Source organism: Arachis hypogaea, chromosome 16 (assembly GCF_003086295.3).
Source record: "Arachis hypogaea cultivar Tifrunner chromosome 16, arahy.Tifrunner.gnm2.J5K5, whole genome shotgun sequence".
Classification (NCBI taxonomy): domain Eukaryota; kingdom Viridiplantae; phylum Streptophyta; class Magnoliopsida; order Fabales; family Fabaceae; genus Arachis; species Arachis hypogaea.
The window spans coordinates 112,285,160-112,355,835 of record NC_092051.1 but is presented as its reverse complement, the minus strand read 5'-3'; the positions used below and the strand labels follow the sequence as shown (position 1 = coordinate 112,355,835).

General features: G+C 34.8%; 8 protein-coding genes across 11 annotated transcripts in view; 5 read left to right on the top strand and 3 right to left on the bottom strand.

Moving 5' to 3' along the window:
* Positions 1–10,065, top strand: part of LOC112757368 (alpha-L-arabinofuranosidase 1-like) — a 20,314-nt gene extending 10,249 nt beyond the window's left edge. Inside the window, exons 10-17 of the mRNA XM_029293856.2 lie at positions 374–518; positions 6,322–6,440; positions 6,533–6,607; positions 7,396–7,502; positions 8,381–8,437; positions 8,590–8,791; positions 9,390–9,530; positions 9,973–10,065. Coding sequence (XP_029149689.2) covers positions 374–518; positions 6,322–6,440; positions 6,533–6,607; positions 7,396–7,502; positions 8,381–8,437; positions 8,590–8,791; positions 9,390–9,530; positions 9,973–10,065 — 939 coding nt within the window. The remainder of the gene's footprint in view (positions 1–373; positions 519–6,321; positions 6,441–6,532; positions 6,608–7,395; positions 7,503–8,380; positions 8,438–8,589; positions 8,792–9,389; positions 9,531–9,972) is intronic.
* A 10,547-nt stretch (positions 10,066–20,612) lies between these two features.
* LOC140180181 (uncharacterized) lies at positions 20,613–25,319 on the bottom strand. Its single transcript, XM_072220607.1, has 4 exons — positions 23,714–25,319; positions 23,139–23,587; positions 21,894–22,733; positions 20,613–21,731 (listed from the first exon to the last, which is right to left on the bottom strand). The coding sequence occupies exons 1-4, from the start codon at positions 25,317–25,319 to the stop codon at positions 20,613–20,615; spliced, it is 4,014 nt and encodes a 1,337-aa protein (XP_072076708.1).
* A 2,102-nt stretch (positions 25,320–27,421) lies between these two features.
* LOC112754659 (E3 ubiquitin-protein ligase At1g12760) lies at positions 27,422–31,316 on the top strand. Its single transcript, XM_025802360.3, has 4 exons — positions 27,422–28,208; positions 29,416–29,535; positions 29,765–30,059; positions 30,647–31,316. The coding sequence occupies exons 1-4, from the start codon at positions 27,772–27,774 to the stop codon at positions 30,806–30,808; spliced, it is 1,014 nt and encodes a 337-aa protein (XP_025658145.1). The 5' UTR covers positions 27,422–27,771; the 3' UTR covers positions 30,809–31,316.
* Positions 31,317–32,746: 1,430 nt separating this feature from the next.
* LOC112754660 (large ribosomal subunit protein cL37) lies at positions 32,747–33,682 on the bottom strand. The gene is made up of 2 exons (XM_025802361.3): positions 33,379–33,682; positions 32,747–33,257 (listed from the first exon to the last, which is right to left on the bottom strand). Exons 1-2 carry the CDS (start codon positions 33,455–33,457, stop codon positions 32,902–32,904), a joined length of 435 nt encoding a protein of 144 aa, XP_025658146.1. The 5' UTR covers positions 33,458–33,682; the 3' UTR covers positions 32,747–32,901.
* Positions 33,683–34,709: 1,027 nt separating this feature from the next.
* On the top strand, positions 34,710–38,364 carry LOC112754658 (probable LRR receptor-like serine/threonine-protein kinase At3g47570). The gene is made up of 3 exons (XM_029293596.2): positions 34,710–35,372; positions 35,646–36,004; positions 38,008–38,364. The coding sequence occupies exons 1-3, from the start codon at positions 34,826–34,828 to the stop codon at positions 38,362–38,364; spliced, it is 1,263 nt and encodes a 420-aa protein (XP_029149429.2). The 5' UTR covers positions 34,710–34,825.
* Positions 38,365–44,831: 6,467 nt separating this feature from the next.
* LOC112754655 (protein ROOT PRIMORDIUM DEFECTIVE 1) lies at positions 44,832–48,115 on the top strand. 4 transcript variants are annotated; one of them, XM_025802356.2, is made up of 4 exons: positions 44,832–45,073; positions 45,739–47,229; positions 47,400–47,524; positions 47,651–48,115. In XM_025802356.2, exon 2 carries the CDS (start codon positions 45,848–45,850, stop codon positions 47,099–47,101), a length of 1,254 nt encoding a protein of 417 aa, XP_025658141.1. In that variant the 5' UTR covers positions 44,832–45,073; positions 45,739–45,847; the 3' UTR covers positions 47,102–47,229; positions 47,400–47,524; positions 47,651–48,115. The 4 variants fall into 4 exon arrangements, with proteins under 4 accessions (XP_025658141.1, XP_072077043.1, XP_025658143.1 ...); XM_072220942.1 differs by having other exon boundaries at positions 44,842–45,073; positions 45,739–47,208; positions 47,687–48,115; XM_025802358.2 differs by having other exon boundaries at positions 44,842–45,073; positions 45,739–47,208.
* A 463-nt stretch (positions 48,116–48,578) lies between these two features.
* Positions 48,579–50,006, bottom strand: LOC112754656 (uncharacterized). Its single transcript, XM_025802359.3, has 2 exons — positions 49,862–50,006; positions 48,579–49,251 (listed from the first exon to the last, which is right to left on the bottom strand). The coding sequence occupies exons 1-2, from the start codon at positions 50,004–50,006 to the stop codon at positions 48,599–48,601; spliced, it is 798 nt and encodes a 265-aa protein (XP_025658144.1). The 3' UTR covers positions 48,579–48,598.
* Positions 50,007–62,897: 12,891 nt separating this feature from the next.
* LOC112754654 (protein sym-1) lies at positions 62,898–67,030 on the top strand. Its single transcript, XM_025802354.2, has 8 exons — positions 62,898–63,405; positions 63,970–64,057; positions 64,698–64,792; positions 65,060–65,132; positions 65,243–65,335; positions 65,455–65,541; positions 66,532–66,609; positions 66,756–67,030. The coding sequence occupies exons 1-7, from the start codon at positions 63,095–63,097 to the stop codon at positions 66,607–66,609; spliced, it is 825 nt and encodes a 274-aa protein (XP_025658139.1). The 5' UTR covers positions 62,898–63,094; the 3' UTR covers positions 66,756–67,030.
* The last annotated feature ends 3,646 nt before the right edge of the window (positions 67,031–70,676 follow it).

Genomic DNA, 70,676 nt, shown 5'->3' with positions numbered 1-70,676 from the left:
ACTTAGTCCACCAATCCACCATTAAGCGGAACGGAATAGAAATTTGAGACCGCCTCACTAAGCGGGCAAGTTAGCCCGCTAAATAACAAATTTTTGGTGAAGCGAAATGGACTAACCCGTTTGTCATCCTTAAATATTTTCCAAATTAAAGTATCTATTGTTGTTAGTTATAATTTTAAGATCATGAAATAAACTCAACCCAATAAATTAGTACATTACTAGGAGAATTTTGTGGCTTAAGTACCACATAAAAGTAACAACAAACACCTTTTTATTTGTGCAAAAACTAACTTCGTTCTTCTATAAAACGTTGTTATAGACTTAAAAGAAAATTAAATTTTCATATATTAGTGACATTTTTTCCCTATTATAGGATACCGTAGATGGTATTGAGTTTGCGAGAGGAGCAGCCACTTCGCAATGGGGTTCCGTTAGAGTTGCTATGGGGCACCCTAAGCCTTTTGACCTAAAATATGTCGCTATTGGAAATGAAAATTGTGGAAAGCAACACTACCAAGGCATGCATTATTTCTTTCTCCCTAATTTTTCGTGTCCTTTTTTAAATTTATCATCTGTACCACGAGTTATTATTATTTTATATATGGTTGTGTGACTTGTGCATTGCTTTAATTTTAATTGGATGAATGGTCATTATCATGTATACTTATTTTTTAGTTAGAAATAACATTTTAATTTGGAGTTTTTTTTTTAATCATAACAATTGCCTACTGAAACCCTTAACCAACATCAAAATAGTAAAAAGAATTAACTAAATGAAAAAAAATTAAAAGAATAACAAATTTCTACAGATATTTTTATCTTTTATCATTTGAAAATAGTTTTAAGTTTATGATCTCTTTAAAGATAGGATATATATATCCCTCCATTTACATAAGTCCCTCAAATTTAGGATTGGCAATTTATACCCTATCCACGGATATTCAATTCGATCCAACCCGTTCGGGTAGGGAAGGCTACCCGACCCAGTGTGGATAAGGTAAGGTAAGATCCGGATATTTCTGCGGGTAGGGTAGGGTAGGGTAGGGTTTAGAATTTTAGGGTGCGGGTAGGGTTAGGGTTAAGAAATTCTTAACCCGCGGGTAGGGTAGGGTAGAGTTTTAATAAAATTTTTAACCCGCGGGTAGGATTACCCTACCCTACCCATTGCCAGCCCTACTCAAACCCAATGAAAAAATCTGACGTAACTTCTATTGTGATGACCAGATCGTTACAGATGTACATGTCGAAAATTTTTAAAATAGGACAAATTAGTTCATCTTCTTCAAAATAATAAGACACATAAATCTTTCTTTTCCTTTTTCTATCTCCACTCACACCACTATTTTCATTTTTCTTCTACCTTTTTCACCCTTCTTGTTCTTCTTCAAATAATAATAATAAACATTCTTACTAAATCAAAACAAATCAAAACAATGATTATAATTCATTTATCATGAATAATCTCTTGAATCCTGAACGATTCATGACACAACAATATCAAATTCAACTAACACAAAACACATTCATTAATTTCAAGAACTAATTAATTAGCTGAAAATTTGTTCAAAGTTCTCTAACAACAATGCTCTCCACAAAATTTGTTTCTAATTTAAAACAAGCTACAACAACATATCACAAAATTAGCAAATCAAACCAGAATCTTCCGACTATCAAACAACACCAAATTCAACTAACACAAAATACATTCATTAATTCCAAGAACTAATTAATTAGAAAAAAAGAAGAGTTTCTTGAAAAAGACGAAGAGCGAGAAGAGACATTATGCCATCCTAATTTCTAAATCAAAGATTCAAAATTTTTTATAAAGGAAGAAAAGGAGAAGATGAGCATATCAATGCTGAAAGAAGAGAAGCAACGGAGCATATCAACGCAGAAGTCGCTATTGGGACTCGCCATTGCTAGAGATGCCGCTGCTGCTGAGAGATAAAAAAAGTGATGCAACAGACAGCGAGCTTGAGAGGCTGAGAGAATGGATCTAAGAGACTGAGTGAGTGAGTGAGTGAGTGAGTGAGTGAGTGAGTGAGTGAGTGAGTGAGTGAGAGAGAGAGAGAGAGAGAGAGAGAGAGAGAGAGAGAGAGAGAGAGAGAGAGAGAGAAAGGAGGCGACAGTGCGAGCTTGAGAGCCTGAAAGAAGGGAGGCGACAAACGCGAGCTTGAGAGGCTGATCTCAGCAGCGATGGTCACGGGCGTCGTTGCTGGCTTGCAACCTTGAAAGTGAGAGAGAAAGATAGCGGCGAAAGTGCCGAGCGGGAGAGAAAGGGAGACACTTGAGGAAGTGATGATGATAGGTAGTGAGACTCTGAGAGAAAGGGAAGGCAGCTGAGAGAGAGAGAGAGAGAGAGAGAGAGAGAGAGAGAGAGAGAGAGAGAGAGAGAGAGAGAGAGAGAGAGAGAGGAAGATCTAGGCATAAAAAGACAGGGAGAAGTTTTGAACCTCTGCATCAAAACAACGTCATTTTGAAGAAGAGGAACTAATTTTTCATGTTTTAAAAACTCTCCCTCCACGTGTGCCTCCGTGAACCTTTGCATCAAAGCGACGTCATTTTGAAGAAGAGGGACTAATTTGTCTTGTTTTGAAAACTCTCTCTCCACATATGCATTAGTACAATGCATAGTTATCAAATCCGGACCAGACCGGTCGGTCCGATCGAAAAACAAGTGAATCAGATTATAAGATAGTCCGAATTACTCTTATAATCATTCCTGCAATTGACACGTAGAAAATTGGTTTGACTCGTCTTAAACCAGTCAACTCGGTTCGAACCGGACATATTTGACACGGCGGGTCAATGTTTCGCCCGCGCACCTCCATGATGCACAAGTGGTGGCATGGATCATGGTAATAGACACCCCCTTTTAAATTAAATAGTTAATTCAAAAAGTAGCACAAGTCTAGCTCGAGTTTGAGACCTGTGAGACAAAGGGTGTCAATCTTCGACTAGGCCAACATGTCTATTAATACTGTTTGGGTTAATAATTATATATATTATAAAAGCAACCCCTATACACTTATTAAGTTATATTAAAGACTAATATATATATATATATATATTACCGGGTCAAATGGTTTGAGCAGTGATTCACCGGTTGAACCATTAACCCAATAATCTAGTAACTTAACCGAGTCGATTGCCGGTTCGGTTCTGATAACTATGATACAATGGAAGCCACATCAGACTTCTTTGTTGGGTTTGACAGACCCATATGTACGGAGGAATATATATGTCCAACTTTAAAGAAGTCATGGACTTAAAAGTATTTTCAAATGGTGAGGGACAAAAATGTTTGTGGGACAAAAGGTCAGGAATCTATTTGTTCTTTTCTAAAATAAACACATACACAGAAAGAAAGAGAAAAAGATTTGTACTCAATGTAAATTTTGTTGACTTAAGACTTCATAGTTAAAAACTTTGTATGCGTAATAAATTTCAACAATCCATCTTTTTCCACAAACAGCTGTTGTAGTTTCTTATAATTAGATCTCACTATTATCACAACAAGTAAGTATTGTGTTTCTTTTAGAACTGTATTGATGCACTCTGATAAGTTGGTTGTCATATGACTACATACCTACTACCACTATCACAATGTTGCAATCAAATCTCCTTGTTGAATCAGTTTGCCTACTCCACTATTTAAGATGATAAATCTCTCAAGGCAATCATGTATTAATCATACTCATCCTTTCTTAGATTATAAATTACATTTATAAGTATCGCTTTACCTCTGTAATTTTGAATCATGGCATGAAATTGGATGTCATGTGGCAGATGCAATAAGCATGGTGAGTATTGGAAGAAACACTATTATCAATGATAAGAATATCTCATAGTGCTTGGGATCTGTTGGAGATAATTAGGATGTCCTCCTGTGGTGTGACGTGTTGCTTTAAATTTGTCAAGTTAAAGGTCACATTTCTATTAATTCGAACCCAATAACTGCTCTTATCTTAGGCTACAATGATTAGGAAAATACTACCATATGTTCTGTACAAATGTATGTTGTCAACTAAAACAAAGGACTTGTAGTGTTTGAAAGCTTCAAAACATAGTGAAAAGGCCCAAAACATTTGATCTTATAAATCTGACAAGAATCGCAATCCACTAAATCTCTATTGCAACACAGGATGACTGTGAAATCATGTACAGTCTTAAGGAGATAATGCTGCCATGCTTTCAAGAGTTTAGGCATCTTGTTATACGATTCTTCCCAATCATTATATATTTGGGTGATTGTCTTTTGGTTTTTGATCCAATTTTTTCTGTACAAAATTTGAAACGATACTTCTATTGCACTGCACTTTACAAAACTATATCAAAATAGATGGATTAGCTTATATAATGGGCATAATAACATCAATAGACACGTAACAGCCTAGTCTACTAGCTTGTGGATATTGTCCCATTGATACTTCGGGCTTTGAAATTTAGTTCTTGATGGAAGAACAAAAACTACTCAACCCATCAAGACGCGTCCACAAGGAAGAAGTCTCCATGTCCTTATGAGGCATGTTTTATTCCCCTTTCAAATCAATGTGGACTTCACATTCCAACCTCTAATATGGCCCAATGTCCTCATTGCCGTATTGATCTGGGTACCAGCTTTAATATCATCCGTAATAGTCTAGTCCACTTACTTGTAGATATTGTTTAATGTAGTGTCCTGAGCCTCACAACTTTTTTTCTTGTGTTTTTTATGGAGGAACAAAAATCACTCAACCCATTAAAATGCATTCATAAGAGATAGGTCTCCACATTTTTATAAGGCATGTTTTGTTCTTGTGAAGTCCCACATCAGTTGAAGAGGAGAACAAAATATACCTTATAAGGATGCGCAAACATCTCCATTGTGGATGCATTTTGATGTCTTGAGTGATTTTCGTCTCTCCATCAAGAACAAAATCGTAACACATAGAGTGCCAAAGTGGACAATATCGGCAAATTGGTGATCTAGGCTGTTATAGATGGTATTAGAAGCAATGCTCGACTCAATGTACCAATGAGAATATTGGGTCCCATTAAGGGATGAAATGTGAAGTCCCACATTGGTTAGAGAGAGGATTAAGACATGTGTGTCTAGACTCGATCGAACCTGACCCTAAATAATGACCAAGTCAATTTTTGATACCCTTACCTGATCTTAAACCTAATGAAATCACACCAAATTAGCTCCAAAGTATACGGGTCTGAGCTCGATCTTCGGACCGGTCTAGGTCATGTACATCCCTATATGCCTTATAAAGATGGGGAGATTTTTCTTTCGTGGACGCATTTATATGTGTTAAATAATTTTCGTTCCTCCATCAAAAATAAAACTATGAGGCATGGAGTGTCAAAGTAAATAATAACCACAAGCAGCTAAACTAAATTGGTACAAAACAAAATAAATTAAGACATATCTAATTTATACCGTAAATAATATACGGTTCAATATTTTAACACGTATGCCACTTGCAAACGAAATACGTGTTAAAACAACATTATTTATCTAGTTTACAATATAAATGAAATATGTGTATACCTATTTTGTTTTCACTAAAAAAAGACATGTCACTCATGGAGCAAAAATATAAATTCTTCCATGCTTAAATATATTAGTAATTATTATATTTATTTTATTTATTTAAAAAATATATCATTAAATAATAATAATAATTAAATTGTTATATTTTTTATATTCTTAAAAATTATAATATATGTATAAATTGTTGTATGACATATTTAATTAATTTTAAATTTTATAAAATATTCTTAGATCGATCCACATAGTGAAATGTTAGAATCTAACGGTTGAATTGATAAAATTTATATGGCATAAAACATTATTTTAAAAGTGTTATATTTTTTAAAAATGTTGGGGTTAACATTTTCAATGGAAGAAAAAAGCTGAGTTAGCTAATATTAATTCAAATGTAGATAAATATAAGAAGAAAAAAAAATCACCTAATATTTATATTTTTTAATCCACTTCTTCAATTTTATACACAATTAACACGGAGTCACCAAAAAAAATACACAATTAACACGGGACAATATAAATTAAGAGTTATGTTACGTGAATATTAAAATTAGTTACTAAAATTAATTATCAGTATAAAATATATATTAAAATATAAAAATATATTAAAAATAAATTAAATTATACATATATTTATATATAAATACATTGGTGGTTAATTTTAGTGGTTAATTTTAGTATACAAATAGTGTTTTTGATAAATTAATATTTTCCTTATTACTTATATAGTTATATTATTTTAACATTGTATGCCTGAACAAAACAACAATTTTGTTTATCATCAGGGAATTACCTTGCGTTCTACAATGCAATAAAACATGCTTATCCAGATATTAAGATTGTTTCAAATTGTGATGCTTCCTCCAAGCCGTTAGATCACCCCGCTGATTTGTACGAGTATCATGTAATTAATAATTTCCCTTCTCCCGATTCACATTCAATTAATTTCCTTTGAAAAATAATATTTTGTTTTGAACTTTTTAATTTTCTTACCAGACTTATCCTCATGACGCTCGAAGTATGTTTAATAACGCTCAGGTGTTTGATAAGACACCACGTAATGGTCCAAAGGTTTGCTTATCTTCACTGAATTATATCCACAATAATTAATGCTCATTTATACTAATAATTATGTAGACATAATGCATTTACACTCCGTTTATTTATAAAGACAGAATATTAAAATAGAAATATAAAAACATAAAATTATTTTTGACAGAAAAAATATAAATAAAAATAATATATTTAAAAATATTAAATTAGTATATTTTGTATTCATTTTGATAGAAAGAATACAAAAATACTAATAAGAGACATAATTTATTTTTTATTTTTTTATTTTTATTTTTATTAATTTTTTATAATTATATTTTTTGTCTCAAATTTTTTGAATGAAAAAAAATGAGAATAAATTAAATTTTTATAATTTGTTATAGTTTTATATAATTATTTAATTATATTAATTTTTTAGATTATTATTCACATAAAAAATATAAAAATTAATTATTTTTATTAAAAAAAGTATAAAGATAAAGAAATTAATTTTTAATTAGTTAATATTAGTCAATTTTTTATTTAAAAATTGTTTATTTTTTTAAAATTTAAAATTTATGATTTAAAATTTAATAATTTATAATTTAGTGTCTAGAATTTAAGATAAACGAAATAATTTAAAAATAAATAAATAATGTTGATTGAAAAATATTGATTTCTTAGTATTATTCTTTTTACTAATATGACAATATCAAGTATCTAATTAGATATACATTTTTTTTTACTTTATCAGAATATTAAAATTAATTTTTTATGTATACTTGAATTAATTTTAATCCCTTGGATCTATGGATAATATGTTAAAGGCTTTTGTGAGTGAGTATGCTCTAATTGGAGAGGAACAAGCCAAGCTTGGGACCCTTTTAGGAGCTGTATCTGAAGCTGGATTTCTTATTGGATTAGAAAGAAACAGGTAAACTGTAGCTTTCTATGAACCATTTCAAGATACATCAACATTATTGCTCGAATTTTTAAAATGGAATATATGATACAATTGAGAAAGCTATGCACTACTTTTGGTTAATAAGCTCCACATGATGGTTCAATTTATATGTATTTATCTAAACTAGTAATTATAATTAATTTTTTATCACTGACTATCTGATGTTAGTCACTACTCTTTTTTGTTAGTGACGTTCATGCAACTTTTGGGGGGTGTTAAGAAATGGAAATGTTCCAATATTATACACTATTTAACATTGAATATTGGTTACAAAAATAATAACCAATACAAAATATCCGTGTCACTTTTTAAATAAATTCTTGGATTTGAGCTTTCATAATAGATAACAAAAATTCTAACTAGCTAGCTTTAAAAAGTTAGTCACATCAAAATATGAATGTCTTTAATTTAAGCAAAATTGTGTCCCATAAAAAAGTAATAGTGAATTTTTTTAGAAAAATAAAATAGTTTATTACAAAAGTAGGTTCAATAAAAATACACAGCAAAATGGTGAAATATAATTAGTCACATCAAAAAGAGCTTTGAGCTTTCATAAAACATAGTAGATAACAAAAATTCTAACTAGCTTTAAAAAGTTAGTCACATCAAAATACGAATGGCTTTAATTTAAGCAAAATTGTGTCCCATAAAAAAGTAATTGTGAATTTTTTTAGAAAAATAGTCTATTACAAAAATAGGTTCGAGAAAAATACACAGCAAAATGGTGAAATATAAAACACTATTATCAAGTCATATAAAAAAGTTCACAAATAAATAAAATATATTATCCTAAAAAAATACTATAGGATAAAAAAGAAGATCATAACATTTTCCCATTTTTGATGCAGTGATCACGTGGCGATGGCTTCGTATGCTCCTCTTTTTGTAAATGCAAATGACAGGAAGTAATGTCCTTCAACTTTTTTCATTTCCCATAACGGCATACATATATATAAACTTACAAAGCCATGTTCTTTTCTTTAAGATATTGAGAATCATATGATAGAATATATATATATAATTTTGAATTAATATGGCCACACAATGTTGTGAGTAGGTGGAACCCAGATGCAATTGTTTTTAATGCGAATAAGGTTTATGGAACACCAAGCTATTGGGTGCAGTACATGTTTAGAGAGTCAAGTAACGGTGCAACATTTCTTGAATCACAGCTTCAAACAACAGATCCTACTTCACTTGCTGCATCTGCAATTCTCTGCCAAAATCCTCAAAATAACAAAACTTCCCTAAAGATAAAGGTATTTGTAGTTGACTTTGTATAATTCCTTGCAGCCTTTTGGTGCATGACCTAGTAAAAAAAGAAAAAGGAAAATTGGATGCCAACATTTTTCAATTAAAATTTTTCTCGCATCTCAAAATAAAATAATGCATGCTTAGAATTTTTTATTTAAATAAAATAAAAAAATCAATATTATCAGATTTTTCTAAACAAAATTTTAAAACATAAATTTTTTAAATCTATTAATATATAAATTATTACAATGTGTATTAAATAATATATTAAATATCATATTTTAGAACGATTTATGCATAGAATTCTTTTAAAAAATACATGTAAATCGTTTCAGGGCACTGAGATTCTCAAGTTGTATGTAACTTGTCTTAAAGTAGGATGGATTACACCTTTTTCACCTAAACGGCTAAACCACTAAAATAACACACAGCACCCTAACACTATTTATGTACAAAAATATAAGATACATATATAGGCTGTGACTGAAAAAGATATATTATGCATATAATAACGTAAATATTATAACAACAATTAATTCTTGAATAAAAATGTAATATGATCTATATTAGTAAATTAATGATAGTACAATAAAATTTGTCCAGGTTGCAAACATGAGAAGTGACCAAGTGAATCTCAAGATTTCTGTTGAGGGATATGCTACATCAAATCTTACTGAGTCAACAATTACTGTACTATCATCTATCAATGCATTGGATGAGAATACTTTCTCAGACCCAAAAAAGGTTCATGTGATGATCTTTCATTTTTCCCATCAAATTCTTACATGTACTTACTTAATTAGCCATATAAATCTTCAGAAAAAATGTAGATATTTTAGTCCTCAATGAATTTTAATCACTAAATTATTAGTCTTTCACTTTCTATTTTATTAAATTTATTAATCTTCACGTCAAATTTTTATAAAAAGTTAGACAAATTAATTTTTATCATTTTAACAAAGTCATATCAATTTTTAAAAAATTATAAATTTCTAAGAATAGTTTTTTTTATATATATAAACAAATAATCTAATGTAAGAATTAGTTTGTCTAACGAAATAAAAATTTAAAAATTAATTTAATAATTAAAATTTATTAAAAAATAAAATATCCAATTAAAAGTTTTTTAGATATTGACTTAAAATATTATTCAATATATAATTACTTAAGTTTGTTTATTTTACAGGTAGTACCAAAACGAAGTCCATTTCAGAGAGCTGGTAAGGAGATGAATTTCATAATCCCTCCAATTTCATTGACCGTATTTGACTTGTTATGACAATCAATTATTTGAGGATTACAAAATAATGCATCATCGTCAAGGCAGCATCATACTTTAATTTTATTAGATGGTTAGATGGTAGAGAAATAAATTAGAGCACCTAAGATTAAAAAAATATAGAAGAAAACAATGAAGAGGGGATCTACCGTTCAGAATTAGTGAACAGATCTTAATTAGTATGATTTTATAATACAAATTCATTTGTAGCCAATTATTGTAGATTTAGATGAGGCTCATATAAGAACTCCTTAATGTAGATTTAGATTGAATATATATTACATATCATTCTTCTTGTTCCCCCTTTTTATTTTGTTTTATTTTATTTTTATACGTAGTTGGATAACCTTGTTCCATATTTAAAATATTGTGAAACAACTAAAATTATTCCATTGAAATACTATAAAAATGAAAAAAGGAAATTGAACATGAACTTACTCCCTTTAGTGATTCATCGAGGAAAAAAAAAAGTCTTACCGTCGTCCATTAAGTAAAATAATTGTACTGTGTATAAATGTAAAATAATGATAGTGAACTAATTTTTTAAATTATTTTATTTATTTTAAATTTTAAATGTTAAATTATAAATTTTTAATTTTAAATTTTAAATTATCATAAATTTTTAAAAGATTAATTAATATTAATTAATTAAAAGCTTATATATATATATAGTAAACTAGAGTTTTATGTTACGTTTTTTATTTAAATAAATAAAATAAATATAATATTATATATCGACATGCTAATTCAAACTTCTCTCGTGAACAAATTAAACGACACTAAAATAATATAGGTTATTTTTAAGGATTATTATGTGTCAAAAAAATTAAAATTTGTTAAAAAAAATAAATTTTGACACTATTTTAACTATGAAAATATGTTAATAAAAGTTTTATTAAAAATAATATTTTTAACATATAAGTAATTGTAAAAAAAAGTTTAAATTTTATTTTGATAAATATTGGCCATAAAAAATAATTTGTTAGAAAAATTTGAGAATATATTTTTTGTGATACTTATTAACCGTCAAAATACTATTTATTTTTACACTTATTGACAATAAAAAAATTCTCAACAAAAAATTTTTAACAAAGAATGAGATGAGATCTTGAAACTGAAGAATAAACTGAAATTTTAAAGATGAAGAATGAGTAGTATGATCCTAAACTGAGAACAGTGTGATGCCAAAATTGACGGAGCTCAACGAAAAAAATGAATAATAGAGTATGTTCGTTGTAAACAAATAAGTGTCAAAATTGAGGAATAATTTTCTACAATCAAATTATAAATAAAAAATTAAAACATAAAAAATTTGACATTTGTAATATTTATCAAAAATATATATTAATTTTTACATTAACTATGGTTGTTAAAAAAATCATGTTAAAATAGCTCTCTTTTCTTGTAATGTAAGATGCATATTTAAATTTTTATACGTATCTTATTAATAGTATAAACGAAATATATATATTATCTAAATGTGTTTATATGAATTTTTTTTATATTGTATTATTAGATATAAAATCTTTTATGATGAATCAAACTATATGTTAAATACTTCTATGATTATTTACAAAACGACATCCGTAACGTTTTATATTTTTACAACTAAAATAATAATTTTTAATACAACGTTTTGTCTTTTAATAATTAAAATAATATTTTTTATTATAAAACATCAATAACATTTGTTCTTTTATAATTAAAAATATTTTTTTATATTACAAAATATTAACACCACAACTATATAAAACATTAAAATAATTAAATATTTTTGTATTTTATATTAAAATTATTCATATATAAAACTTTTAGTCTGTCCACATCCATATATAACTATTATATTTATTTATAAAAAAAATCCGACTTTTATTGAAGTGAGTCTTACCCACCAGGCCACCACGCACTCACCTACTCTCTCTCAAAGTCTAATACTTGGTCTGATATGTTCATCTCCTATTTGGATTCTTGAATTAGTTAAGAATTTGATAATGTTATGTTGTTATGTTTTAGCTTGAGCACCAAAGCCTCCTTAGCTAGTTAGCTAGCGGTAGTGATGGCAATACCACTCGAATTTGTGGATATTTATCCTACTCTTATTCGTTCGGAGCAGATAATTTTTTGTCTCGCATCGGGGTGGGATTTTAGTGGATTAGGTTCTTGAGAGGGGCGGGACGGAGTCGGATTTAGGTAATATCCGTCTTTACTCGCCCCGCTATAGATAATATATATAATTTTAATATATAATATGTTAATATATGTAAAATAATTAGTAAATGATTAATAATATTGTATCATATTTAAATTTTTACATTAATTTATATTATGTATGTGATGATAGTTATATAAATTTAAAAATTTAATTTTATTGATTTTAATAATTATAGGGACGGATAGGAGCGGGGCGAGTACCTGCAGGGACGAGTTAGAGTTCAACTTTTTACTACTCACAGATAGAAGTGGAGCGGATTCTATACAGGTTATTGTACAGCGAAGCAAAGTCGAATAGACCAAAAACCCGCCCCGTTGCCACCCTAGCTAGTGATATCACATATGTGGGTTATATTATTAACTACTATAAGGTGATAAGGTGACAGATGTTCGAATCATATTTCGATATCAGTATTTTGTAAATAAATGTAATTATATTATGAAAATAAAAAATGTTTTATAAACGCAAAAAAATTAATTACTATATATTTATATATAGTATTTCATAATTTTAATAAAGTAATTAATTATCTATTTAATCTGTCATAACATAATAATTAAATATTTTACAATAATAAAATCAATTGTTTTTATAAATATCTATAATTATATGATAATTTATTAGTAGGTGATTAATTTTTGTGTATATATAAAAGTATAAAACTATAAAAAATAAGTATGCTGGTTATTATATACTTTTATGTTGTTAGTATTTTTTGCAACCGATTATTATTATTATTATTATTATTATTATTATTATTATTATTATTATTATTATTATTATTATTATTATTTCAAATAATAATCGAGTTAATGCTAAAGAAAAATAATGATTTTGTGAAAAACAACTACATCAACAAAGTAAGTGTACCCAAAAGAAACTCCAATAACAATATAATATTTTACCAGATTCTTTTAATAACATAATTAGACTAGCTAGTAGTTTTAGCTAGATACTAATAATAGTAATAAAAAAACTGCATAGTATTAAGATAAGGACATAAAGTAACAAAATTGAAGGCCGGAATTGAAAGCCTGAATTAATGAATGAATGGTGTTACAAAGGTCAAAGGAACGAGTTGAGAGGAGTCCGTGAATACTAGAATATAATTGTGAATTTGTGACAGCAAAAATGTCAACAAGAGTAGCTACTTGGTGTAACAACAACAACAGCACCGGTACCACGGTTTTGATCCATTTCAAGTTTCAACCAATCACAAATTCCAGACCCTATCATATATGCGCACACAAGACCAACCATCAACAACCCCCCATGCCCCATCATTCAACTTGAATGTTTTCTTTCTAACCACCTATTTTGTATTATTAATAAATTACTTAATAATTATGCAATAATATTATATATGCTATATTTAGTTTTAATAAATTGGTAGTATATGTACTTTTTATAGAATAATCTAATCAATAGTTTTTTTTATATAATTACGGAAATTTATACCTATATATGATAATAGGTAATTCCACATATTAAATATACCAATAATGTATGAAAATTGACTTGTTATGGATAGATTTTGAGGTCATTGTACAGACAGTATAATCATGTAAGCATTTTTTTTAAACATTTTTTTTTTTTTGTAATGTAGACCCAAGAGTTTGTTTTCCGGCAATAGTTACAGTAATACTAATATTATACATAAATTGTTTAATTAATCGATTGGTAATATACCCATAAATCTATTTATAAAGTTTTTAACTATTAAATATGGTTTAAATATTTTTATATATTAACATAATAATAACACACAATGAGAGACTTGTATAAAATAAAACATTGAGAATGTATATATAGTTGTATACATGTTAAACTTAAGGGAACACTCAAATAAATATGCTTATTTTATTTTTTATTAAAGATATTTTTGTGTTCTATTTTAATTAGTTTATGTATAATTTATTTGATATTCTTCGTTATATATTATTAAATTTTTTAAAAGATTTTCTTTTCAAAAACAATAAAAAATATTTAGATTAGACTAAAACTAAACAGATATTAGATTAATTATTAGATTTTTTCTGAAATTATTTATATAAAAAATATGTCACACTCATTAATCAATATATATATATATATATATATATATATAAAACAATTACTATATTATTATTATATTATAGATTAAAATTCACTAATTTAAATTTGTTTTTATTTTTAATATAAGCATTAGAAATAAATAAAATTTTTATAATGAGATGTAGTATAACAAAATATTAATTAATTTTTAAAAAAATTCAAAAAAATAGTTTTTTTTTTCTAATAACGTGTTATCAAAAAATTAACATTATAAAAAAATTAACATTATAAAAGCTAATTTCAATCAATACGATATAATAGGTTATTAAATATACTTAATACAAAACACATTGAATATAAATTTTTGTTGATACAATCCACACCAATCAGATTGAATTTGATATCCGTACTTTTTATGTTTGGATCGTATATCAAATATATTTGTAAAATAAAAAATATTAAAAATTTTATTTTTAAATATATTTACTTCTAAGAACACTTTTATGTTTATTTTTTTCAAAAAGTTTTAACTTTTAGAATTTTTTTTGAAATTTTTTAAATTTTTTTAAAATTAATTAATATTATATATATTTTGTTACACAACATCACATCTAGTTATAAAAATTTTATTTATTTTTAATACTTATATTAAAAATGAAAACAAATTTAAATTAGTGAATTTTAATCTATAATGTAATAATAATATAGTAATTGTTTTATATATCGCACGAATAAATTTTTTTTTTATTTGTTGCTTTTTGATGGGTGTGACAATTTTAGAAAAAAAAATTAATAGTTAATCTATTATCTTTTTAGTTTTAGTCCAATTTAAATATTTTTTTATTATTTTTGAAAAGAAAATTTTTTAAAAAATTTAATAATATGTGATAAAAAATACCAAATAAATTATACAATAATCAATTAAAATATAACACAAAAATATCTTTAATAAAAGATAAAATAAACATCTTTATTTGAGTGATTTTCTAAAATAAGTCATGGGGAGATACATATATAATTTTCTTTTTTTTTTTTTTTACTTTTCAGAAGACACAAATCTAAAAAATTTTATAAATTAATTTAAAAGAAAATATTATTGACGTTTTATAAAATTTTTTAGATTTGTGTCTTCTGAAAAGTAAAAAAAAAATTATAGTAGAGTAAAACTTACCTGAAACCAAATAACATAATGTAACACACATCTTTGATCAATATTAAAAAAATTAGCCTAATTATGTACATAAAATCCTAAAAAATATAGTTCTATCTTTTTTAATTAAGTTAGCTTTAAAATACCAATAATACTTTTTCATATGCTGCTTTTAATCTAAAATCCTAGAAAAAAATTGATTTAAAATATTATAATATTATTATATTGGCACTAGGGGTGGAAACAGGTCAGGCCAGATCAGGCTTTACTCTTAACAGGCCAGGCCTGTAATAGAGTATATTGGCCTTAGCCTGGCCTGTAGCCTGGTATAGGTTTTTTAATGAGTATTGAGCCTGGCCTGTTGTTAAATCTGGCCTGGCCTGAAGCCTGTCAATAGACCTGTTTTTTTTAATAATAATTAAATTTAAGATATAATTTAATTTTTAAAATTATAAAATATAAAATAATAAATTTATGAATAATATTAATACAAAATACACATATATTATTAAAGAGACAAATAGCTGAGTGGATAAAGGTATTTTTTATAAGATAGAAGACCCAAGTTCAAATCCTTCCAGGCTCAGGCCGGCATTGGCACAACACTTTATTTAAATATTCTTTTTATAAAGTATTTTAAAGTATATAAAAATATACTCCTATTATAAAAAGAATATTTAAAAAGTCATTAAATTTTTATATGTTATTAAAATTTAATAAATACAAGTACATTTTTATATGTTATTTTTAATTCAATGTACTAATAGGAGTTAAAATTAATTTATATTTAATAATTTTATACTAAAATTAATTTGTTATAATCTTGTTTTATACTTTTTTTTTTAGTATATTTTTTTATATTATATAATATTTTTTTAATATCTTATTGTACAGTGTGTAATTCGAATCAACATCATTCGAATTATATAGAACTTGACACTTGGGAGTAATTCGAACCAGTTCAATTCGAATTATGTTAAATTCACGTGTGATAGTAATTCGAATTGCATCAATTTAAATTATGTATGTTTCACGTTTGCATGTAATTCGAAGTTGCATGATTCGAATTACATTCAAGTCAAGTTCGAAACTTAATTTAGTTTTTTACCATATATATATATATATATAATATGTTTATCCAAGTAATAAAAACTAAAATAGTTTAGAGTATGTAATCAAGCAACTTCTCGTAATATGATAGAGACAGATATACATAATGTTTATCCAAGTAAAAACTAAAATAGTTGAGAGTATATAATTAAGCAACTTCTCGTAAATATATATATATATATGTTCGGTAGGTCGTTTGCTGAACGGTTCGGGTTGTGATCCGGGATGATGGTAGGGGTTCGTCAAGTCGTGGACTGCCAGTCAGCGGTACGCGAGGTCCCGAGTACTTCGCGTGAGAGGGGGGTGCCACCTGCAAAGACACTCCGACGCTCTTGTCAGTAAGGTGTGCAGGCGGAAAGGGTGATAGAGTATATGACGTACCTCTGGGGAAGAGTAAATCTTCCCCTTATATATTGTCAGAGGTGGGCCCTGTGAAGGCAGGCCCACTATTCCCGAGACGTTTCCTTCACAGCTAAGGGTAGCTGTTACGGACGCGTGTCCGGGTCGGTGACGGAGCGCCCTGCCCCCCGACCGTTCGGGTCGGGTGGAGCTCGGGTCGGCCCAAGCCAGCAGAAGGTTTGGACCGGGCCGTAACAGTGCCCCCACGCGCCAGTGGTAGCCGTGAGGACTATTGGTGGCTCGTTTGTCTTCTTTCTCCACACGTCGTCAGATCGGCCGCTCGTGGGGGGAACGTGCCCCCTGCGCGCGTGTCTTTTGGTTACTAAGGTAACCGCTCATCGCTTCGTTCTCCGTGTTGAGCATTGAATGCTCATAATGGGTTGGGAAACCCCGCATGCAAAGACCATTTTGCCCCCAGTCTTTCGCGCTTCCTGGGAGGCAGTTTTAAATAGTTTATCTCCCACTTTTCTTCTTTTTTACGCTCTTGCCTCTCCCATTTCCTTGCTATCTCCTTCTTCTTCTCTCAGAAGTTCCAGAGTGTCGCTGCAATTTCTACGAACATCTTCCTCTTGTCCTTCTAGTTTTTAACAAAATCCAGGTAATCCTCGGACCTTCCTTTTCTTCGTTCTGGCATTGTATGCTTGTTGTTTGTGTATGTTTGTTTTTGCTGCCTTATTTGGGTTTTGTTGCTACATGGCTTTCTGATGATAGGTAGAGTATTAGGGGAGGGGTACCATTCCAGGATAGATTTTTAGGTGGCTTGCTTGGTTCATACTTGATTTTAACTGTTCAGTAGGACGAATCATAGCTTCTGGGTATTTTCTGGGCTCCCGATCTCGTAGACTAACGGAATGGTACCCCGCTGTAGGTATGCCTCGTGTCGTCTCCCGGGCTTCCCCTTCCGCGGCGAGCTATGATCCGTACGCTTGGGTAACCTCGGATGTAAAGGATTCGCCAAACCAGATGGATCTGGCGGAGTTGACGGAGTTCCGGCAGGCCGGGTACTTGTGCGGGGGAACAGACGAAGAGGCCAATTATGAGACCTTCGTGCCTGCCCCCCATGAGCGATTGCACGAGGTCAATCTTCATTCTCCCCGAATTGCCAACTGGATTTGGTTTTACAAATCCATGTTCACCCAGGTTGGGGTTCGCATTCCATTTTCCGAATTCCAGATGTCGCTCTTGAATCGGATATCCGTGTCTCCATCACAGCTCCATCCGAACAGTTGGGCTTCCATCCGCTGTTTTGAGATGGTTTGCGAGTATCTCAAGCTGTCGGTGTCGGTGGATGTCTTCCTTTTCTTCTTCAACCTTACCAACCCTTCCAAACAAGGGAAGGCGAGGAAAGGGTTCCTTTCTTTCTGGTCTGCCCAGGGTAGGAGAATATTTGGTCTGTTCGAGGACTCCTACCATGGGTTTAAAGATAAGTTTTTCAAAGTCCGTCCCGTTAGAGGTCGCCATCCCTTTTGGTTATCCTTGGAGGGGGAGCGCCTCATCCCCACTTACTGGAGCTTTGGGGCAAGGTAACATATAAGAGAATGTCCTCGGTAGATAAGCAAATAGCCGATGTGCTATTCGCTATTTTTGAAAAGAACCCTGTAAATCCTCATCTCCTTATGGGTGAACGGGAGGCCGCCAGGAGCTATATCCGTGAGTCGTCTTGTTTTCTATTTTTGTGTTGTTTATTATTGTTTGCTTTACACGATCTAACGGCTGATGTGTTTGTTTGTTGCAGTGGAAATGTCTGCTACAGTGACGGGTCTCGAGAACCTGATGAAGGCCTTCTTCGAAGAAAGCGATGACGAGAAAGCTGAGGAAAAGGATGCCGGGAAATCGGTTGGACCTTCTGGGGAGAAGGAGGACCAGACTGAGCCCCCTCCCCAGGATACCGATATGTCCGGTGTGAACCCAGAGGGGGCGCAAGCTTCTTCTCCTCCCGAGATCATCGTTGGCGGGCATTCGCCCTCTGCTCCTCAGGTAGATGACGATGTGGAACTCATCCACACCCCTAAGAGGCGGAGGGCGTCTTCGAGCCCGGAGGGGGCTCTTACCATCATGGAGAGGAATTTCGATGCAACAACTTTTATTGACTCGCAGCTGATCCCTGGGACAGAGGAGCATTTCCATGGGACCGACCTAGCCGGGCAGGCGAGATGGATGTATCGGACTTTGCTCTGGGGGGCCGTGATAGCTCGAAAGACTGAGTTCGAGTTGTCGGGAATGCAAGCCCTCCGGAGGAAGCTCGAGTCTTCTGTCAAAGCAAACAATGACTTCAAGGCGCAGGTTGAGCTGCTCCAGAGTCAGTTGTCTGAGATGGGGGAGAAGCTCAAGGCATCCGAGGAAAAGACGACATCTGCTGAGGAGAAATTGAAGGCTTCCGACGAGACGGTGGCCTGTTTAGCTGAGCGAGAGATGACCTTGGAGAGCCAGCTGAACGCTGCCCAGGGGCGTGTGGCAGCCTTGGAAAAGGAGCGGGACCAAGCTGTGTCGTCAGCTAAAGCCGCTAGGGTCGAGGTCGAGGAGCTCAGGAAGAAGCTGAAAGCGACCAAAGAGCAAGGGAAGAATGCGATTTCTATGACTGAGGACGCCCTGAAGGCTCAAGTGAAGATCGTGGCACCAGACTTTGACACCTCGGCTATTGGGGTCTTCAAAATGATCCAAGACGGCAAGATTGTCGACATGCCTAGGAAGTGACTTCTTATAACTTAAACATTTTGATGTAGATTTGTTGAACGTTTGTTGCGTGTTTTGTAATTTGATACTCCGTAACATTTATGTTAGGTTAGTCGTTTGGCCGAGTGGCCGTTACTATCTTTCGCCTTGCTCGTCGTATTATTTTTGTTACCGCCTTTTCGTGGTGGGCTTATTGCTTGTGCCCGTTTTGTCGTTTTTACGTTGGTAACGATTCGGACCGATTTGGTCATGTTGTCGCCGTGTTAATTATGGCTATGGTCCATTTGGCTCTCGGGGTGATCACTCCCGGGCTGCCGTTTTAGGACGCAATCGTGTGAAACGCGTATTGGGAAGCAACAGGTAAGTAGGAGAATGTTTTGACAAGTGAGAATTAATCATCAGCTAGGCAAGCTTGTTAATATGGCAAGTATTCAATAAGAGTAAATAGCTAAAAAGTGACTAAAAATTAACATGTGAACAGAGTAAGCATACATAAGTCCGTTAGGCCTCCTAGTCGGTTTACCCGAGTCAGGAGTAGAACCTTCTCAGGTTACCTACATTCCATGTTCTAGGAATTTCTTTGCTGTCAAGTCTCTCGAGCTTGTAGGCACCCTTGCCAAGCACCTCTCTAATTCTGTAGGGACCTTCCCAATTTGCCGCCAGCTTTCCTTCCCCAGGAGTCGGCAGACCGACGTCGTTGCGTCGCAGGACGAGGTCTCTTTCCCCAAAATCCCTCCTGAGGACTCTAGCGTTGTAGCCCAGGGTTATTCTTTGTTTCAATGCTGTTTCTGACAAATGGGCCATCTCCCTCGTCTCCTCAACCAGGTCCTTTTCTACCGCTTCGTCCACACCTGCGAGCAGAAGCCGCGGTTTCGGTTCGCCGATTTCGATGGGTATCACGGCGTCGACCCCGTACGTTAGGCGAAAAGGGGTTTCCCCCGTAACGCTTTGCTCGGTTGTTCGGTAGGATCACAGGACCGAAGCGAGCTCGTCGGCCCATGCGCCTTTCTTGTTGTCTAGGCGTTTCTTGAGGCCAAGTAAGATGACCTTGTTTGCGGACTCTACCTGTCCGTTCGTCTGGGGGTGTTCAACTGAGGAAAATTTTTGCTTTACCCCTAGGCCGGTGAGGAACTCCGTGAATTTCTTGTCAGTGAATTGTGTTCCATTATCCGAGATGACGACCTCCGGGATGCCGAACCGGGTTATCACCTGTCTCCACATGAACTTCCTGCAGTTAGAGGAAGATATGCTGGCCAGCGGCTCAGCCTCTATCCATTTGGTGTTGTAATCGATGGCCACTATAAGATATTTGACCTGTCCTGGGCCAACCGGGAAGGGTCCTAGAAGGTCGACTCCCCATTGAGCGAAAGGTCGTGTAGTCGTCAGAAGGCTCAGCTCGGAGGCCGGCGCCTTGTGGAAATTGGCGTTTTGTTGACACTTTACGCACTTTCTAACGAATTCCCTGGAGTCCTTCATCATTGATGGCCAGTAGTATCCAGCTCGGATGAGCTTCCTCGCTAGGGCTTTGCCCCCGATATGGTGGCCGCAACATCCCTCGTGGACTTCTCTAAGTACGTAGTCCGTCTGGTCGGGGTGCAAGCACTTCAATAGGGGCTGGCTGAGCCCCTTTCTGAACAGTTGCCCTTGTATGATTGCATATCTGGCCGCCTCCCTTCTCAATGTTTTGGCCGCCTTCTCATCGTCAGGCAACTTGCCGAATTCCAGGAAGTTTATGATGGGGTCCAACCACGAGGGGCTTGACTCCGTCAGATGGAGGGCGATCGTTGGCTCCTTCACCATGCCCTGGATGAGAGACCGGTTACCCGCTCCTGGCTTCGTGCTCGCTAGTTTGGACAGGTGGTCCGCCCGTGTGTTCCTTTCTCTTGGGACGTGTTGGATCGTGACCTCTTGGAACTGACTTGTCATTTCTTTAACCTTTTCCAAGTATTTTTGCAGGAGAGGGTCCCGGGCTTGATAGCTTCCGTTTACTTGGGAGGTGACGACCTGTGAGTCACTGCATACTTCGATCTTCGTTGCTCCGACTTCCCGAGCTAGTATTAGTCCGCTTAGGAGAGCTTCATATTCCGCCTGATTGTTCGACACAGGGAACTCGAACTTGGTCGATTACTCGTAGATGACTCCTGTCGGGCTTTCTAAGATGACCCCGGCTCCCCCGAACGTTTGGTTGGAGGCCCCGTCCACGTGGAGCCTCCACCGTGTGCCCGTTTCCTCGGGGGGATCACCCGTGACCTCAACCAAGAAGTCTGCCATTGCTTGGGCCTTGATTGCGTGCCGGGGCTCATACTGCAAGTCATATTGGGAGAGCTCGATGGCCCAGGTCATCATCCTACCAGCTAAATCAGGTTTTTGGAGTACTTGGCGAATTGCCTGGTCCGTCCTCATGACTATACGGTGACCCTGGAAGTATTGCCTTAACCTTCGGGAGGAAGTTAGGAGTGTCAACGCCAGTTTTTTCAGTTTGTTGTACCTCAGCTCGGCTCCTTGTAGAGCCCTACTCACGAAGTAGATCGGCTGCTGAGCTTTCCCTTCTTCTCTTACAAGCACCGCTGCAAGTGCTTCCTCTGTTACTGCCAGGTAGAGGTAGAGTGATTCTCCGGCCTTGGGCTTCCCGAGCACCGGAGGCGCTGCTAGGATCTCCTTGAAGTGGTTGAATGCCTCCTCGCACGCCGGGATCCATTCGAATGCTATTCTCTTTTTCATCAGATTGAAGAAGGGCAGGGCTTTTGCTGCCGATGCACCGAGGAAACGGGATAATGCCGTCAGTCTCCCCGCCAATCGTTGGACATCTTTGATACAACCCGGGCTCTTCATCTGGAGAATCGCTTGGCACTTCTCGGGGTTGGCTTCTACTCCTCTTTGGGTGATCATGAATCCCAGGAACTTTTCGGCCTCCATGGCAAAGGCGCATTTGAGCGGGTTAAGCCTCATGCTGTGTTGCCGGAGGGACGCAAATACGCCCCCCAGGTCGCTCAGGAGATCGTCTGGTCGTGTGGTTTTTGCGAGGATGTCGTCCACGTAGACTTCCACTGTCTTGCCTATAAGCTCACTGAATATCTTGTTCATCAATCTCTGGTATGTGGCGCCAGCATTTTTCAGACCAAGTGGCATTACTTTGTAGCAATAGGTCCCTCCTGGCGTTATGAACGCCGTTTTTTCCTCGTCGGGTCGGTGCATCGGTATCTGGTTGTACCCAGAATAGGCGTCCATGAAGCTCAGATACCGGTACCCCGCCGCTGCGTCGACGAGTGCGTCAATGTTGGGCAGGGGGTAGCAGTCCTTAGGACATGCCTTATTGAGGTCAGAGTAGTCTACACACATTCTCCACCTCCCATTGTGTTTCTTCACCAAAACTACGTTCGACAGCCAGGTCGAGTAGTCCAATTCCCGGATGAACCCTGCTTCAAGGAGGCTGGCCGCCTGCCTGGCCACCTCCTCTGCCCTTTCCTGTGACATCTTTCTCTTCCTCTGGGCCACTGGCTTGGCTTCTGGTTTGACGGCCAGATGGTGTGACAGGAGCTGGGGATCTATCCCTAGCATGTCGGCTGGCGTCCAAGCGAAGAGGTCGGCATTGGCTCTGATCATCTCCATCAGAGGCTCCTTTAATTCATGGGGAAGGTTTCTGTTTATGAACATGAACTTCTCGTCCCCATCACCAACCCTAAATTTTTCCAAATCCCCTTCTGGCTCAGGTCTGGGCTTATCTTCTATTCTGGCGTCCAGGTCGGCGAGGAAAACTCCTGAAGCTTCTTTGGACTTTTTCCTGAGAGAGAGGGTGGCGTGGTCGCAGGCGACCGCCGTTTCCAAGTCTCCTCTGATGGATCCTACGGATCTGTCATCAGCAACAAACTTCATCACGAGCAGCTTCGTACTAATGGCAGCCCCCAGGTCGTTGATGGTTTTCCTCCCCGAGATAATGTTGTAAGCTGTGGAATCTCGTAAGATTACAAAATCGGCCATCACAGTCCTTCGCCTTTGCCCTTGCCCCACGGAGGTCGGGAGCGAGATGATTCCATCCGGCTTGATGAAGTGGTCTCCCAATCCTACCACACCGTGCTGGTGGGTCGCCAGATCAGCATCTCGTAGTCCCAGGACATCAAAAACGTTTTGAAACATGATGTTCGAGTCTGCCCCCGTATCCACCAGGATCCGCTTGACGAGGCCGGTTCCGACCCTGGCCGTGATGACCATGGGGGGACTTTCCGGCATCTCGTCGAACCATTGGTCTTCGGGACCGAAGGGGATGGATGGGAGTCCCCGGGAGCTTCTGGCAGACGAGGAGGAGACCGCGAGGACCTTGGCATCTTTTTTCTGTGCCGATTTCGACCTTGGGGCAGAGTTTCTCGCTGTTACTACGTTCACCACCGTGAGACCGTGGTCGTCCCCCTCTGGTTCTCGGCGTTGTCTTGCCGCCCGGGAGCTGTCCTCGCCTTCGTGATCCCGATTGCGTCTCCTCGGCTCCCTTATAAGATGGGAGAAGTCGGCAAGTTTTCCATCCCTGATTGCCTGCTCCAGGGCGTCTTTTAGGTCGAAGCAGTCTTGGGTTTTGTGTCCGTATCCCTTATGATATTCGTAGTAGAGGCTCTTGTCTCCCCCCGTCCTGCCCTTCAGAGGTCGGAGTTTCTTCAGTATCCCCTTCTCTGCTATCTGTTGGTAGACTTCCGTGATCGGTGCCGTGAGGGGGGTGTAATTGGTGAATTTCCCGACTCGGGAGAATGGCTTCGAGGCTTTGCTTGGGCCGCCGTCCCTGGCGTGTTCCCTGGCGTGTTCCCTTGGTTTTTCTCTGCCTTCGTAGTGCCGGGCTTGGTTGTAGGCGGGCTGCCGTTTATTGGCAGCCACGACCCGGCTTACTTCCTCGTCGTTGATATATTCCTTAGCCACGCACTGGATCTCCTGCATTGTCCAGACTGGCTTTGTAGTAAGGTGCTTCCTGAAGTCCTCATTCAGGAGCCCATTCGTCAAGCATAAACTCGCCACTGAGTCCGTCAAACCGTCAATTTTCAAGCACTCGTCGTTGAAACGGTCCAAGTATTTCCTGGTCGGCTCCCTGGCTTTTTGGGTCACCCCTAGCAAATTGATCGGGTGCTTGGCTTTGGCGATTCTGGTTGTGAATTGAGCCAGGAGGGCATGGCTGATATCGGAGAATTGGGTCACCGAGTCCTGCGGGAGGTTATTGAACCACCGTATTGCAGATCCCGCCAGAGTGACCGGGAAAGTGCGGCACCTTACCTCATCTCCTACTCCTTTTAAGTTCATCCTGGCCTCGAAGGCCGTTAGATGCTCCAAGGGGTCCTGCGTTCCATCATACCTCATGTCCGTCGGCTTGTCAAAATGTTTTGGCAGCCGGACCTCGAGTATGGAACGGTGGAATGGGGTGGCCCCAATTATCACGTGTCCTCGGGTGTTCGTTCTCCCATCGTCGTTCTCCCGACGAGCGTCTTCGTCCTCTCGGTTTGTGGTACGCCGCCCTTCGCGCCTGGCGTAAATGACGGGGTCATGGCGCCTTCTCGCGCGCCCTCTTTCCTCGGTGCTTTCTGATTCGCCTTGAGGGCTAGGTGTGCGCCGGGAGCGGCTCCTGGAGAGATAGCGTGAGTGACTCTGTTCCGGGGTGCGCTGGTCGCGTTCTCTGTCCGCCAATCGGCGCTCTAAGTCTTGCATTCTATGGCGTAGCTCTTGCACTATTCTGGCGTGGTTGTCGCCAGTCCCCCGAAAGGGCGTCTCTCATGCGCCTGGGTTGCGTCCCTCAGGGGGATCTTGGATGTTGTCGGGTTCCCGTCCCGGCGGCATCGCCTCCGGGTACGGCCTCGCGGCTTGCCTCCGTTTCGACTAGCACGAAGTCCATGGACGAGTCCCCACAGACGGCGCCAATGTTCGGTAGGTCGTTTGCTGAATGGTTCGGGTTGTGATTCGGGATGATGGTAGGGGCTCGTCAAGTCGTGGACTGCCGGTCAGCGGTACGCAAGGTCCCGAGTACTTCGCGTGAGAGGGGGTGCCACCTGCAAAGACATTCCGACGCTCTTGTCAGTAAGGTGTGCAGGCGAAAAGGGTGATAGAGTATATGACGTACCTCTGGAGAAGAGTAAATCTTCCCCTTATATATTGTCAGAGGTGGGCCCTGTGAAGGCAGGCCCACTATTCCCGAGACGTTTCCTTCACAGCTAAGAGTGAGCTGTTACGGACGCGTGTCCGGGTCGGTGACGGAGCGTCCTGCCCCCGACCGTTCGGGTCGGATGGAGCTCGGGTCGGCCCAAGCTAGCGGAAGGTTTGGACCGGACCGTAACAATATGTATATATATCATAATAATATGGTATAATAAAAGAAATTAAGAATTGCATGTAGAATCTCAAATTTTAATGAGATATACCTGAGATCTCCAGTAAAACATGAATAATTTAACTCCAAAATAGAGACTTATATGACTAAAATAAAGATAGAAATTAAAATTTTAGTAACATTTATTTTTAAAAAATATTTTCATTCGACTTTTAATTTCTAAATCTATTCCTCAGTGTAAGGTAGAGGTAAACACTTGGAGCAAATTTGAAAAGCTTTGACACTATTGACTTTAGCTCCGCTTTTATTTGTTCAGTGATGAGAGAGAGAGAAATCAGCCCATGTAAAATTTTCTATTTTTAAGTAAAATATAAGAATATACAAAAAAAAATATCAATAATAAAATATGAAAAGAATAAAAATAATATATTTAAAAAAAAAAAGGTAAATTATGAAAAAAAATATATTAAAAAAATTACAGTGTTATGATTGAAAAATTTTAATATTATTTTTGTTTTTGATAACTTTTAATTAGTCGAAATTTTTTCATATTATCTTTAAAAAATTTCGTGTTATTTTTTTAATAAATTCTATACCATTCAACCTCTATCTTTTTTTTTTCTTTATCATTGTTATTATATTCTTCTTTTTCATCTTTTGTCTTTTTGTATTTTTTTTTTGTTTTCACCCTCTTAAAAAAATCAAATAAAAAAGATAAAAAAACATAAAAAAATACTACAATAATACAAAAAAAAAGAAGAGAAATAAAAGAAAAGATAGCAACAACAATAGCAAAAAATGACAAAAAAAAATGAAAAATAAATATGAAAGAAGAAAAAAAGTGTGTAATTTATATACATTTTATGAGAATAATTTTTGTTAAGTTTATGTCAATTTGATTGACAAAACTATTTGAATATATAGCACAACTCAATTAATACATAATTCATAATTTATTATGTGTAAGAGATGATAAAAAAAGAGCCAATAAGTTATAGTTCAAATGGCATAATTTTTTCATATTAAATTAAGAGGTTATGAGTTCGAGTCTCCTATCTTTGGTTAAAAAAAAATAATAAAAGAGTATGGTCTCAGACCGACTTGGCTTGTCCAGACTTAAATTATTAAGTCAGACTCAATTTATGAAATAACTTATTCGACTTGTTAGGTTGATTTAAGTCTGTCATGATATATAAATACATTATTTTATTATAATTTTATATTAAAAATATAATAGTGATAATTTAAACTTATATAATCTATTTTATTTAAAATTTTTATTCATTTGACTATTTATTTTTTTAATTATATATATATATATATATATATATATATTAAAATATATTTATTATCTTTAATTTTACTTGATTATTTATTTATTTTATATTATTTTTTTTTAAATCATCAAGATTTTTAACAAGTTTTAAATTACTAAAATTAGGCCAAATTTATCAACAATTTAGACTTAATATTGAGGCCAAGTTGAGGACAACAAATCTTATTATAAGCGTAGTCCTGTTTTCCTTCCTAATTCCGTGGTAGTGTAGTGAAATTAATTAGAATAAGAAAACCGTCGTAGTCAGGATGCGACATCGTTTAACCCGCTTCGTGTAAAGTGCTACCACCAACAACACCACCACACAACGCACGCCCTCGCTGAAATTCTGTTTGTGCCTTCACCAGAATCATCACCCCCCTTTACTACTCTTTTAACTCATTACTCTCTAGTTTCCACCATCACCACCCACTCCTTTCTAGTACTAACGCTTTTCCTTCTTTTTCTATTCAAACTCTCTCCACAAACACAAACGCACCCTCACCCTTTCTCTCTCTAACATGGACCACCAGTACCGCCACGTCATCAGTGCCGGAGCCAGCGATCCCATGCTCCGGACCTCCACTCTACGCACCACCACCTTCTCCTTCCCCCTAGCTCGCTACACCACCCGCCTCATCGCAGCCGACCGCCGCCGCATGCTCCTCGCCGACTGCGCTGACCGCCGATCCGACGACGGCCTCGACGCTTCCGACGATGACGATGGCGGAGGATGCGCGTACTCCAGGCCCGTCCTCGTGTTGGACTTGGTGTGGAACCTGGCTTTCGTCGTCGTGGCTGCCGGCGTGCTCCTCTCCACGCTCCGGGAGCGGCCAGCGACGCCGCTGAGGCTGTGGCTCTGTGGCTACGCGTTCGAGTGCGTGCTCCATATTTGCTTCGTGTTCTTCGAGTATCGCAGGAGAATCGGGGATCCTTCGCTGTCTCAGAGTCCGTACAGGTAACTCTATTGAATTGATAGATACTAAGATTAGGTTTTTATTTTTCTGGCTATGGTGAAATTTTTAGTTAATTGATATTTAATTATTTACTCAGTTATTTTTCAATGGATTTTTTAAATTTAAAAAAAAAAGAGAGAGAGAAAAATCCTGGTTAGATATTAAAGTTTGAATCTTTGGCTGCATGTTAGAGGAAGCTGATATTTCTTAAACGAGAGGGGATAGGGTGGATGATTAAGGAGAATATTTTAACCTTTAATTTGTGTGTGATGATTATCATTTTAGTGATCACTGAGAGTTATGTCTTGGTTTTATTTAGAAATTCTAGGTATTCAATCTCCTCTACTACGCAGTTTATACTTTATTGGCCTTGAATTCAAATGTGCTATCAGGTCGTGCAATTTTGTTATTTAAACTATTAATTGGTCTAAAAATGACACAGTAACCATTTTTTTAAGCTGATGATGAATTTGAAAGTACACAGTTAGTTATTCCGTTTTGCATGGATTAACATATTTGTAACTGGCTTAAACAGTATAATAGGTTAGCTTATTTTGTTAAAGTTCGTTTTTTCTAGTCACACTTTATACCAAAGCTTACTACTTGAACGCATAGTCTGTTAATCTTCAATTCAGTAATCGATTATGTATAATGTATGTACTATGATGAGGAGGTGCTCTGTGGTGTTGTTAGCCATTAGACATTTGATGACATACGATAGTTATGATGAGGATTTAGATCAAAGTATCAGTTGAATTGCAATCATGTATCTAAGTCAGAGCAATGCCACCAGGGTATCGTTATATTAGCGAGGTTTAATGTTTAGTCATATCTACGATGGTAGTTACCTACTAGAATTGCATAATTATTGTGTATTTAAAGGGCTGACTGTCCATGAAGCTTACTTCTGTTTTAACTGTCATTGCAAAATTCTGGAAAAAGAATGAGATGTTGAGTGCTTATTTTAATGTGGATTGTTTGTAAGAATGAAAATGTGGATAGCTCTTGCAAGGTTTCTTTTCTGTAGAATACCCTCATCACCTTCACCAGTTTACATTGTCTTATTTATGTGTTGGGGACTGATGTTCAAAGTGTTATATGGGAAGAAGAATGGTTTTCTATATCCATGTGTGCAGTATGCTTGCCTTTCTATTCCTTTACACTGGCAGATAATTGAATTTGCATTCTACTGTTATTTATTGCTTTCAGCATCCTGAAGAGGTTAGAGCCGGTGAACACTCTGGCATCATCTGTCTGGTGGGTGTTTGGATTTTATTGGATTGTTGTGGGCGGCCAAGCACTACTGGAAGATTCTCCGCAACTTTACTGGTAAGAATAGTTTGAATGTAGACATGATTTATAACAAAACAATATAGCGGATCCTAATTCATATAGTCAACTTCGTTTAATTGGACAAGGTTTAGTTGTATATTTATCACTACTCTAAAAAGTCTGTTCTTTGTTGCTTCATCTTCTAACATAGGTTGATTAGTGTCATCCTTACATAATTTATTGGAAGCTTGGAATACTCAATGGTGTATTTATCACATTGTTGCAGGTTAACAGTGGTGTTTCTAGCCTTTGATGTATTTTTTATTATCTTTTGCATTGGGATGGCATGTATAATTTTCTTTGCCCTCTTTTGCCTTATCCCAATAATAGCATTAGCTTATGCTATAAGAATCAGGGAAGGTGCATCAGAAGAGGATATTAGGTCACTTCCTAAGTATAGGTTTGGCCAATCAAATTTGTTAGTGTTGGTTGATGACAAGAAGAAGCAAATTGTAAAAGCAGAATCGGATTCATACAATGAAAATCATATCAGTGAACTTTTTCTCGAACCAGATGATTCTGTGAGTACATCTTTTCAGATCTCTCATTCAGTCATTCTCTAGTGTTAATATCATTTTATAATCTTATTAGTTGTAACTATGTCCCTTCATGTCAAATTTCTTCCCTTTGGGCAACCTTATTTACTTTGTTATGTCATTTTGGTATCTTTTCTGATATATCCTTTGTTACCCATTTCCATTCCATGATTCTTTGTCTGGTGGATTTGGCTTGTCCATGCTTTAGTTATTCAAAAGAAACTGAGCTTTAGTTGTATCAATTTTTACTTGACAAACTGTTGAAATCTATACTTGGATTGGTCTGGTTTTAAACATGGCTTGTCAAAATTATATAATGCGATGATGTTCTTTTGCTACCCTAACTGTTCATTGATCGTTATTTTGGCCCTAGATAGGTGTTATTTTATCCTTGATTTGTACCTAATATGATTGTGATTATCACTGATTTATTATTCAATCTCACAGTGTTATACTGTTTCTTCTGGGTTTATTTTAAACCCCCTGAAAATTGCTTATTATGTTTTGTTACTTCACATAGTTACAAATCACATGATGACCAGAGAACTAAACTTCTACTGATAATATTGTAGGAATGCTGCATCTGCCTATCCCCCTATGTTGATGGAGCAGAACTGTATCGCCTCCCCTGTACCCATCATTTCCACTGTGGATGCATCAGCCGCTGGCTCCGGACAAAAGCAACTTGCCCGCTCTGCAAATTCAATATCCTTAGAGGCGATACGTTAGTCTAACTCCTTGAAAATAAAAGATTGGAGGAGAAACATAGGTTGCATTATCAGCCGAAAAAGAGCATGATCCGAGGAGAACCAAAGCATTTGCTAATCCACTGACAAGTAGGTGACAAAAAAAAAAAAAAAAAAAACAAATAATAAAGAAAAAGAAAGGAAGAGGACGCGTACTTCCTCTCCCATAAAGCTGCCTTCATCTTCTGAGCATAATTTCCTTAGTTCATAGTGGGGTTTGTATATATTGTAAGCCATGTAGAGTGTTCCCCATTACCATGACCACCCCATCATATGATTTGTGCCTTTAAGTTCCTATAATAACATTTTCTGTATAGCAATGCTTCTTGTGTTGAGTAATTTGGCAACAGTAATTTGTCATTTAGGGTTTTGGAGGGGGGAAAGGGAAACATGAACTTTTAGAGTAAATGAAAACTTGGGATTTTGGAGTACACTATTGGATGTACTAAACACATCTATTTGATTGTGAACAAAGCAAAGGATCTTTTAGGATTAACGCGATCATTACATGATTTTCTGCTGCAGATAAGTTTTGCCGGATGATTGAAGGATGGTTATTTTCTCATCCCTTGATATACTGGTAACATTTAGAAAGGAGCATCTAAAAGCCATGTCTTAGGTGTCTCAGCAGTGCATTTCCGTTATCAGTGAAAACTCTCGAAGAGCAGTCATTGAACTTAACAATAGGAGATAACGAGTTAAGCCTCATTTTGATTCTTGAGATTGGCGAGTTGCACTACTGATTTGGTTCCTAACTTTTCAATTGCTACAATTTGGTTCTAGGCGAGTTGCATTCAATTGCTACAATTTGGTTCTCCAGATACAAAAAAGTGCACCATTTTAGTCCCTCCTCAATGTCGTTAGTGAGATAGCTCAAGTCTTATTATGTTGGACATGTTGAAACGACGTTGTACACGTTTTGGCGCTAAAAGAGCACTAAATGATGTCATTTCAGGGTTTGAACAATACTAAAAGGGATGAATATAACGTTTTAGTATTGTTCAAATGCTCAAACGACATTTAGTGCCTTCTTTAATGCCAAAAGGCATACAACGTCGTTTTAATATGTCTAACGTGACAAGACTTGAGCTACGTCACTAACGGTGTTGAATTCCAACAACGGAAGATACACGAGGGACTAAATTAATGCATTTTTTTTAATTTAAGGGACCAAATTGTAACAATTGGAAAGTCAGAGACTAAATCAGTACAACTTGCCAATTTCAGAGACTAAATCAGTACAACTTGCTAATTTGAGAGACCAAAGCGGAGTTTAACTCGAGATAACATACCGAGTGATTGTTGAACAACTCGCTAGAGGCGGCTCCTAAAGCAACAAGCAGTCTTCAGGGGGGAATGGATCCTCTCCAGTGAGAAAAAAACTGGATGGTATCCAGTATTCAATCTAACCATTCATCGTTCTCTCTCTCTTATTTATTTCTGGTCCCACTCATAGAATCAAAGGTGATAGATCACACTGTATTCTATCAATTGTTAAAAAAACTGGAGAGAATTCTTTTCCTCTTCAGGGCATACAAACAATGCCAAATTATGAAATTTTCTGATGTTTTATATTCATAATATTAGCGCATTTCTCGAATGCCATTCATTCTTCCTCACTTCTAATATCAAAGCATAAAAATCTTTCTCATTTCACACCAGTGATACCCAAACTATTCTCCGATAAATGATAGAATTTGATCCTTATTTCTTTCAATGACTTGTTTTCTTTGCTACAAATGCAAACAGCCTATATAAAAAACACTGCAAAATGGGATGAATTTAACACAAATACACCACCATTTATCACATAAACACACATGATAGCACCACACCACCCCATTCCGAATGAAACACCCTATTTCCTACAACCAACAGGCAACAGGTGAGTGCTCTGCAACGTTAAGCTATAAAAAGCAATCTCGGTTAACAAAAACTCTTTTAAATAACACATAACAACAAATGCCAGAACTACAAAATACAATTATAATGAGAATCAGGTTCAGATTCAGATTCAGGACTAAAAAACCTGCAAAAAAGCACAATTGTATGCATTACATAGTGCTTCTTCTTCTTCTTCTTCAGACATTCTTCAACTTCTTCATCTTGGAAGGTGGCCATCTACCCTTCTTCCTCAGCCTCCGCTTCCTGACGAGCCGCTTCCTCCTCAACCTTATCTTCTTCGCCATCTTCATCCTCAGCCTCTGCTCTTCCTTCTCCTTCAGCTTCGATTCCAGGGGAAGCTTATCCACAGCGGCGCTCTCTTTCTTCTCTCCCTCCGGTGGAGGAGGGGACCCCCCTTCGGCAGGAGAAGCACCATCGGCGGCTGCCGCAGCCACCACCATGCTCCTCCTCTTAGAGGGTGTTGTTCGAATTGGAACAAAGTTCAAACACTTGGTGGGCACACCAACAGGGGGCTTAAGTTGCACTCTGAAAACTGAGCACAGAAAAATATCACAGGCATTATTAACAAATGTTTTCGGAGAAATTAATAATAGAAAGAAAAAATTGGAACATTTGGAGAAATTAAGGAAAAGTGGGGGAAGAGGGTGACTTACCAGGAGTGACGAGGGAAGAAGAGGGAATGGGTGAATGGAGAGAGGGGAGGGTGAGGGAATTGAAGCACAGAAGTGCCATTATTTTTATGGTTTTCCTTTTGGAGTGTGGAATTTGTTTCAGAAATTTGTATAGTGTTGTTGGTGCGGGGCAAAGAAGGATTGGAGTTGGGTTGCGGATAAGGCCACATAGACATGGTCCTCCTCTCGCTCACCAAGTCACCCTTTCTCCCTTGCTTTGGTAACTAACTATTTGTCTACCAATCTTGTCCCTGACCATTTCCATGAATGACGACGGGCTTCTCACGAAAAAATACTTTCTCTCATTTTTTGTCTTCTATTTTTGGAGGTAAGCATCAAAGTAGTCTCTGAAATTACCCTCGAGGCTCAAAGTAATCCCTGAACTTAAAAATTTGTCGAGATCGTCCCTGAAGTTGATCTCCGGTACTCATGGTGGTCCTTCCGGTGAATTTCGTCCAGCTGGCAACCGGAAAGCTGACCTGGTGTCGTTGGTGACACGTTAGCAGCGCAACGGCTAGCTGACGTGGCGCAGTAAACATTTTGGACTCAATTTGGTCCCTAATTTTAGGTTAAAAACCTAACCCCCAATTGACTCTCCTCTCCTTTCTTCTCCATCGCACTCTCTTCAATATTTGAGTCTTGGCAACAACCGTCTGCAGGGAACCATCATTAGCAAAATCTGCAAAATCAAGCAGCTGAGTGAGTTGTACATAACTGAGAACAAGCTAATTTTCGGAGAGGTTCCAACTTGCTTTGGTAATCTTACTTCTCTAAGAAAATTTTACTTGAACTCCAACAAACTCAGTAAGGTGCCTTCTTCTCTTTGGAGCCTCAGAGACATTCTTGAGGTGAACTTGTCTGACAATGCTTTAATTCTGTCTCTTCCAATTGAAATTGGGAACTTAAAGGTTGTGACTTTCTTGGATCTATCAAAGAATATGATCTCAGGAAGCATTCCTGGGGCCATTTCTAGATTGCAAAATTTGCAAATTTTCAACTTATCACAAAATAAATTGGTAGGGGTATTCCTGATTCACTTGGCAGTTTGATAAGTTTGACAGATTTGGACTTATCTCAAAACAACTTGTTTGGCTTGATTCCAAGATCACTGGAGTCACTTCATTATCTTAAATTCATCAATCTTTCTCATAATAGTTTGAAAGGAGAGATTCCGAGTGGTAGACCTTTCAAAAATTTCACTGCTCAATCTTTCATGTTTAATAAAGCACTTTGCCAGATTACAAGTCCCAGCATGCAGTAAAGTAAAGAAGAAAGGTCAAATGCAAACATATTCTTCATCAAATGCATATTGCCTATAATGGTTTCAATCATTCTGGTTGTTTTCTGTGTGTTTTTTCTTGTCAGGCGTTGAAGAAAGAATGGTGGTGATACTAATGAAGGAACATTATCAGCATTACCAGCAGCCAGAATGATTTCGTACTATGAACTATCACAGGCAACTAATGGATTTGATGAGAGTAATTTGCTTGGTAGGGGCAGTTTTGGCTCTATGTTCAAAGGTTTACTTTCAAATGGGATGCTGGTTGCTGTCAAAGTGTTTAACTTGGACTTAGAATTAGGATCAAAGAACTTCAGTGTAGAATGCGAAGCAATGCTCAATCTGCGCCATCGAAATCTCATGAAGATCATAGGTTGTTGTTCAAGTATAGATTACAAGCTTTTAGTGATGGAGTTCATGCCTAATGGGAGCCTTGAGAGATGGTTGTATTCTCATAATCATTGTTTGGACTTCTTGCAAAGGCTAAATATAATGATAAATGTGGCATCTGCATTGGAGTATCTGCATCATGGATCTTCACCTATAGTGGTTTATTGTGATGTCAAACCTTGTAATGTCTTATTGGATGAAGACATGGTTGGCCATGTCAGTGACTTTGGCATTGCCAAATTGCTTGGCGAGGGACAATCCAAAGAATATACCAAGACCATGGCTACAGTTGGCTACATTGCACCGGGTAAGTTATGCTACACCAGATTATAATTTCCCTTTTAACTTTGGTCATTTGATTATAACCATATGCTTGATTAGTAATAATTTGTAATCAAAGTTGAACTACAATGCTTCTTTAACTTTTTCTGTAGTAATTTTCATTAGTTCAGAAATTCACTTTCTGTTGCGGTGGTGGTATCTAAACATTTTGTTTCCAATTTTAGTGGCTTGTTGTCACATATACTTGTTCTATAAACAAATATTTTATTTAAAATAACGAGGGTAATTTGAGTTGCAGAGTTTGGATCCAAAGGGATTATCTCTACAAAGGGAGATGTATACAGTTTGGGGATAATGCTGATGGAAACATTCACAAGAAAGAAGCCAACAGATGACTTGTTTGTTGCAGGATTAAGCATGAAAGGTTGGATTAGTGAATCATTGTCACGAGCAATTGATCAAGTTGTGGATTCTAACTTTTTACAAGATGAAGGTCACCACCATGTTGATGACATAATAGCATCTACATCATCTATCTTGAAACCGGCCTTAAATTGTTGTGAGGATTTACCTGAAGAACGAATGAACATGACAGATATTGCTGCATCACTAAACAAAGTTAAGGCCAAGTTTTTTGAAGCTAGTGATAAGAATGTGGTTCGGTTTTGTAGAAAATGAACCACTTTGTAATATGTTTAAATGTTTAGTACATTCCCTTTCTTTGCATTTGAATTTTGGCCTCAGTAGAGTCTATATTTTTCTACATTAGGAACATAAGATGTTGCAATAAACATTATCAAAAGAGATTCAGCAAATATAACTACAGAACATTTACAGTTATTAAGCTATGGGTGATTCAGGATTGATATATAAAGATTAAAGAATATAAAGGATGATCATGGCCATTTGCTAATTTATAATATATCAGTTGTAAGAAACATTCATTGTGTCACTTCAATACCAATTTTTGTAAACTAAGAAAAGCAAATCTGCGATGTTGAGCACTGTTGACATTTGACAAACTCAAGTAATAAAAAAAACCAAAAAAAGTGGTGCCAAAGTATAAAAATTAAAAATAAACAATCAGCATCATGCATATCTACAAAATTTAAAGTAATAGTAGTTCAATATTGATCAATAGTAGTATCATAATATCTTAACTTGCCTTACTCCATAATGCACATCTCGATGATTACAATGACCTGAGACACCATAGTTATCAAAAGTAATAATCTGGAGAGGCACAAAAACCAAAACAGTAAAAACAGGGGGCTCTAAAAGAGATAACTAGAACAGAAGGTATTAGTCACCCCAAAAGATTGCATATGGTGGCACAAATAAAAGCTTAACTTACATGCCTAAAAATGGCAACAATAATACAGAAGCACAAGCTTACCATATTAATGCAGTGGCTGGTTATTTGTGCGATAGAGAAGAAAGGAGAAGAGAGTCAATTGGGGTTAGGGTTTTTAACCTAAAATTAGGGACCAAATTGAGTCCAAAATGTTTACTAAGCCACGTCAGCTAGCCGTTGCGCTGCTAACGTGTCACCAACGACGCCAGGTCAGCTTTCCAGTTGCGCCAGCTGGACGAAATTCACCGGAAGGACCACTATGAGTACCGGAGATCAACTTCAGGGACGATTTCGACAAATTTTTAAGTTCAGGGATTACTTTGAGCCTCGAGGATAACTTTAGGGACTACTTTGATGCTTACCTCTCTATTTTTGTGATACAATAGAGCGCTTTTTTTTTTGTTTTTGTGTTGGTCAAATCTAAAAAGAAAATACTAAACTATCATCCAACATCATAATTATCAGAACCGATGATCGAACCGATTAAGTTATTGAGTCATTAGTTCAACCGAAAAATCATCAGTTAAATTGATTGATCCAATTCTATGTAAATAAAAAACAAAATATAGTCAAAAATTTAAAATACATATTTTTACTAACATTTTAAAAATATTTAGCTATTCTAAAACAATATAAAACAGGAACAATAAGTATTTTGTTAATTTTACTCTATCATAAATATTTTTATTTTATTTTTATATTAAAATAATTATTATTTTCGAATTTAATAATTTATTAATTAGTTTATGTCTATTATACTATTATATACTACAATTATTCATTAAAAAAATATTAATAGATATTATATAATTATAAAAATAAAAAATAAGTGAGTTTATAATTAAAATAAAAATAAATTAAATAGAAATAAATTATTTGCTAAAAGATATCTATATGTATTTTAATTTGCACATATATTAATAACAAACAAGATAGCCTGGTGATTATGACCAAGGTTCTGAAAATCGGTTCGAACCACCGGTCGAATCAATTGAACCGTGAACCGGTATAAGAAACGAATTGCATATATCAAAACCGAAAAATTTAGAAACCGTCGTTGGACCATCGAACCAGTAAAGAATCGGTCGGTCGAACTGAACCGGGACTCGACCGGTCTTCTGGAATTTGCTCAAAATGGCGTCGTTGGTTAGAGGAACCCTAACCATTAACCAAAATGCGCAGCACCCTCTTGGCCTCTCCTCTCTCACAGCCTCACTCAGCCACTATCCTCCTTCCTCTCATTGAGCTCCCTCACTCCCTCACTTTCCTTTTTCTGGCCTCTGAACGAACACACTGAAGAACGCAGAGAAGAGAACTCGAAGGCAGCTTGGAGGAAGCCCCGAAGCAGCCCTCTCTCGTCGCCGTTCCTCAAAGTCCAGCCACCGCCACCATCCGCATTGCTACAGCTTCGGCGCAACATCACCCTTGTTCGCCGCGCATCCGCCTCTTTTTTGGCCAAGCTTCTGCCTCTGTTTTTTGGCCAACCCTTGTTCTGCCCTTTTTGGCCAACCCTTGTTCTGCCCTTTTTGGCCAACCCTTGTTCGAGCTGCTTAGCCCTCTGTTCAGTCCTCTACGCCGCGTGTTCGAGCCTCTGTTCCGCCGCCTTTCAGCCACCGTTCAGCCATTGTTCAGTCTCCGTTCAACCATTTCCGTCGTATTTTAAAGCTCCTCCCTCTCCTGTACTGTTTGAATTTCAGAACTTCTCCATCCTAGGGTGATTTTTTTTACCTTCTTCTTGTTCTTTCTTGTATTAATTATTCAGTTATTGTTTTATTTGATTGTTGTTTTCATGATTAGTATGTTTTCTAGTTCTTATTTTGTTGTTGGTTTGCTGTAGTTTAAAATTTTAATTGTTCTTGTTATTTTGATTTTCAGTTTTAATTGATCTTATTAACTTGTTAATTTGATAAATTATTATTTTGGTGTTGTTCTTTACCTTTTAATTGTTATATTGTGTTTTGCTGTTGTTGATTTAATAAATTGTTCATTAAGTGGAAGATGAAAACATGCCATGTTAAAAATGCTCCTGCCATGTTAAACCTGCCATGTTAAAACTGTTCCTATTGGTTTAGTATGGCTCAATCCCTGCTTCCAAAGAGATTCTACCACCATGCTTAGACATTCTCTCTAAGGTTGGCCCTGTGATGATTAAGGATATAAATCTTGTGACCCACTTTAGGAATTAACTTTTTAGTTTCTTTTTTAAATTTGATATTGAAATTTTATTTGTTGATGCTAGTCGTAGTAATCTGTATGCCTTTGATCCCATGACCTTTGTATTGTTGCATATTGGTAGATAGAACTTTTTAGTTTCTTTTTTAAATTGGATATCAAAATTTTGTTTATTGATGTGTGGATATATTCTTTCATATTCCTCACTAAGTCGTAGTGATCTGTATGCTTTTGATCCCATAGCCTTTGTATTGTTGCATATTGGTAGATAGAAGGTATCAAATTTTGTGACATATGGTAGTAACTAATAAGTAGAGTAGTTTATTCTTTTCTTTTCTATTATAGATATGTTGAATAGAACAATGTATATACTTTTGAAAACTACATTGTTTCTTTTGAACCAAAATTTGGGTGATTACTCTTTTCTAAATATGCAAGCAATTCTATCTAGTTGGCCATGAATGCTTTCATTTTCTTTCTAGTATTAGTTCGTGAATGACTTTGTTTTGCAAATAAAACAGTTGTGAAGTTACTGTGAAACAGTGGCATGGAATAGTCTCTCGCTCTTTCTCTAATTTATTTTCTATTTTTTCCTTTGGAAAATAACATATTACCAGGTATTTTCTTTGATTGGAATGTAGAAGATAGCACATCTTTTTATGGTTTTATTTTTTATTGTAACAAATTTTGAATAATTTTTTGTTAGTTAATCTATTTGGGACATGGAACATAGACACTCTAACAGAAAAGTCCATGGAGGTGGTGGACACCATGACAAGGAGGAAGATTAACATTATGTGCCTACAAGAAACAAAATGGGTTGGTGCGAAGGCTAGGGAGTTGGATACTTCTTACTTCAAACTTTGGTATACAGGAAATGTGAAGAATAGGAATGGGGTTGGAATAATTGTGGATAAGCAGTGGAAGAATGACGTAGTGGATGTCAAGAGGGTGGGAGATCGGATCATCTCTATCAAACTTGTGGTGGAGAGAGGTGCTTTCCATGGGATTAGCGCCTATGCACCGCAAGTGGGTTCGGACGAACAACACAAGATAAGGTTTTGGGAGGATCTAGAGAGTTTAGTTCAAGACATACCTTTGGGAGATAAGATTTTCTTAGGAGGAGATTTAAATGGCCATGTTGGTAGAGAAGTGACTGGATATGGGAGTATTCACGGAGGCCATGGTTTCGGGGTGATCAATGCCGAGGGTAAAACTATTTTGGACTTTTCCTTAACCTTTGATCTTCTCATTGCAAATACATGTTTTAAAAAGAGAGACGAACATCTTATAACCTATAAGAGTGGCATGACAAGCTCTCAAATCGACTTCTTCCTGTTGAGGAGAGTCGACCAGAAATTTTACATTAATTGTAAAATTATCCTGGGAGAGAGTTTGACAACACAACATAGGGTGCTCGTCATGGATTTCCGCGTTGGGCAAAAGTTGAGGAAAAGACATTATACGAAGAACCCAAGGACGAGGTGGTGGCGGATGAAAGGTGAGGAACAAAGAAGCTTCCTAAGACGGGTAGGAGAAGAGGCAAAGTGGGATGGAAATGGAAGTGCGAAAGAGATGTGGAGGAAAATGGCAGAAGTTATTAGAAGAACAGCAAAAAAAAGCTTTGGTGAATCTAAAGGAATAGGAACAAGAGACAAGGAGTCCTGGTGGTGGAATGCCAGTGTACAAGAAAAGATAAAGATAAAAAGGGAGTGCTTTAAAGAGTGGTCTTTATGCCTCAACGCAGATAACTAGAAAAAATATAAGGCAGCTAAGAAAGAGACAAAAGTGGCTGTAAGTGAAGCAAGAACAAGAGCATATGAGGGTCTCTACCAGTCTTTGGATACAAAAGAAGGAGAAAAAAGTATATATAGAATCGCAAAGAGCCGTGAAAGAAGAACGAGAGATTTGGATCAGGTTAAGTGCATAAAAGATAAGGATGGAGAGGTGTTGGCTCAAGAGGAGGAGATTAAGGAAAGGTGGAAGAGCTACTTCTACGAGTTATTTAATGAGGGACAGAAGACTCTTCCGAGCCTTGGTCGATTATGCACAAGGGAAGAAGATCAAAACTTTGGCTACTATCGAAGAATTCGAGACTTCGAGGTAAAAGAGGCTCTAAAGCAGATGAAAAATGGTAGGGCAGTAGGACCTGATAATATCCCGATTGAGGTTTGGAAGGGTCTTGGAGAAAAAAGGCATCAATTAGTTAACCAAGCTTTTTAATGAGATTTTAAGGTCAAAGAAGATGTCTGATGAATGAAGAAAGAGCACCTTGGTACCTATCTACAAGAATAAGGGGGATATACAAAGTTACGAAAACTATAGAGGGATCAAGCTTATGAGTCATACCATGAAGTTATGGGAAAGGGTGATAGAACGGAGGTTGAGAAAAGAGACACAAGTAACAGAGAACCAATTTGGATTCATGCTAGGCAGATCTACCACTGAAGCGGTATACCTTTTAAGAAGGATGATGGAGAGGTATCGTAGTAATAAAAGGGATCTACATATGGTGTTTATTGATTTGGAAAAAGCGTATGATAGGGTACCAAGGGAGGTCTTATGGAAGGTTTTAGAAAAGAGGAGGGTAAGGATCGCATATATTCGTGCAATTAAAGACATGTATGATGGGGCCACAACTAGTGCGAAGACTCAAGGTGGTGTGACAGAGGAATTTTTTATTGGTATAGGATTACACCAGGGATCATCCTTAAGTCCATACCTTTTTCATATTAGTCTTGGAAGTACTCACAAAGCACATCCAAGAGCCTGTGCCATGGTGCATGCTTTTTGCCGATGATATCGTCCTTATGGGAGAGTCAAGGGAAGACCTAAATAAGAAGTTGGAATTATGGAGAGAAGCTTTAGAAGTGTATGGTCTGCGTATAAGTCGTAGCAAGACGGAATATATGGAATGTAAGTTCAGTCCGAGAAGGGAAAACCCTAATATAGAGGTGAAGATTGGAGAAAATACCCTACAAAAAGTTAAAAGTTTTAGGTATCTTGGGTGCATCATACAGGATAATGGAGAGATTGAACAGGATGTAAATCATAGGATCCAAGCAGGGTGGTCAAAATGGCGGAGTGCGTCTGGTTTTATATGCGACAAAAAAGTGCCTTTAAAACTTAAAGGTAAATTCTATTGCACCGCTATAAGACCGGCTATGCTTTATGGTACGGAGTGTTGGGCGGCTAAAGGGGAGCACGAACATAAGCTGAGTGTGGCAGAGATGAAGATGTTGAGATGGATGAGTGGTCATACGTGATTGGATAAAATAAGGAATGAAGATATAAGGGAGAGAGTTGGAGTAGCACCCATTGTGGAAAAGATGGTGGAATCGCGTCTTAGGTGGTTTGGACATGTGATAAGAAGACCAATAGAACATCCAGTCAGGAGGGTGGATGAGATGGAAGATGGACAAGGGGCGAAAGGCAGAGGAAGACCTAAGAAGACCATCCATGAGGTGGTCAAACGAGATCTACATGTAAATGGTCTCTCTGTAGACATGACACATGACAGAGCACAATGGCGTCGTTTGATTCATGTAGCCGACCCCATTTAGTGGGACAAGGCTTTGTTGTTGTTGTTGTTGTTGTTGTTGTTTTGTTAGTTAATCTGGGAACCTTGCTATTAGTTATTTTATTTATTATTTTATTATAAAACGGGTATTTCAGTTGAACCACTATTGAATCGGTTGGACCAATAAACTAGTAAATTAGTAATTAGAGCGGTTTAATGACCGGTTCGATTTTCAGAACCTTGGTTATTACAATTTCTCTCGTTGAGTAGGGGGTTTGAACTCCATCTCTTTCATTGTGAGGAAATTTTGAAATTCAAGCGGTTCAGTCGGACTGGTTTTTATTGGTTCTTTGTCTTATACGGTCTAATTATCGGACCGGACCAATATAGGATCCGGTTCATTGGTTTTTTGGTCGAACTGGCCGGTCCGGTCCATTTTTAATAACTATGTGTTACACATGTTACATACCTGAACTACTATCTTTACTTGCTGAGAAAAATGCACCACATTAGTTTCTGATCCATTTTTCAATAACAGCGTGATGACATGGATTGATGACGTGGGCTGTTAGTGACACGTGTCACTCCTGATTTGGCCACGTGTAATGGTATGATAATGTGTTGACCAGTGATACATGGCATGCTAATGTGGATGATTGTGCTACGTGTCACAATGCTATTTAGCCACGTGTCGCAACAATATTCGTCCATGTGTCATCTATTATGTCATCATTATAGATGTACCAAATTAGTCCCCTCACTTTACATTAAGTGACTCATTTTAGTCCCTGAAATTGAATGTCGTGTACCAAACTAGTCCCTTCACCAGTTTTTTCTCATTTTTTTAAAAATTTAAAATTTTCAATATCTTGGATGCACTAATTTCAATTTTATTTTTTCACGGATTTTGGATTATCTAAAGTTTGAATTTCACTTTAGAGAGTAAAGTGTGATCTCTCACCATTTATTTTATAGGTGGGACCAAGAATAAATATGAGAGAGAAACCATTCAAGGATAGAAGATTATATTTTACCTTCTAAAGTACAAATTTAAAATTTAGAGGATCCAAATTCTTTTTTTACATATCGTTTAAATACAAGTGTTTTTATAAAATTTTTTAAGATTTTAGTAATTTTTTTCTATAATAATTTAACATTAGTAAATTTTGTAATATATAAGTATGTTATTATAAAAAAAAGAATTATATGATTGATTAGACACATTTTTCATAAAAAAAATGTGTTTTTAACAAGAAATTAAGAATTAAAATATATATTTTTTTCGGTTCTTATAAAATACACGTTTCCATTGTGTGTAAAATGGCTAGACTGAAGGCACTTCAAGCGCCCTCACTACCATCTCCGACCTCTTCAATCTAGACAAAAGAGGTCGGAGATGGTAGTGGGGTGCTTGAAATATCTTTATGTCAACTCTAAGACGGCGGTTACGAGTACCCACAAGAGAAAAAATATTTTATAAAAAACACTTGTATTTAAAAAATATGTGAAAAATAGAATTGAAATTAATGGATTCAAAGATATTGAGAACTTTGAATTAATAGAAAAAAAAAGGAGAAAAAAAAAGTGAAGGGACTAATTTGGTGCACGACATTCAATTTCAAGGACTAAATGAGTCATTTAACGCAAAGTGAGGGACTAATGTGGTACATCTACAATGATGACATAATGGATGACACATAGACGAATACTGTTGCGACACGTGGCCAAATAGCACTGTGACACGTGACACAATTATCCACATTAGTATGCAATGTTTTACTGGTCAACACATCATCATACCATTACACGTGGCTAACGTGGCTAAATCATGGAGTGACACGTGTCACTAACATCCTAGGTCATCAAGCCATGTTATCACATTGTTAATGAAAAATAGGTCAGGGACTAACGTGGCGCATTTTTGTCAATCTCAGAGACGGACAATTTTAGTGCACGACGCCAATCTTAGGGACCATTTTGGGGTTTAACTCTATGTTAATGTTTATATTAGATTATAATTATGTTTTATAATTTTTATTTATAATTTATTTATTATTTTATTATAAAATGATTTTTTCAGTTAAACCACAGTTAAATCGATTGAACTAATAAACTAATAAATCAGTAAATAGAGTAGTTTGATGACAAGTCCGATTTTTAGAACTTTGATTTTAATACTTGATTATTGTTATTTGAACGGAAGCTCAATAATTGATTGATCTATTTTAATGTAGATTTAATATTTAATTGTTGCTTTTATTTAATTGTTTTAATGTAAGTTTAATGTAAATTGAAATTTTTTTATTAGTTATTTTTAAAAATTGATAATTGATTACTGTTACTATGTGCTAGTAAAGATATATATTTTTTATTATTATAAATTTAATATTTGTAAATTAACTATTTTATATTTGTATTTAAATAAAATTAAGTTAATCGGTTCAACTTGTCGAATCAATAATCTAGTAATTTGACTCGTCAAGGGTTTGGTTCTGAGAACTATGCAAAGGCACAGGCAGAAGCAGGCGGCATCTCTGCTCGCTCATTCACGTCGTCGTCAGCTCCTCGTCGCTTCTGGTTCACAGCGCCGGTGTCTGTCCTTCATCTTCTCATCCTTTCACCGTCCTCTGCTCGCCAGTCCCGTCGTCATCCCGCCTCTAATTGCTACTCGCTGTGAGTGGTGAGTTCCTACTTCCCTGTCTTCACTCCAGTGAGTTTAATCTTCAGCTCTTCTTTACATAATTAATTAATTTATTAATAGTAATTAGTTGATTTAGGTTTTTAAATTCTAGATAAGTAGAATTGGTTTAAGTGGCTGATTTATTAGTTTTAAAATTTAGGTTTTTAATCAGGTAGTTTATTAGACGATTTAGTAGTTAGTTTTAAAATTTATTATTTTAATTAGGTAGTTTATTGGCTGATTTTGTAGTTAGTTTTGAAATTTAGGTTTTTCATTTGTTTGTTAATTGGTAGATTTAGTAGTTAGTTTTGATTTAGGTCTAACATTGCGTTTCTAGTAATACTCTAGAATCCATTTCTTTATGCCTCATATTCAACTCTCGCCTTACAGTCCTTTTGGATAAGGATTTTGATTTTAATTACGCCTCAAATTCATTATACCTGTGTTGCTAATGATATTCACCATCATGTTTTAAGTTTTGGCTCTGTTCCAAATTCAGGTGTTTTGCTGTTGATAAAATTTTCATTGGCACCCCAACCTAATGTCTTTTGTGACTTTTTTTTATCAATCATTAACTATATCCTCAGTTTGGTATTTTAATTCTGAGTCTGGTGAAATATGATTGCAATTCTTATTTTCTCCCACATTCATTGGGATTTTCTTAGCTATGTTGGCGACACTCGAGGGAAGGCCATCACAAGCTAAGTTCCAAAAGTAAGAAGCATCATTGCAAGCCATTGTGCTATTTCAAATTCCATCGCTTAAATAAAGGACATGAACCTGTTGTCAAGCTTCTTTAGACACCAAAACTCTCACCCTTTCACCCATTTCCTCTTTCTCCAAAGAAGATGGAAGAAACCAACAATCTCTGCACAAACCCGTTTAGAAGACAAGGCTCGAGACACTCACCTCGATAACCTTGTATCCTGCATGTCCAAGCTCAGACTCATCCTTGGAATCCACACCTTCATGTCTTCCCGGAAGCGTGGAACCTTCGTTTCCCTGCAGCTCATGTCCCGCTGGAGGAACATCCTTGGACTCAACATCCCTATTGGCTCCTTCCTCCGCAAGTACCCACACATTTTCGAGGTGTTCCTTCACCCCGTAAGGAAGAACCCGTGTTGCAGGGTCACAAGGAAGATGAAGGAGCTGGTCCTAATGGAACGTGTTGTTGTGAGGAAAAATGAGTTGGAGGTTGTGAAGAGGGTGAAGCAGCTTCTTATGATGTCAGTGAATGGCACACTTCGTGTTCATGCTTTGAGGATGATTAAAAGGGAACTTGGTTTGCCTGATGATTTCCGAGACTCAATTTTGGGAAAGCATAGTGATGACTTCAGGTTGGTTGGCTTGGAGGTTGTGGAATTGGTTTGTGAAAATGGTGAATTTGGGGTTGTTGCTGAAGTTGAGAAATGGAGAGAAAAAGAATACACTGAAAAATGGTTGAGTGAGTTTGAGACCAAGTTTGCATTCCCAATTAACCTCCCAACAGGTTTCAAGATTGAGAAAGGATTTAGAGAGAGATTGAAGAATTGGCAGAGGCTTCCTTATGCTAAGCCTTATGAGAGCAAAGAGGCCATAAGGGTTAGAAACTCGGGCGGTATTGATCGGTATGAGAAGAGAGCTGTTGCTGTTCTTCACGAGCTTTTGAGCATGACTGTCGAGAAGATGGTTCATGTTGATCATTTGGTGCATTTTCGTAGGGATTTCGCAATCGAGGTTAATCTGCGCGAGTTGTTGCTGAAGCACCCTGGGATATTCTACATATCCACAAAGGGGAAAACTCAGACTGTTATTCTTAGGGAGGTATATAGGAAGGGGAGTTTGATTGAGCCTAATCCTGTTTACACTGCTCGGAGGAACATGTTGGAGCTTGTGTTGTTGCAGCATAGGAAGACAAAACAAATGGTAGATTTTGATGAACCGAGTAAAGGGGGTAACAGTGTGGTATGTAAAGCGGATGAAGGAGTTAAAAGAGAAGGAGATTGGGTGATTCCATTCTTGGAGAGTTGTGAGAAGAGGTCATTTTAATATTATGGACTATGGAGAAAGTTGCAGAGGCCATGTGAAAGAATTTTTTTGCATGATTAGTGATTTCATGATTAATGGACCAAAATCATTCAGGCGTGGATAAGGAGGTAGTTTCTTGCTGCAAAATGGTTAGTTTTTAGTTGTATCCTAATATAAACTTTTTATTCTGCTTTTGTTATTCTGTTTGTGTGCCTATGCACTTTAAATATCCTAATGCATCTAAAAGAGATTTTAAATATAAATGGTGTAAACTCATATGATTTATAAAAGGGCACTGTGGTGTTATATTTTCGTGTAGTTGACTGCCCCTAGTGGAAAAAGGTGGTTGCTGCTGCTGCTGAGCAATGTCCTTATGGGACACTGGGAAGAAACAACTTATTATCATGAATGCTTGGTCCAGGAGCCGACCCTTCTTGCCTGAAGGTATGAGCTTATTATTCAATGTCATGTTGTCTTTAGGTCAAACTAGATTCTTATGATTGATTCAATTTTTAAAAGAGATGTTTTTACTACCTATGCTGACCCAACTGATGACTCCAATACCGCAAGGCATGCTGCCACTTACAGTTGCGGTTGCTGTTGCAGTTGTTTTGGAAATGCTGAGAATTGCAGTAAAAGGCACATGAAACGACTGCAATTGCCGCCGTGATGCGACTACATAAAGCACTGCAATGCCATACAGTTAAAGTTCAGTTCAGTTCAGTACTTCAGTTACAAGACAGGTGAATTCTCACATTAAGTAGAGTAATATTGCTTCATGATAAAAAGTTTTATGATTTGACCAATGAGAGTGGCAACTTGGTGTAAATTTGACCAATTCAAAAATAATACCCCGCGTCACTTTTTCATTTTCTTCTGATGAAATATCAAAATACCACTTCATGATAGCAATGGCCATCAAAGGATTGTATAATATTGCTGCCAGTGCCTTGTGATGAGATTAATATTTCTGTATTTTTCAGCAGCCATAATTCTACTAGTCACGCGAGCTAACATCGCTTGATCTGTTTCTAACTTTCTCTTCTCGTGGAAATTTGATTAGCTTTCGGATTCTAGTTCATAAAATGAATTTACTTTGGTGAGTTAAATCTCAAATTCGTCCCTGAAAGATATCCCGATCTTCATATTAGTCCCCGAAAGATAAAGTTAATCAAAAGAGCCCCCGAAAAATACCCAAGTTAATCACGTTTATCCTTCCGTCAATTCTCTTAGTGACTTGGCTAACGTCTGCTGACGTGTTTCGTTAGCTTCCAACGTGGAAGAGGCCAAAGTGTCATAACCGATTGCTGACAAGGTAAGTTTGGCAAAACAGTTCAAATCAGTCCCTAATTGTTTGAAACCTAATCCTAATTTCGACGATAAATATGTCGTCTTCAGCAATCAGTGGGCCATATGCCTGGGTTAGTGTTGAAATTGCTGGTTTGGGGCGACGATGGAGGCAACAAATGGAGGCCGTTGTGGTGGTGTGTTGTTCTACTACACTATGCCTCTGCCAACCTACATGTCTTCTTCTTCTTCTTCTTGGATATCATCTGAACTTTGGAGATGGCTCAACTTAACTTTTGCCCTTTTTGATTGTGATGAGTCTTCTCTTGCATCCTCTTCGTTAGCCTTCCTCTTCTCTCTATCACTATTTTCGTCATCCTCATTAGTCTCTGTCTTCTCTCCGTCACCATTTTCTTCATCGACAGCCACTGCAGGCTGTTTGGCACTTGAATTATCTTCTGATTCCAACGTGGATGCTTTTGGATCAGATTGTTCAGCTTTATTTTTGTTGCTAGATGCTCTGTTCTTGGCTGATCTTTCGAATTCCTCCAGAAATGAGCGGACTTCTTCATTGTTAGCAAGATCCAAAGGAGTCTTTCCTGCCCTTGTCTTGGCAGTAAGACTCGCCCCTTTCTTGGCCAAGTACCTAACAAGCTCTAGATGGGAACCTTGAGCTGCGTAGTGTAATGAATTCATGCCTTTGCGAGTACAAGCCTTGATGGATGCACCAGCTGCAACTAGAGCCTTAACAACTTCCAAATGCCCCTTCTGAGTGGCAAAGTGTATTGCGGCCATGTCATCCATAGCAGAAGCACCAACATTAGCCTTATTCTTGCACAGATAACTTACTATCTCTGCATGTCCAGCAAATGCTGCTAAATGAAGTCTATGGTCCAAAGCTAATTGTCAAAGGAACAAAGTGGAAATGTTATAATTTCCAAGACAAACCAAATTCATTTTACCCTATATAAAACATCCTTACTTATTTCCAATTCTTCCTAGGGTATCTTTAATTAGAGGGAAAAAATTGGGTGAAAGTTTTCTTTGATGAGCTTCATGAGTCCATGTGTAATTTTAGTCATCAAACACTTCCATGAAAAGTTTCACCCCATTTTTACTCGCCAATAAAACAACCCTACCCCATAATAACAAGTTCATAGGGCATTACACATTAAGCACATAACAAAGTACCAAATCATTTTCAGATAAAACATGCAGCACAACTCTGTTCATACAACAAAAAGATAAAAAGCATAAACAATAAGTCAACAGAGATTCCAATACAATGGTATTAGGGAAGCTAATCCACGATTCGATGCAGATAGGTCAAAAAGGAAAAGGAAGAAAATCACGGTGCAATGGATTCAATTATCATCAGGGAAGAACAAGATAAACTTCAAAGCAAACGAATTGAATGGAGAATTTACTGTGGGAACCGAACAGAGTGTTAGGGTTCCTTTAGCAATTAGTAGTGATAATAAATGAGAGGAGGATATGGTGTTCTCGAATGCTTGTCTCTGGAATTAACAGCCAAAGGGTTTGAAGTCAAAATCATCTGAACAGCGACGAGATCACCGAACCTTGCCGCCGTATGGAGCTCGTCGCTGGTGCTTCTTCTCTGTGGGTTGCCTTTACCCATCTCCACACGTTCCTCTCTTGCTGCTTCACTTCACACATTTTAAAACCAACCAACCACAAAATCTCCGTTCTGCCCACAAAACGACGCCGACATGACTATCAGGGCATTCACTTAAAACGGCGTCGTTTTTCTTCTCTGCCAGCGTGGTAGTTAACGTCACATATCAGCAGACGTTAGCCAAGTCATTAAGCGATTTGACGGAAGGACGAACTTGATTTAGTCGTGTATCTTTCAAGGACTTTTTTGATTAACTTTATCTTTCGGGGACTAATATGGAGATCGAGGTATCTTTTAGGGACGAATTTGAGTATTAACTCTTGTATAATTGTATATGTTTGTGATGTTGCTGGTACTTACAGAAATGCAGCGAAATGGATTAGACCTTGTCAAGAAGGCTCAAAACAAACGAGGAAAAGGAAATTGTGACTATGTAGTTGCAAACCCTTTCTCTCCCTCCCTTTTTTTTAAATTATTTTTTAGCATTTGAAATTGATTTGCAAGTGTAGTGCTTATGTTTGGTTTGGCAAACTTTTTATTTTTTAAAAGTTGTAATATTTATGTTTGGTAAAATTAAATTAAGGGTTTAGTACTGAAATCGTCCCTAAGGTCTGGGGTGAAAATCAAAATCGTCCCCGACCTTTTTTTGTTATTAAAATCATCCTCAACGTTACAAAACGTTATAAAATTGTCCTTTTTCATTTCAATTTTATTTTTTTTACCATATCCTTTATTATTAATAAAAATAATTAAAAATAATATTAAAAAATTAAAACAACCCCCTCCCCTCCCCTCTCCTCCCACCTCCCCCCTCCCTCACTCCCTCCCGCCTCCCCCCTCCCCCCTCCCTCACCCTCCCGTACTCCCTCAGCCCACTCCCCCCCCCCACCACCCCCTCCCTCACTCCCTCACCCTCCCCCTCCCTCAGCCCACTCCTTCACCTCCCACCCCTCAAACCTCACCCCTCCTGCCTCCCGTAACCCGTAACCCCTTCAGCCCACTGCCCACACCACCCCCCTCCCCTCCCCTCCCACCCTTCTCCCCTCCCTCAACTCCCTCCCGCCTCCCCCCTCCATCACCCTCCCGTACTCCCCTCCCACCCCTCCCCCTCCCCCCTCCCCCCTCACTCCCTCCCGCCTCCCCCCTCCCTCACCCTCCCGTACTCCCTCACCACCCACCCCTCAAACCTCACCCCTCCCGCCTCCCGTAACCCGCAACCCCTTTAGCCCACCCCTCAGCCCTCACCCCTTATCTCTCACCCATCCACCCAATCACCCCACAAAACAAATTAACAGCAAATCAGAAGCAGAAGAACAATAATTATCAATTATGTATATGTTCTTCAAAAATTAAAAAAAGAAAAAACAAAAATAGGAAGAACGAAGGGTGGCGGCGGGTTGGGACGCAGGGGCGGCGGCGGCGGCGGGTTGGGACGCAGGGGCGGTGGCAGTGGGGTGAGGGAGTGAGGGAGTGGGATTTGATGAAGAGAGTGAGGGAGTGAGGGAGGGGGTTTGGGGTGGAGGGAGAGACGAAGAAATCTGGGTGTAGGTGGGGGTTGGATTTTTTTTTTTAATATTATTTTTATTAATAGTTAAGGGTAATTTGGTCCAAAAAAAATAGAAAGGGACGATTTTATAACGTTTTGTAACGTTGAGGATGATTTTAATAACAAAAAAAGGTCGGGGACGATTTTGATTTTCACGCCAGACCTTAAGGACGATTTCAGTACTTAACCCTTAAATTAAAAATGACTTTCAATAAGTATAAGTTACAATAAGTATGTTTGGTAAAATAATTTTTAAAATTTAAAAATATTATAATAGACATTAATGTAAGAATTAAATTTGGATATTAATTAATGTATGAGGTTATATTAGATTTTTGAAATTTAGATAAATACAAACGAGTTTTGAAAAGTTCTATCTTAGATGTTTTTAAAAATACTTCTATTTTTAAAATTGTAAGTACAAACAGATGATCTTTTTTATTTACTATATGCAATATAAGGAATTTAGCAATTTTTTTAAAATTTTAACTAAACTAAGTCTTAATGTTATAATGTATTCACATTTATCACCCCTGTCAGCTTCTCAAAGCAATCCAAATTTCATAAATGTGGAGGGAAAAAAGAGTATACATCAAATCACAAACTAAATTTTACTATTGCCCCATAAAAATTGATTATTTTGTCACACAATCAAAAGAAAATGGTATAATAATTAGAAAATTTAATTAATAATTTACTTAAATTATAAATGGGATTTATTATTTTAATATTTGTATGTGCAGATGTTTTCAATTAAGGTTTTTTTTATAGCTTGGAGTTTTCAATTAAGTTTCTACAATTTACAGAAAATTTTAATGATTTTCTCATAATTTGAAATATTTATAATCAAATTCCTATATTGTATCAAAATATCAAAACAGACAAAAAAAAGATTTGTCATTTGATGTAGGAATTCTATTTCAAAATTTTTAAACTATAGAACCTAAATGAAAAATATTTATGTAGCATACCATGTGATTAAGAATGTGTAAATTATAGAAACTTGATTAAAAATTTTTTACCATACAAAATTATGATTAGAAACTTTTAAAAAGAAAAATAAAATTTTATTAGATTAATTTTGTAAAATGTTAAAATTTTATTTTAATGACAATTTTCTTATACCATAAATTCTAAATTTTAAATAAGTAATAACTCAAATAATTTATGACTTGTTTGAGTAAGTTTTTACAAAAAGATTTTTTTTAAGAGATTTTTTAAAAAAGTAAAATTAATTTTATGTTTGGATATTTTATATTAAAATATCTTTTTATTTAGCAATTATGATTGGGTACAACAATATAAAATTCTTTTTTGTTTATTTATTATGTCAAAAATATTTTTTTAGATAAAAACACTTGTATTTAAACGACATATGAAAAAATATAATTGAAATTAGTGCAACTAAAGATATTGAAAATTTTGAATTTACAAAAAAAAAAAAATAGAAAAAACTAGTTAAGAGACTAATTTAGTGCACGACATTCAATTTCAAGAACTAATTAGTCACTTAATGTAAAGTCACAGACCTATTTGGTTCATTTAGAATAATGATATTGCAGATGACACATGGACGAATAATGTTGTGACACGTGGCATAAGTTGATACGTGGCCAAATAGTATTGTAACACGTAGCACAATTATCCATGCCAACATGTCACGTGTTATTAATTGATCTGTCATCATACCATTACACGTGTCCAAACCATAAAATGACATATGTCACTAGCAATCCATATCATCAAGTTCCGTCATCACACCGTTAACAGAAAATGGGTCAGGAATTATTATAGTGCATTTTGTCAATCTCAGATTAATTGATGCAATTAAAATTTTAGGACGAGTACACCACGTCAATCTTAAGAACTACTTTTGAGCTTAATTCAACAATATAAAAATATTTTTTATTTATTTATTATGTTAAAAATATTTTTTTAGATATAAGATTTTTTTAAAAATTAAAAATTTTAGTTTTTTTAATATTTTTTATTTTTTTAGTACTTTTATTTTTTTATTAAAATTTACTAAATACACTAAAAAATTAAAAATATTAAAAATATTCTTTTTCTAATAACTTACGCAGTTAATCTTATTATATAAAAAAAATGCTACCTATCCTTTAAAAGGTAGCCTTTAGTCATCTTTTTGAATTAATAATATTATTTAGTTATTTTTTAATTGAGTCAATCTCTAAGTTTTTAGGTAAGCACATAATTAATCAGATTTAATTTAAATTTTATCATCTAAAATCCCTCTAACTTATTCTATAAAAATAAAGAAGTTACTTTTTTTTTTCCTCTCTCATCCAATCTACACACCATTATCACACCTACAACACTCTTTTAGTCTTTCCTCTTTCAACTTTTCTACGTCACTATTCCTTCCAATTTTTGTCTTCTTATAGTAAAGTCTCTAAACCTCTTGTCCATGGAAGCCTTGTTAGTTACTACTTTTCCTTTCTTTGGTTGACATTGGGATTCTAAATTGCATATTAGATACAAAAAAAAAAAAATTTAAATTCAAAATATACATCCAAAATTATAAGAATGTATGTTAAGTATTTTATCAACACATCCAAAATTCATATCAAAATGAATTATTTACACATCCAAATTTATAAGATTGCATAATAAATAATTGATTGACACATATGTTTACATTTTCATAAGAGAAAGACAAAGGACAAACTTTAGACAATAACATTTTGATCTTTGCACTTAAAATTCAATGTTCACATTATAAGATTAAAAATAAAATTTTGACCATAAACACATCCAAAATTAAATGAATAACATAAAGTCTTCTAAATTACATTAATACAAACTCCAAATCAAACAGAGGCGTGCAAATAGAAGAAAACTATCAACACAAACACACAAAAAAAAATCATAGACACATCCAATATTATGCATAAATTGAAAAGATAAAATTTTTGTTTAAACAGAAAAAAAAGAAGAAAGGAGAGACCAAACATTATAATAACCTAGAGAATGTGAAGAGGTAATAAATCTCATATCAAACAAAATAATGTACTAAAAAATTTTAACAACACAAATACATCCAAATACTTGAGATGCATTTTCAGCTCGGAGGAAGTGGCAACGAGGAGGAGTGTGACGTTGAGGATGAGCGCAGCGCAAAGGAGGAAGCAGCGACGAGGAAGAAGGTAGCGCAGAGGAGGATGCGGTGACGAGAATGATGAACGTGATGCGAAGGAGGATGCAGCGACAAGGATGAGGAGCTCGCGACGAAGATTCCTCTTATATGTTTTGCTGATTTAGGATTGAGGTGTGTTTTCGGATTTTAGGAGTTTTTTCAGATGTGTTAGCGTTTAAGGGTTTAAATAAGATTTGGATATCTAAAATTGAATTTTTAATTTTTTTTCCAAATACCAAAGGTATTCATTTCATAACTAAAGGAATACAATGGGTCCATTAAGGACAAAAAAAAGAGAGTGGGGAGTTCCCATACAACTTTCGTATTGAGTTATAAAGAGAATTATAAAAAAGGCATAATGAAAAGACAGAGAATCTAAAAAGAGGACTTTAACCCCTAATGTTTCACTAGAAGGCATTCACCACTTCCATCAATAATCTTTGAGAAGCTCGTTCTATGTCTTCCGGTGGAGTTTCTTCATTCTCAAAGACCAAGCGGTTTCAAGCTCTCCAAATATTTCAGTACATAATTTCATTCAAGAACAAGTTTTGTTGGTTACTTCCACTTCTCGATAGGTAAGCTTTTTTCCTCTTCCAGCACCGATAGAGTTCCTCTTCCTCTTCTCATATCGTCACACCTGCAAATGGGCTTCTGAGCCATACTTCTTTTGTCTTATTACAGGTGAATAATAGTGCATAATAAATTCCTCCTCTACCTGACATTGGAGGTAAATCGTAGAAGTTGAAGGAATTTGCTGCTAAAGATTCAACAAGACAAGAAATCTTCCATGGAGGACACACTAGAGGAAGAATTTGATATTCGGGGGTAATTTTATTTTTCAGAAGTCTTTTCAAATATTACTACATTGAGCTATAGGTGGACAAAACTCAATTGGTGAATGGTGAAAATGGTAAGACACTTGATATGCTGATGCTACTTCGTAATTACCAGACTTGTGAAAAGCCTAGGATATTTGGTCCTCTCGTTCTTCAATATTAATTGATAGAATACTTTGAGCAATTTCTGGAGAAAACAAAGACCGTATTAATTGAATATTCCACTCCTTATTCTGAGTTAGGAGTTCTTTTACCCAAGTCACATTTTGCCTTGTTATTGCAGATTGCATAGGAGCATAGTGGAGATGAGGGGATGGCATCCATGGATCTACAAAAACATGGATATTCTCTCCTCAACCTACCTCCAGAGCAAGCCTTTCTCAAGGACTTTACGCCCCTTCAAGGCACTTCTCCAACCCCACGAAAGTACTGCTCCCATTTCTACCTCCATAGTAGATTGGTATTTGTAGTACTTTTTTTTCAGCATCTTAGTATGTACAGAGTTTGGTCTGGTAGCTATTCTCCAACACTGCTTTTCCAAAAGTGCTAAATTATGAGATCGCAGGTCCTTAAAACCCAAGCCCCCTCCTTCTTGGGTCACGTCATACGCTCCCAGCTTATTCAAGACATTCTTCTCTCCCCTCTCTTCTATCTCCACTAAAACTGAGATAAAATTTCATGGATCTCAATTATAAGACTATCTGATAGTTTAAACAAGAAAGGTTGTAGATTGGGATAGCCTCCCTAACTACTTTGATAAGGACGTGTCTACCCTAGCTGAGAGCAGTTTTCGCTTCCAACCTTTCATTCTCTTTCTAACTTTATCTTTAATCATCACAAAAGTGGCCATTTTAGATCTCTAGACTACAGAAGGTAATCCTAAATATTTATCATGTGTCCCTATATTACGAATGTGAAGTGTGGTTGTCAAAGTTTGTCGCAATGGAGAAGAAGTATTATTATCTAAAAAACACTGCCGATTTAGTCAGATTAACTTTCTGCCCACTAAACCCCTCATAGCCATCTAACAAGTCAATAATGTGCTGGAAGTTGTCAATAGTAGCTTTACTAAAGAGAATTGAGTCATCTACAAATAGTAGGTGATTCACCCTAAGAGATCTTCTGTTAATCTGAATTTCACGGATAACACTGTTTTGCTCAGTCTTGTGTAGCAAGAAGGAAAGTCCTTCTGTAAAGAAAAAAAAAAGATATGGGGATAGGGGATCACCCTACCAAATGTCCCTATTTGGTTTAAAAAAACTAAAAGGTCATCCTTCCACAATAACCAAGTAAGAAACAGTTGTGACGACTTCCCGAATCCATCCAATTCATCGAGAATCAAAATCGAGTTTCTCCAGAATAAACCACAAAATTATCATTCAACTCTATCATAGGCTTTGCTCATATCCAGCTTAACTGCCATTTCATTTTCTAAACCTCTCTTTTTATTCTTTAGGTAGTACATATATTTATGAGCAACCAAAATGTTGTCAGAAATGAGCCTACCTTCAAGAAAGCACTTTGGTTAGGACTAATGAGAGAATTCATAATTTCTTGCAATCTATGAACTAATACTTTTGAAATAATTTTATAGAACACTGAGGACAAGCTAATAGGCCTCACTTGTGTTATATCCCTAGTATCTGGGATTTTTGGAATAAAACAAATCTGGGAATGGTTAAAACTCCTCAGTATTCGACCACCCGTAAAGAAACTCTTTACTACACGAAAAACATCCCCACCAACTATATTCCAATAAAAATAAAAAAATTTTACAATAAAACCATCCTCACCTAGAACGTTTTGGGGGTGTACACTAAAAGTAGCTCGTTTAACTTCTTCCATTGAAACTGGCCGGATTAGTTTACGGTTCATAGTTGGTGTGACTTTAGCCTCAAACTCTTCGAAAACATGACTAGGATCAGTAGGGTTATCTAATGTGAAAATCTTCTGAAAATACCTTTCTGTCACTGTTGCAATGTCTCTATGAGAGGTGGCAATTACATTGTCATTCCAAAGTAGTTTTCAAAGTTTATTTCTTCGGTTCCTTGCTTGAAAATTTCAATAAAAGAATTTTGTGTTCCTATCACTAAGCTGTAACCATTTAATTCGTGACTTATCCTTCCAAAAACTTTTCTCCCAGATGTGGGCAGCCTCTAGCATTCGTTCAAGTTCATCTAGTTGATCCCCTCCTTGTACTCCTAAATTCTCCAACTCCTCAATACTAGCATTCAGCTCCTGAATGTGCTTTGCAGAGTTAGTGCGATTTTTCTGCTGCCATTGAACCAAACGGTGCCAACAAAGCTTTAATTTTTCAACCAGTCTAAACATTGGTGAACCCGTAATTGCAACTGTAACACTTTACCATACAGAGCTTTACGCTTAAGTCATAAAACCGAGGTGGTGTGGTATTACGACCTCTAAAATAAAACATATATACCTATAATAGTCGAAAGAAGATAGTATAATAGGAGCCTTGAAGAATAGGTAAGACAAATTGTAAAATTAAAAGCGCAACACTCAAGATTAAGGATTACTTGCGTACGAAAAAAGTTAGAGTTCATAAATATATATAAATAGAAAGCAAGAACAGAGGGTCAAGAGTACAAAATAACCAACTCTTAACCCAACCTGCGAAGTTAAGGTTGTCCGGAGAATATTTACACACACACACACACCCCTGCGAAGTTAAGGTTGTTCGGAGAATATTCACACACACCCCATTATGATTAAATTTCACTCATCAACTTCAATTATGTAGAAACAAATGACAAGATTCAAACAAATTTGTTACAATAACTCTTAAAAAAAAGGAGTGAAATAATTATAAATTTCTTATTCTATAATTGTAACTAATAAATAAATTTAAAATTTGAAAAAATCCGTTTATATACTTAAATTTGAAAAAATTTAATATCACTATTATTGTACCATGTATATATATATATATATATATATATATATATATATATATATATATATATATATTTGATTATTTATTTAAAATAGAGGTAACTTTAATATCCAAAAGATTCAAGCGCAGACAAATAACTCTTGAATGATTTGAAAATTGCAATAAAAATAACTAATAAATATTATATTTATTAAAAGTGACAAATTTTTTTTTGTATTTAATAGATAACATATTCATTTAGTCTAAATTATTTTGTCAACGTTTGAATAAATATTTAGAAAATGCACAAAAATATTTAGAGCAAAACTTGATCTCTAAATTTTCCTTTTTTATTTTTCAAAAAAAAAATTTAGTCATTCACAATTAAAAATTTTTTAAAAAATTCACTTGACATAAAATCTTAAATTTTTAAGAATGAAAAAATCTTATTTTTTTAATATTACTTACAAAAAATTACATCAAAATATGACATTTAAAATCCTTTTTTAGAATATATATATATATATATATATATATAGTTCTTTGGGACTTTTTTTTAGTGTATATCTAATTTTTCAGGACTTTTTTTTATATTGACTATTAGCTTTTTTTGGGACAACATCAGTTGAATTTTTTTTTAAAATATGAATATTATAAATAATCGATTTCGTAATCATATGAGAAATGAATTGTTAAATAATTATTTAACGACATATTATTCGTAACGGCCACGTATATAGGATGTGTTTGGATTCGTGTTTAACTATAAAAAGTACGTTTAAATTTTTTGAATGCTTGAATATTTTGTTTGGCTTTTTTTTTTAATTTCAAAACGCAGATGTGATTCTTAGTCTCAACTCATGTTTATGAGAAGCTAGCAGTTGTAATTTACTAGCTTATGTGTTGTGTTAATCTTTTTACCTATTTTATCAATTCTACCTTTCATTCTTTTTTCCACAAAGAAACACAAATAAAAATTTATTTTAGGAATTATTAATCCCACTATGGAGGATAAATTAAATAAAAAACTAACTATAAAATGATAATAAAATTATAAGTAATAAAAAATTATAATTTAAAATAGTATTAAATAAAAGAATATTGAAAATACTATAAAAAAATATAGATTCTATTTTTTTTAGTTTTGTAAAATTTGTCATTGTAATTCTTATGTACTATTTATTATTGTAATTCTTTTAAAATATGAATGATTGATCTTATTAGAAAGAACAAATTAAATAAAAATTTAACTATAAATAATAATAAAATCATAATTAGTAAAACATTATATTTTAAAACAATACTAAAAACAAGAATACTGAAAGTAATAAAAAAATACGATGCAAAAAAGAGTATTTTAAAAAAAAAAGCAAAACTAATATTCTTATGTATATATCTAAAAAATAATAGAATAATAAAATTTTTTTTTAATCATAATATAAATTATTGATCATATTAAGTAGAGCAAAATAAAAAATAATCATAAATAATAGTGAAAAATTATAGTTATTAAAAAAGAATATAAAAATACTATATAAAAAAATTAAACATGTTTAAAAGGATAATATTATAATTTAATATCATATCTATTTTAATAATTATCTATCTAAATGTAATTTTAACCACCATTATTCAAATAATATTCATTCTATCAAAATTAATTTTGTATAAGGTTGTCAAACATAAAACATATTATCACAAACTTACTTTTATTTAAAATTAATTCTATAAAATCAAATTTATTCAAATTCTAATTTGAGCAAACACCAATTTGAACACACATAATTCATTTCACACCACTAAATTTTGTAGTATTTTATAAACCTAGATGCACGAAAGAAGCTAAGTACTCTACGTTTAAAGAAATTAGAGACTATAATGTATTTTCTATTTGTCGAAGACTTAAATATCCGCATTCTGCAGGACAAAAAGTTAGTAACCTATTTTGTCCATTTCTCTAATATCTATTAGTAATATATTAAAACAGAACTAAAAGTAATCTCTAGATACATTGTTAATCTTCTAGCTTTCTACCATGATGCCATGTCAGCTTAAGTGGCTATTTTACACAATTTGAACACAATCTTCTATCTTTACATTATGCCATAGAATTCTCATTTTATTCTTATCTCCTCGTAATAACTTATCTTTATATAATGTTAATAAAAAAAAATAAGATTGTCTTTTAACCTTAACTTTTTATATTCTCTTATACTTTGTTTTTATGTAGGTTACACTATTACTTTCAATGTTAATGTTAATTCTTTTTAATAGATATAAATTTGATTAAAATCTAATTTTTTCTCTTCTCCTTTCATACTCATATCTCATTCTTATATTTACTATATAAATCAATATTCACTTCACACATTTTCTTTATCTCTTCTCACATAATCTCATATCTCTTTCTCTTTTTCTTTCTCTCTACTCTTCATTCTTATTAATTTTTTTGCACAGCTAGAATTTAGTTAATAACCATAGTTTTAATTATTGGAATTTGTGTTTAATGGCCATAATTTTATTTTTATTTTTTAATTTACTAAACGTATATATTAGGTCATTGTGTGATTGTATTCATTAATTTTATGAGTTATATGTTGTCTTTATCATCTATATATCACTTTTTTTTAACTTAAATTCTTTTAATATCATTTACTTGTAATAATATCTTTAAAAATATATATTGTAATGATTCATAAAAATAAAATTAAAAAATTAAATATTATTTTTAATTATTAAAATATTAATAATATTCATATTTGTATTTTATCTAATAGTTTTATTATTGTACTATAGTATTTAAATATAACTTTAAAAAGATAAAAAAATAAATAAAACTAATTATTTAAAAAATAAAAATAAAAAAAATTATATAAAATCAGGTGAATAAACTTTTATTGCATTTTTTATTACTTATTATAATATATTAAAAGAGAGCTCGAGATAGTTTTATAATCATTTTTAAACATTTGATTTTATTCTATGTTGTCACATAAGAATTTTTTCTTTATGTGGCATAATTTTCTATCTTTACATTATGCCATAAAATTCTCATTGTATTTTTATTTTCTCGCAATAACCTATCTTTCTATAATATTATAGGATTCTTTTTAAACCTTAACTTTTTATATTCTTTTACTCTTTATTTTTATGTAGGTTACATTATTGCTTTGTTAATTTTTTTTAATAGGTATAAATTTAATTAAAATCTAATTCTTTCTCTACTTCTTTCATACTCATCATTCATTCTTATATTTACTATATAAATCAACATTCACTTCACATATTTTTTTTATCTCCTCTCATATAATTTCATACTTCTTTCTTTTTCTTCCTTTCTATTCTTCCTAATTTTTTACACAACTAGAATTTAGTTGATAGCAAAATTTTTTTTAATTTGCTAAACATATATATTAGGTGATTGTGTGATTGTATTCATTAATTTTTTTATTTTTTTGTGTAATTTATACTCATAAGTTATATAATGTCTTTGTCGCCTATATATATATATCACTTTTTTTCTTTTAATAATTTATATTTTTTTAATATTATTTAATTGTAGCAATATTGTTAAAAATACATGTTCTCATGATTCATGAAAAATAAAATTAAAAAATTGAATGTCATTTTTAATTATTAAAATATTAATAATATTCATATTTATATTTTATCTAATAATTTTATTACTGTACCATAGTATTTAAATATAATCTAAAAAAATAAAAAATAAACAAAAGTAACTAGTTAAAAAATAAAAATAAAAATAAAAAATAATAATATAAAATCAGAAGCGTAAGAAAGAAGAAAATAACCCTTGGCTTAATGTCCGGGAAAAAGCTAGCATGATTGTAGCAATCCCCGAAGCAAGGAAATCCGTCTTAGTGCCTTCCTTCTTTAAACCAAAAGGCATCACTGTGTAATAGATGTTACCTTTCGGAGTCTCGTCGTTAAGGTGAAATTTCATGTTCTCCTAATAATAATAAGATTACTCAAAAATAAAACAATTTCTTTTTTATATTCAAAATTGGAATAAATACTAAAGAAATGTTTCAATTGAATATTTTTATTACTTATAGTCTAATTTATGTATAATTTTATTTTTTATAATTATTAAATTTTAAATTAATTTTTTTATTTTAAATTGTCATTTATTATCAACAGTTATAAAATTTAAATTAATTTTGATATGTTATTAGACAAAATTTTAAATTTTTAATCAATTAAATTTAATTTATATTATTATTTAATTAAATTATAAAATAATGATTAAACATAATTATTATCTAGATTAAAACGATATATTTTTTATATCTTTTTTATTGAATAATAATATTATTAGATCATATATAAATGGTCAAATTAAATAAATATATTATACAATATTTTTTGTAATAAATTTTAAATTTAATATTAATTTATATATTATCTAATATATATTCCTAAGCAATATTTATAGCATTTTAAATTTATTCTATATAATATAATTAATTTAACTTGTATAAAAGAGTTTTGGAACCCGCAGCGGCAAGCCGCCAAGTGGGCACTGGATAGTGCCATCGCTGGCGGCAAAAACGGAAGTGGTGGAGTCGACTGTAAGTGTAACTCTGTAAGCACTCAGCATTCAGCAAAGACCTCTAAAACCCTTTCTTCTGCGAAACAATGGCGTCAGTGACTCACCACTCCCTACTCTTCACTAACCTTTCTTCTCAACCACTCATTTCCTGTGTTCCTTCTTCTCCAATATTCCGTCTTCCTTCTACCCAATCCTGCGCTCACCCTTCTCTCACCTCCACCTGCTCTCTCCCTTCCTTCGTCACCAATCTCCGCTTCCGCAATTCCCGCCTCTCTGCCCTACCCGACGACGCTTCTGTCGGATCTCGTGGCCCTGGAGGCTCCGATTCCGGCGGAGGTAGTGGCGGCGGCGACGGCAGCCACGCTGGTGGAGGAGATAATTCGTCATTCTTGTCATGGTAATAATCAATTAATCATACTTAGGGATTAAGGGATTAGTGTTATTCTTGTTAGTGAGAAATGTTTCTTTTTTATATTAATCATTATTTTTTTTTTACCTCTTGCAACAATGTTTTGTTTGGACGCAAAACAAGTTAACTGAATGAACTCTAGTACAGAAAATTGAAGTCACTATGTTATCATCGGTCGGTAGTGGGTTTTATGTATAGATATTCGTGATTAGTGACTGCAGCTTTTTTTTTTGTCAAAGATTATATATAGAGGCTACTACATTTTCTATTATTTCATCATTTTGGATGGTTAGAGTGTATATAGAAATTAAATGGATGTTTCATGTGCACTGGGAGATCTAGAAAACAGAACCCTGGGGTGACTCTATGAAAGAAACAATGGTTGAAATTTTTTCAAAAAAAAAAAAAAAGGATAATGACTGAGCATTAGAGAATACAGATCACTGAAGCAAAATGATTAAAGATTCAAGGGGTTCTTCTTTCAGTCAATTCAGGGGGATTTTTTTTTTCATTTTTTTGGAAATCTAACATAACTTCACCTGTTCACCACAGGTATTTGGCTGTTCTTGGAAAAAACCCTGTTGCAGTAAAAGCTATAACATCTGCAATTTTGACACTAATTGGAGATTTGATATGCCAGGTATGCTGTCCCTGTTTCTATTCTTTGTTGAAGCATATGCATTTCCAGATCTTTATGACATGAAATGCATGAGATACATACAGGTAAATTCCTATAGAAACTTTATTCTATGCCATGGAGGCATGATTCAAGTGCATTGCTACCTTATGGTATGTGGACAAAGGACTGAATAATGTAAGGTTTCTAGGAATTCAAAGCTTATTTATTCTGAATAGATGATGGCTAACAACTTTATTATTAAAAAAAAAGAAAAAGAAAGAAGGTGAAGAAATCTGTACTTTTCTTTTGTGCATGGTTTATATCAACTTATGGTGTTGCCAATATTTTTTACTGCTCTGCACGGGGATCAGATGTTATCATGGAGGAATCTGAAGTTTAATTAGTGGAATGCTGCGGACTACCTAATTAATATCTATGTCTTATGTGTTGTGATATCTTCTTTTATTCTGTCATTCATATTGTTGCTTTCTGAATTTTATTTATTTTATCAATTTAAGCAAATCCTCATTATCAAGGTCAACATGGCATCCATCTGAATTTGATTTTTTTATGTGTATCTTCTAAAACTCAATGCTTAATTTTCTATTTGAAAAATTGTGATTGTATGCACTCTCTAAGTATATTCAATTTATTTTCGTAGCTTGTAATAGACCAAGTGCGGTATTTGGACTTGAAGAGGACGTTTATTTTCACTCTGCTTGGTTTTGTCTTAGTAGGTCCAACATTGCATTTCTGGTAGTGCTCTTGAACCCATTTTATAGTCATGCCTAAAATTCAACTAATTCGTTATGTTCTTTCGAATTTGATCAATTTTTAACTAATGTTCAGAAATATCAATGCAACTATCATGCTTTCAGAAATACTAATGCAATTATCGTGCTTTAAGTTATGGTTCTGTTCTGAAATGCAGTGCTTTTGTGTTGATAAATTTTCAAATTTTTAATTTCCCCAATTAATTTTTTTTACTAGGATAATTTCCTGATTCTTGCTTTGAATCTTCAGGTACTTGTATCTAAGTAAATTGGTTACACTACCTGGAGCATTGGGTGCACTTTTGCGTCTTGTAATTGATCAGGTAGGAAAATTCCATCGGCCCCAACCCTACAGTGTACTGTTACTAATCAATCATTAACTGTGTGCTGAGTTTGGTATTTTAATTCTGAGCATGGTGAAATATGATTGCAGTTCTTATTTTCCCCCATATTCATTGCGGTTTTCTTAGCTACATTGGTCACACTTGAGGGAGGGCCATCACAAGCTATCCCCAAACTTAAACAGGTGTGGTTAATGGTTTTAGGCTTTTAGCTTGTACATTCATGTAAAATGTGTATACAAAGAGGGATATTTCCATTGTAGCATTGGAAAGTGCGTATTCATCCTCAAATTTCATTTTGCAGGAGTGGTTTTCTTCTGTTGTGGCAAACTGGCAATTATGGATACCTTTTCAATTTCTCAACTTCAGATTTGTTCCGCAGCAATTCCAGGTTAGGCTGACTAACCAAACCATATATATATATATCACTTTGAAACTTGCTCGAGTTAAAATTGTTGCTTACAAATGCTAGTTTTATACTGTTCTTTATTCAAATTCATTTGAGTGCGCCACCTTTCTGTATTTAGTCAATTGCATCTAATGAGATTTCAAAATGCATCAACTTTCTAGTTTTGGTGAATTGCATCACATAACCGCACAGATCACATTTTTCACCAGTCTATTAGTTGAACAATAAAGAACATCATACACGAGGACGACATTTTTGTTTTAACATTTCTATTTTTCATCTTGCAATTTGTTTGGATGGCTGGTGCCTGGTAGGAGTTTGAGAGTCCTATATCAGTTCTCTTCACATAATGCATTCGCACCATGCTAACTGAATTTCTATCCTCAACCGCCCACTTTTATTCCGACTCTTTTTATCATTTCACTATGAACGACAATGGTTATGAATGAAAGCAGGGATGTTATATGTGGGGGCTTAGAAGATCTTCAAGCCGCGGGAACATAATCATATTTTGCCGTACATCCATGGGGACTGAAACCATTCCTGAATTTGTTCTTATTGCGAGTAATCCCTGTCCATACACGTCTATATGAGCTTTGTGCTATCCCATCGCACTCCATTAACAAAATAACTAACCATCACTCCCCTACTAATTTAAACTTTAAACCCTAAATTCACCTACTGACATACGCTTGTTTCAACTTGGGGCTTAAGCTGCCTCAGTACCCCTGGCATAACGAACAGTCGAACACAAATCAGCATGATATCACTATGCCATTATTCTTGAATTAGTTTCATTGAGGAGTTATCATGCGTCTGAAATTGGAGTTATCAAATTTTTGACACTTACGTAGTGATATTTTTCCCAAACAGTTTTCATTGGCTGTAGCACATAAAGTTTTCTTCAATTTTCTTAGATCTACTACCTTTTCTACTGCTGAGATTAAAAAAAGCATGTGGAAATGATTTCAGGTCCTTGCTGCTAATGTTATTGCTTTGGTATGGAATGTTATTCTCTCATTTAAGGCGCACAAAGTTGTTCAAAAATAGGTAAGCTTCATGTTCAGTGAATGCAGAGGACCTAAATTTAACTAGCCTCATTATTTAAGGAATTCTAATGTATATGAGATGAAGCACCAAGCAAAAGATTTTGACCTGCAGTTCCAATTTGTATCTGGGCTTTTTTTTGGATGCAGATTGTGGTAATATAATTTTTTTTTGTCATAAATTACACACACACGCAAACATTACACGAGAAAAATAAAGGCAAACAGGAACCAAGGGACAATTGAACAAGTCTACATATGAAAACTTGGTTGAAGTAGAATGTCAGAAAGCACAAGAAGCAAAGCAGGGTTGGGCTCTCATGTTTATTTCATATGTACAATTGTTGAATAAAACAATCAGACCAAAAAAAACTCAAGACTTTTTGTTTATTTATTATATTAAGAGTATTGAGATTCTTTTTTAAGGGTAACTGTTGATATTTTAGTTATAGTCATCACCTTTTTAAGTTTAAAAATAGGCGAAATCGAAGTATTCTCAATGATGCACTTTTATCAATTAAGTATTTAAGAACAAAAAGAAAAAAGGAAATAATAGTGCACCTTTATTGCGGTTTTTACAATTTAATTTTAACATGTCAAATATGAGTTAATACAATTTGGTCCCTGAAATTTGAAGTCGGAATCAAATGGATCTCTAGAATTCCAGTTAACCCAAATTGGACGCAAAATTTACAATCAAAACTCGCGTTAATCCTTGGGTTGAATTTTGTTAATAACATGTTGATTTAGTATGTTAACTTGTTGCAATTTGAATTTCTCACCTAAGTTCTATGTGATCAAGACTTATTAGAGATTTTAAAAATTTGACTGCAGCCTTGAGAGTTTTAAAATTTTCAAATTGAACTTATTGTTGTTTCTGTGAGGATGTTGGGAAATGGAGAGCCAGTGAAGCTTTTAGAATCTCTAGTAGACTTCAATCATAGAAACCAGGTGAAGAGTCCAAATTGTGGCAAGCTAATGTGCAAAATCAGCACACTGTTAGCGAACATCAGTTCAAGAGATAACTGTCTAAACTTAACACTTGTCATGAATTCAGCTAAGGAAAAGTCTAGGGACCAGTAATTTTTGTGTTGTTTGGCCAGCACTTAACCATCAAAACAAAAGTGAGTGATCTCCTACTATTAGATGTAATCTAGACCTGAGACGACTTTTCATCCTTATACATGTGCAAAAGAGATTTATATCCATCATGCGGCTCTTGTAAAAGAACTGAGATAGGAAATTGCTGCGCTGAAATGCAAGAAGAACAAAAGGAAAATGTGAGGCCGACCTGCGTCAACACTGGAGGAGAAGAGGGAGGTGAATTATAACCGCACATTTCAATCAGAGAAGCTAACCGCACATGCAACAGAGACAGCATCCCCAATCTACCAATCTCATAGTCTGAAAACCCTAGATCAAAGTCAATGGCCACCTATGCAGACTCGTCCATCAATACAGCAACCCACTTGACCCCATCTGGTATCCGCACAGTATCGTGGAACGTCGAGTTGGAATCTCGAAATGGATAGTTGGAGCTAAGGATGCTGTTGCAATGATCGGGCCTCGGACCAAAAAGGTTGCAATAAAGCCTTGGTTGATGTAAGTGGTATTATAGATAGAAAAAACCATGATGTAGGATAACATAGTAGTTAGAATCTTGATTTAACTTTTAAAATCTTTTGATATTACGATTTTAAATAAGTTTATCGATTTTATAAAATTTGTACTAAGTCCGACAATTTTACCATTTAAATCTTATTAAGATTTTCTCTGCCTCTAGAAAAAATATATCATTAAAGAGTATATGACCCAAATGAATAATCACCCAAATGAACGATATATCTATATATACGTGTATTAGTATATATATATATATGAGACCGAAAAAAATATTTCTAAGTTAATATAGTTCGTGTGATTTAAGCGATCTTAAATATGTGATTAGACACAATAGAATTAATAATAGATGTACTCTAAACCCCTTTCTGGGTATTATCAAAAAATTTTAAGTCATTTTTGAAAATTACGTTATAAATAATTAAGATAAATTAAATGACTTTGTAATCTTTCAAAGATTATATTTCAATTTTTTTTTTCATTTTTTTTATAGATTATTGAAGTTATAAAGCTATCAAATAGAGTTGACACTATTAAAGTTATATTCTCTTCATTTAAAATATTAGTCTTTTTGTTAAAAAATACACTAATTTATTAAGTTTTCATCATTACATTTTGTAGAAAATAAATAAATGAGTAAAATTATAAATATATATATATAATTAAAAAGTAAATAATTTATTGAATACGAGTACCTAAACATCATAATGAATACAAGATTTATAATGAATACGAGTACCTAAAATAGTTTATTTTGTGTATACTCACATCCATATTTATAATCTTCATTGAGTTTTAGATTTATTGTCTATAAGTAACAGAAGTTCGTAGTTAGAATGCTTGATTGATCATATTCCCAATTAAACCAAATAACTTAATTATATATATATATATATATATATAGATATAGATAGAGATAGAGATAGAGAGAGACTTGATGAAATATGGAAAAATGATTATTTATGTAATAAGTAATAACTCATCAAGAAATTTTTTTTGTATCTACTGCATTGAACATATCCATAATTTAAGTATTTTTTAATTTGGATTTCCTGTGAATGCAAAGGAGGACAACCCAACCAAGCAGAACACAACTCAAAATACTTTTTCACACAACTCATATGATTCACATTACGCATCAAAGTCTCAAAAGAAGTTAAATTGCTCCCACATAATGAAAAAGAAATGACATAAAACCTAGTGTCATTCTGGGACATGGGCGCGTGCGCAGATTGGAACCAACATTTTTTTAAAAAATGCATTGCAACATAAAATCAATACCACAGCCATCAGCTTCGTACACTAACCCAATACTGTTCTTCACTGCCTCGACGTGTATCCATGTCCTCTGCTGGATGATGACCTACCAACCACATTCTGTTTAATACTGTGGTCACATGTTACTTGAAAAAAAGGACTCATTCACAAGCTTCATTATAATTTACCTATATGGCATGTCCCTTATGAAACAAAATTTTGAAATTACCATGTCTATGTGTCTATTATCTTTAAAGGTATCCATGCTTAGTAGAGTGTTACAACTCTTCAACTCTACAACAGCTATAATATTTAGAGGCACACAAGCATAGAACATTCCATTCTGAATGAGCCAAGCAATTGACAATACAATACATGGGACTAATGGGTTAACTCAATGTCCATGGAGAACATATGAACCATCAAAGTGCATAGCAAAAGCCCACAAAAACCTACATGGGCAGTCAGGGTCAGTGCAGTCTCAACAACTATATATACATTATAATGTCTAACTTGTTAGCAGTACTCATACCAATAAAAACTTTCAAAACCCAGCATCTACATACACATGTTAAAATTTTAATTCTTTATAGTTGTTCGTGCTGTAATTGTAGTTCTTATTCCTTCAATTCTTTGCCTTTTCAATCGAGCTAAGCCTCAGAGTGGTCCCTGAAATTACACTCGTGCTTCATAGTAGTCCCTAAAATTATTAATTACCCAAATTGGTACCTGAAGTTAAACGCCGGGACTCAGTGTTGTCCTTCCGGCACATTTCCTCCAGGTGGCGTCATCGGAAAGCTGATGTGGCTAATTTGGTGACACGCGGGCAAGCATAACGGCTAGCTGAGGTGGAAGAACGAATTTTATTGACTCAATTTGGTCCCTAATTCGAAGTTTAAAATCCCTAATTCCCAAATCTGAAGATCAACCTCCAGTGCCCTTCTCTTCTCTTCTGGTCTCTTCCGTTGGTTCCTCTGCAGCATCTTGATACCTAGACGACAATGGCTAGCGCGAGCAATGCTGCTGGAAGCTCGAACAACCCACGATCGTTTGGAAGAATCATGAGAAGAATGAACAGGAACAGGGATTCGCGTTTGCCAGAATGGTGCAGATGCGGTTTGAGACCAGTGCTGCGATGGTCAATGACGGATTCTAATCCAGGGAGACCCTTTGTGGGTTGCCCAAACTACAATG

Excerpts from the sequence above, each read along its gene's own strand:
- LOC112754656 (XM_025802359.3), bottom strand. The coding sequence starts at position 50,006 with ATGGGTAAAGGCAACCCACAGAGAAGAAGCACCAGCGACGAGCTCCAT. Across the intron at positions 49,252-49,861 it reads CAAGCATTCGAGAACACCAT|TTCATTTAGCAGCATTTGCT; the intron begins ATCCTCCTCTCA and ends TGGACCATAGAC.
- LOC140180181 (XM_072220607.1), bottom strand. The coding sequence starts at position 25,319 with ATGCAAGACTTAGAGCGCCGATTGGCGGACAGAGAACGCGACCAGCGC. Across the intron at positions 22,734-23,138 it reads TCAAACCAGAAGCCAAGCCA|AGATTGATGAACAAGATATT; the intron begins GTGGCCCAGAGG and ends GCCACATACCAG. Across the intron at positions 21,732-21,893 it reads TGGCAGACTTCTTGGTTGAG|GCGGAATATGAAGCTCTCCT; the intron begins GTCACGGGTGAT and ends TCGAACAATCAG.
- LOC112754655 (XM_025802356.2), top strand. The coding sequence starts at position 45,848 with ATGAACCTGTTGTCAAGCTTCTTTAGACACCAAAACTCTCACCCTTTC.
- LOC112754654 (XM_025802354.2), top strand. The coding sequence starts at position 63,095 with ATGGCGTCAGTGACTCACCACTCCCTACTCTTCACTAACCTTTCTTCT. Across the intron at positions 64,793-65,059 it reads GGTCCAACATTGCATTTCTG|GTACTTGTATCTAAGTAAAT; the intron begins GTAGTGCTCTTG and ends TTGAATCTTCAG. Across the intron at positions 65,542-66,531 it reads TTGTTCCGCAGCAATTCCAG|GTCCTTGCTGCTAATGTTAT; the intron begins GTTAGGCTGACT and ends AAATGATTTCAG.
- LOC112754659 (XM_025802360.3), top strand. The coding sequence starts at position 27,772 with ATGGACCACCAGTACCGCCACGTCATCAGTGCCGGAGCCAGCGATCCC. Across the intron at positions 28,209-29,415 it reads CTGTCTCAGAGTCCGTACAG|CATCCTGAAGAGGTTAGAGC; the intron begins GTAACTCTATTG and ends TATTGCTTTCAG. Across the intron at positions 29,536-29,764 it reads GATTCTCCGCAACTTTACTG|GTTAACAGTGGTGTTTCTAG; the intron begins GTAAGAATAGTT and ends ACATTGTTGCAG.
- LOC112754660 (XM_025802361.3), bottom strand. The coding sequence starts at position 33,457 with ATGGCACTTCTGTGCTTCAATTCCCTCACCCTCCCCTCTCTCCATTCA. Across the intron at positions 33,258-33,378 it reads TTCTTCCCTCGTCACTCCTG|TTTTCAGAGTGCAACTTAAG; the intron begins GTAAGTCACCCT and ends TTCTGTGCTCAG.
- LOC112754658 (XM_029293596.2), top strand. The coding sequence starts at position 34,826 with ATGATTTCGTACTATGAACTATCACAGGCAACTAATGGATTTGATGAG. Across the intron at positions 35,373-35,645 it reads AGTTGGCTACATTGCACCGG|AGTTTGGATCCAAAGGGATT; the intron begins GTAAGTTATGCT and ends TTTGAGTTGCAG. Across the intron at positions 36,005-38,007 it reads AAGCTAGTGATAAGAATGTG|AGAAGAGAACTCGAAGGCAG; the intron begins GTTCGGTTTTGT and ends TGAAGAACGCAG.